Source organism: Cervus elaphus, chromosome 8 (assembly GCF_910594005.1).
Source record: "Cervus elaphus chromosome 8, mCerEla1.1, whole genome shotgun sequence".
NCBI lineage: Eukaryota > Metazoa > Chordata > Mammalia > Artiodactyla > Cervidae > Cervus > Cervus elaphus.
The window spans coordinates 934,651-1,003,603 of record NC_057822.1 but is presented as its reverse complement, the minus strand read 5'-3'; the positions used below and the strand labels follow the sequence as shown (position 1 = coordinate 1,003,603).

The following is a 68,953-nucleotide window of genomic DNA, read 5'->3' as shown; positions in this document are numbered from 1 at the left end:
TGTGCCTTTGCAAAAATCCCCTTTACTGAACCGCTCTCTGGTATCCACTTGAAGTGCCCTTGCTCCCCGCTGGGACCTACTGTCACTACCTCGGCCCCTTGCCATAAAAGAAGACAGACTCTCAGCCCAGCAGCAGAGAGACCATTTCAAAGCGTAAGTCAGATCGAGTCTGCCCTGCGCTCAGATCCCCAGACGGCCTCCAGTCACACCCAGAGTCACAGCCAAAGCCCCAGCGCTGCCCTGCAGGGCCCTGGGTGGCCCCCTCTCTCCTCATTCCTCTTGGGCCCCCAGGTTCGTCCTTAAACGCTCCAGGCCTCTTCGTTCCGCCTCAGGGCCATTGTCTGTGCTGTTCCCTCTGCCTGGAATGCTTGTCCTTGCATGCACCTGGCTTGACCCCTCATTTCTCTCAAGTGAAAGCCGGGATTTAGAGACTCTCTGTCTGGGCCTGTTGCCCTCCCCACCCCCCTCCCACCCTGGGCTGTCCCGAACCGTGAGCCTCAGACCTCTGTGCACAACCCCATCCCCAGCCACGCCTACCCCCATGCATGGCGCACGGCCCTCATACCTGCACAAACTTATTGTAGCTGATGAGGTTTTCGTTGGAGAGAACCTGGCTGATGGAGACAGTGTTGACCTGCTGGTTGCCTGTGAAGGACAGAAAGACGAGGGGCAGGGTGGGGCAGCCCCAGCAGAGAGGGCCACCTGCTCTGGGGAGCAGCCAGCAGAGACCAGTCTCGTGAGTCGGCAGCTCCCTGGCGTTTCCGCCTGACCTCTGAGCAAGCCTGGGTGTGTGAGGACGGCAGGGGCGGGCAGCTGCAGCGCATGAACGTGAGGCCTTCGTCCGAGCACATCAGAGCAGTGATGCTCGTTATTGGAAATGTAACCCCCACCCGCACCGGGCATTGGATGATGATTGCTCTTTTTTTGGCTAGGGGTAGGGCGGGGAGCTGGGTCACCCACCTGCCCACCAGGACCCATCCTCATGGACACCGCTGAGCCCTGTCCCTGACCTCCAAGAGGCACTGCAGAGCAACGGGGCTCCCCCAGGCCCAGCTTTCCTGCCAGCCTGATGAAGTGCCCGTGCAGACGGGCAGGACAAGGGAGGTCAGAGCCAATGTCCTGCGACCCTCACAGCTGCCATTGCTTAATCTCTTACCCTGCACAGGCCCTGAGTCCAGGGCTCTACACTCAACACCTCATTTAGTCCTCACAGCAACCCCACAAGGCGTGCATTAACACCCCACTTAACAGATGAGGAAACTGAGGCTCAGAGAGGCAAAAAGATTTGCCCCAGGCTTTGCAGCTGGGAAATGGGGGTCCTGGTGATTCAGACCCAAGCCAAGTGCTCATGAAGGGCTGAAGCCTCGACCAAAGGCTGGACCCACCTGCCCACGTGCAGGCTTGGTTCCCCTACACCCCCTCGGAGCAGAGACGCAGCCCCACAGCATCCCCATGGAGGCCGCTGGGCTGGCCACCTCCCCTCTCTGAGCTCCACATCCTCGGGTGTGAAGCAGACTGGGTCATCCTCACAGGCTCTCCTGGGGTCAGATGGGAGCAGATGCCCGGAGCACGCAGCCTGGGGCCTGGCACGGTGCATGACCACTGAGGCCGCTGCACCGGTATCAGCTCTCTGGGGCCACCCGGTGGTTACATGTGGCTCGACAGCTGTGAATTCCCTCACTGCTCGGCTCAGCCTCTCTCTGGGCCCTGCTCACTGCAAACCGCTCCTTCTAAGGAAGGAAGGTGAAGATGGCTTTCCCTCTGCCTGGTACATGAAATTTGGATTTGAGAATTTTTCAGGTTTGATCGGAACTCAAGAAGTCTGTTCACAGTCCCGATGGGAGAGAGGGGGTTGGGAGAAACTGTATTTCCTCCATTTTACAGCTGGGGCTCCAGAGGGGTGGGAAATAGACGTGGGAAGTTACACTTGGGAGCGTTTAAGTTCTGTGAAGGCTTTTCTCTTGGAGGGAGGTTTGGTCCAGGGTAGGACTGTTCCTCAGCCCGGGCTCCAAGCTCCCAATAGATGTTCCACTGATCAGTCAGCAAAACACAAATTATTCAGATTATCAAGACAGCGAGGGGCAGAGCATCAGATCCCAAGTGCTAGGCCCTTCGGCGCAGAGGACCCTGTATGACTGTGCTGGTCAGGTGCCCCCAGAGCTGGCCGCATCTCCACTGTGCCCGTGACCACCCCCCATCACCCACCATGGCGCTCCCTGCCAGCTCTGCTCCCGCCATGGACAGTGGGGCCTGCTGCGCCAAGGGGTCTCAGGCTCAGGGGGACAGGGCTGCCTTACAGCAGGACACTCCTCTGTCAAGCCGTGATGTGGCAAGGGGGGAATAGCAAAGCGGTGATGAGGGGCACAGTACCCACCAACAACCCCTTGGAACAGGAGGGTGCCCCCGTGGCCCCACTTCTGCTTTTCCTGGAAGAGCTTGAAGCAGGCGCTGGGGCTGGCCAGGAGCATCCGGAAGCCCTGCGTTCAGAGAACAGACTCAACTGAGCCCTCGCCTCCGCTCACCTCAGCCCCGGGCCCAGCGCTGTCCCCCGCGTCCTCACCTTCCCGTCAGCGGCAGGGACGAAGCTCAGAAACTCATCCACGTGGCCGACCGCCAGCCAGTCCACGAAGAGCTCCACGGGCGGCTGCACCTTCTGGGCGTGCAGGAAGTCCCGGACCACCTGGGTGACCCGGCGGCCCCTCGACCTGCGGCCCAAGGGGTCAAAAAGAAGTTAGCCAAAAAGAGTGTGCACAGAAACACAATGACGAGAGTTCAAGATTCTGCGACGTCTGTAAAAAGCACGCGCTGCCTTTGTGATCAGGAAAGATAATAAATATATATTTAAGTTACACTCAAGGTGAGCTCTCTATGAGGCAGACACAGGCAGGTCAATCACAGCTTACCATCCAGGCCTCCCATCCAGGCATATCCTCAGGCCCACCCTCACACCCCACCCTCGTGTTCTCCAAGCAGCAGATGTCACCCCCACATTCAGCCCACGCTGGGCAGTTCTTCCTGGGGCTTAACTGACACCTCTCTTGCTGCAGCCTTGCCTTCTCACACATCAGCAGGGCGGGAGGGTGATCTTGTCTCACAGTCCCAGCATTTTATTTTCGTGAACTCAAACCCCATGTTTCTCTTGCCTTCTGAAAAAGTATCAAATGGCATGGCCCAAACATCCTCTGTCTGTGAGATCACGTCTTTGAGGATGGGTGGTCCCCTTCAAAGCTTCTGGTTTCACCTGTTATCTGATCACAAGTCTGTTCTAACCACTTTGCTGAATTTGATTGGCTCTGTCTTAGCCTGCTGCTGCTGCTGCTAAGTCGCTTCAGTCATGTCCGACTCTGTGCGACCCCATAGACGGCAGCCCACCAGGCTCCCCGTCCCTGGGATTCTCCAGGCAAGAACACAGGAGTGGGTTGCCATTTCCTTCTCCAGTGCATGAAAGGGAAAAGTGAAAGTGAAGTCGCTCAATCGTGTCCGACTCTTCGCGACCCCATGGACTGCAGCCCACCAGGCTCCTCCGTCCACGGGATTTTCCAGGCAAGAGGACTGGAGTGGGGTGCCATTTCCTTCTCCGCTGTCTTGGTCTATTCCCATAGCAAATAACCATTGTCACAGGATTCCTTTTGTTTCCCCTCAGCACCCCTGTGTCGTATATGGAACAAGACAGTCACTCTGCCCTTCTCTGCCTCACTGCTGTCTCAGTTTTCATGTCCTACACCTTCCTTTTGCTCTCAGGGAAAGATCTGATATTAGTCATTTACATCATAGTGTGAACAATCATTGATTTAAATGCAATTTCTCCTGGGCCTGTTGAGACTTAAAACATTTTTCATCTATAATTATTCATTGGTATCAGCATGGATTATTTTATGAATCAGAAGACCCAAGTCTAGTCATAACTTTGCCTCCTGTGTGACCTTTCCCGGGTGACTCACCCTCTCTGGGCCCACTTGTAAAATGAGAGTGTTGGACTGAATGAGCTCTTGGGTCCCCTTGCTCTGGGCGTCTCAGACCCCCTGAGATGAGAGTGGACGATGTCTGGGGGGGCAGTCCTCTGCTCCCAGCACCAGCACGGCCTGGACTGCCATTTCATCACTGGTCCTCTCTGCTTCTCTTCCAGGAGCGGAACGGCCCTCCCCCAGCCAACATCACCGCCCACCCTCCGTCTCTCACCCAGGCAAGTTGCCTCCGAAGAGGATCCGCCCCAGCGGGTACTCCTTCCCATTGACCACCACAGGGGGGCTGACCTCCAGGTTCCCGAATGAGTCCAGGCCGCTCACAGAGTTGTCTCGTGGTTCCCGGGTCACGTAGCCGAAATCTGGACCCTGGGTAGGGAAACGGAATCAGGTTCGGAGTGGGCAGGCTCACCAGGGAGCACTTGAACCAGCTTGCTGGGCTCTAAGCTCCTTAAAGATGGGGTGAGAGTGGCCACCCATTCTTCATATAGAAACACTGAGTCAAAGATGGACATCTGACCTGACTGCTACTTCCTGCACGCTTAGATGCTCATGCCTGCCTAATCCAGGACACACACAGCCCTCCAGCCCTGCTGCTGTTTCGGAGCATGTTATTCCCCCTGGTCACAGTGATCAGCAGAGAGGGCCAGGCAGTCCCCACACTCCCCGTGAGATGTGGAGCCCGGGGCTGTGGCCACTGCTTTGTCCTCTGTGTGGCCTTCCCGTCCGTCTCGCCCCGGGGTGGGTATCTGCTGCTCTAGAGGGGCCTGTTCTCAGGGCCTAAGGGGTGGGTGACAGTCCTCTGAGCCTCAGCTTTCAACTCCAGGGAAAGGGACAACTCCCCGGGGCCGTCTCTTAGAAGGAATTTAGACAATCCTGAGGCCAGGAGAGAGCTCCTCCCATCTTCATGACCCAGTGAGGGGTGGGAGAAGTCCTCCTCTCTCTATGGCACCAAGGGGGTCTCCCTTTTTTTCTCAGGAGGGGTCCCTTAGGACACATTCTCTCCCTTTTTATAGAAGTAGAGCTGATTACAGCAGTTTGTTAATTTCTGCTGTAAAGCACAGTGACTCTGTTGTACATATACACGTGTGTGTATAATTACACGTACCTATTCTTTTCCTTATTCTCCACCATGGCTCATCACAGGAGGTTGACCGTGGTTCCCCATGCTGTACACTAGGACAGTGTTTATCCATTCTATGTATCACAGCTGGCATTAGCTGAGCCCAAACTGCCAACCCTCCCCTCCCCTCTCCGCGTCCCCTTGCCAACCGCAAGTCTGATCTCTATGTCTGTGAGTCTGTTTCTGCCTCATAGATAAGTCCATTTGAAGACACCCTCTTTATTTTATTACAATAATAACACCAGCTGTCTATGTCTGTGCTTTCTCTGCATTGGCATGAAGAAGCTTCACAAACATCTGTGAGGCCTGGGCTCACATGTTTTTACTGATGAGGAAATTGAGGCTCAGAGAGGGGAAACCACTCATGCAGGATCACATAGCATGTGGGAGGCGGAGCCGGGTTGTTCTGACTCCAGAGCCTATTTTTTGTTTTTACTGGAGAATAATTGCTTCCCAATGCCACGTTGGTCTCTGCCATCGGCGTGAAGCAGCCCTAAGTAGACGTACGTCCCTCCCTCTAGAACCTCCCCCCCACCTCCCCCCTGAAGTCTATGTTCTTACCAGCTGCAGCCTCCTGCCTCCCCTCCCCGTCTGGGGTTGCCAGATATAAAAACATAGAGCATGGTCAGTTCAACTTGAATTTCATATCAACAATACATGTACTTTTAGTACATCCCATGCAGTATTTGGGACATACTTATGCTAAAACAGTTCTCATGGTTTAGCTGACGTTCAGCCTTACCCGGCCTCTCCTGTATTTTACCTGGCAACCCTACTCCCATCCCCGAAGAGCACGGCCTCCAGTCTGGCCCTCGGGGCAGAGCCCCTCGGCCCGCAGGCCCAGCTGTGGCCCCGACCACTCACCAGGACTCTTTCGTAAGGGAAGTTCTGCAGCTCGCCGTTCCTAGGGGAGTCAAAGACCACCGGGAAGGTTTTGTGCGGCGCCTGGACGTAGCCCAGCTCCATCTCGTCCTGCAGACCCGGGGGACACCAGCGGTGGACAGTCAGCAGCTTACTGCCCTTGACTGGCACTCAGGACTTTGGGGAAGACTTCACTCTGCCTCACGCCTGCTCTACCCTTTGAGGACTGAGGTGGGCAGAGGCCGTGATACCTGCTGGCTGGAGAAAGGGCTGGAGGTTCAGGTGGGGGGTTTGCTCACCTGGGGCCACAGGGCAAGGCGGGTCAGGAATGAATGAGAATGGCCTCGGGGTGTCCCTGTGCTGGGTCACAGGAGAGTGGGGACACAGAGGGCTTCGGGGTGGCCTGAGTTGGACAAAGAGGCTGCCGGGCACCAGCCATCACGTGTGGCCTCCACATGCGGCCCTGGGGGACTGACAGTGAGCAGGGCTGAGGTGGCCCCAGGAGGCACAGACCTGCCTCCTTTCAAGCACGTAACACGCCAAGGTCAGTCCTGAGCCCTCTGGTCCTGGAGGCAAAGATAACCCAGCACTGATGGACTGCGTGTCCAGCGAGCAGCTCACTAGAATGTCCCCGGCCCTGCTCCAAGCGTTTTACGAGTGCTCACTCCTGTAGACCTCACAATACGCCTATTTGGAGGCACCATGATTATCCCTTATCACAACCAGTGAAAGTGAGGAACAGTGGGGTCTAGTTATTTGCCCAAGGGCATACAGTGAGTCAACAGCATAGCCAGGATCCAGACCAAGCCTGTTCTTGCCCTGGAGTCCCGTCCTGAAACAACCCCTGGGACGAACTTCCAACTGAAACGAAAGCTTCTTAGCTTGGTGTTCAAGGCTTCTCACCTCAGTTCTTGCCCTTTGCAGAAGCTTGCATGCATGCTAAGTCACTTCAGTCGTGCCAGCTCTGTGCGACCTTATGGACTATAGCCCACCAGGCTCCTCGGATTCTCCAGGCAAGGATACTGGAGCGGGTTTTCATGCCCGCCTCCAGGGGACCTTCCCGACCCAGGGATCGCACTGGCGTCTCTTCTGTCTCCTGCATTGGTGGGCAGGTTCTTTACTACTAGTACCACCTGGGAAGCCCTCAGAGAACCTTGATCCTGGCCAAAGAGAACAGCTGATGTCCCTTCTCACATCTCCCACCTCTGGGCCTTTGCACAGACCAGTCCTCTGCCAGGACCACCAATCGCTGAGTTCCAGCACCGCCCTTACCAGCTCTGCGGCCTGAGGTATCTCGCCTCACTGAGAGTTCCTTCTTCACTGACAGGGCATTGTCAGGAAGATGAAATGATGCTAGGCATGGCCTGCAGGGAGTGCTCAATAAACCACACAAGTCATTATCCATTCGCCAAATCTGGTGCAGCTCAAATGCCTCCTCCAGGCAGTCCTCACTGATCTCCTTCACAGACAAGGGTGACTCCACCCGCCTCCAGGCCCCACTGGGACTTTGCCAGCACCCCTGCTCCATCTCAGACAGTTGGAGCAGGGATTTCTGTCCCAATCAATCTCTGCACCAGGGCTTCTCAGCCTCGGCTCTCTTGACACTTGGAACCAGACAATTCTCTGTCGTGGGGGCTGTCCTGTGTATTGTGGGATGTTTGGCAGCATCCCTGGAGCAAAAACGACCTTCCATGGAGGATCACTGGTCCAGGCCATTGAGGGCAGGAGTGGGTGCCCCCACCTCTGCCATCCCCTCCGCCCCACCCCCAGTACCTAGCCCAGATCCTGTGGGTGAATGGATGTCATATTCAACGTCAGTGTGCCTGAGTCTCCAGAAGGTTCTGGAGAGGGGGGAGAGCTTTGGGTCTAGAATCAGAAAGAGCAGGGCCCTGGGGAGGGCGGACGCAGCCCCGGTCCTCCTGGATATTCCCAGCAGCCCCTGCGTTGGAGGGGCCCCTCCTGCTGCAGGCTGGTGTCACTCACTGCCCAGCGGCCGCGGTACCTGGATCCAGCGGTCGTTGCGGTTCTCGGCCTGCGGGCAGATGGTCAGCTTGCAGCCGGCCCTCCTGGCCAGCTCAGCCACTGCGTCCACGAAACACGTGTTGTTCCTCACGCTGCAGATGAGCCCAGAGAGAGTGTTCAGGACACAGGCAGACACAGGGGCCAGAGCCGCCAGCAGCGTCAGGGACACCCGGCGCCCCCAGCTCACCGGCACACGTACACCTCCAGGGGCGGCTGGGTGCTGGGCGTCATAATCCAGGGGGCCACTCGGAACACCACGGTGTCGGTGAAGATGGGGGACTCGGAGAAATCCTGCAGGTTGAGACCAGAGGGAAAGCAGACTGGCCTCGGGGCCCAGCGCCTGGCTGGGTCAAGGACCACCGTGGACTCGAGCGAGCTGCTAGCTCCTTAGTTTCTGGAGCGGCAGCAGCGGGTGGCCAGGATCCTCCACGCCGGGGGCGCCTACCTCTCCTGGGGCTGGAGACCGTTGCCCACCCTGTCCTGGCCGCCCCTACCTCGTTGGAGTCGTCCAACAGGGTGACGTGGAAGGCGATGAGCCCCGAGAAGCCGGCGTCGGGGAAGGACAGGCCCTCCACGAAGAAGCGCTCCTCGTCCCCGTGGAAGCGCGGCACCTCGTACGACACCTTGTTCTGGCCGAGCACGTGCCGGTAGGCCTCGCAGGAGTCCGCGGGGCCTGGCGGGGGCAGAACGGCCTTGCGAGGGGGCCCCGGGAGCAGGAAGGAGCGCGCAACCTCCCCGACACAATGGAAGCCACACGGCCACCCCCGCTTCTCACCTCCCACTCACAGAGGCGAGAGAGAGGCTTAACGCCAAGGGTGGGCAGGTCTAGGGTGGGGCAGGGAGGGCACTCCTTTCCAAGGCCAGCGCTCAGATCTCTCAAGAGGGCAACTGGGTGGCATCTAGCAAAAATGTTTACCCCTAACCAGAAAGTCCGTGTCTGGGTAGGTGTCCTTCCTATAAAATGTAAGTAGAAGGTGTTCATGGATTGTTTACTGAGCACCTTCTATGCACCGTGGGGCTTCCCTGGTGGCTCAGACGGTAAAGTGTCTGTCTGTAGTGCGGGAGGCCCAGGTTCGATCCCTGGGTTGGGAAGATACCCTGTTGAAGGAAATGGCAACCCACTCCAGTATTCTTGCCTGGAAAATTCCACGGACTGAGAAGCCTGGTGGGCTACAGTCCATGGGGTCGCAAAGAGTCGGACATGACTGAGCGACGTCACTCTCACTACTATGCACCTAAGCAGCCTGGGTCAGGACTCAGACGCCGCTGTGAGCACGGTCCCTGCCCTCCAGGAACCGAGATTTTCGCAAAATCGAAACACTGCACAAATGGCACGTTCAAGGGCCCAGGTCAGTTGCAGCACCTCCATGCTTTGAAATACGATGCGACTGTGGAGGAGAGCAATCCAGAGCTCAACAATCACTCAGAGACGTGTAGGATGTAATTCTCGGCGAGAGAAACCATGTGGAGGCAGAAGGTGGACACACGCACACACACGCTCATGCACACGCCAGGCATGGGCAGTGCGTGTAAAACAAACGTCAGGAAGAACACACCAAATGGTTAACAGGGACACATTTTAAGAGTCAAGTTTTGGAGTTGGGTAGAAACTCTCATTTTTAAACCTTACATACTTCTGTATTTCTAAAATGAGTGTATTATTACTCGTGTTGCCCAAAAAGTTACAAATTACAGAAAAACCCAAATGCATATTTGTATTTTTTGAAGGTTTTATATATCCTTGCTTGCATTCGTGATAATGACATTGTAGCTATGTAAAGCAATAGTCTGGGGTTTATCGGGGTGGGCGGGAGATGCAGACTGAACAGAGGCAAATAGCCAGGGTGTCTGGGACTCGCTTTAAAACACTCCACCAAACAAGAAAGGATAGATCAAGTAAGACAAGCAAAATAGCGATCCTTGTTGAATCTGAGTGGTTGGCACATAGGGGTTCTTCACAGTGTTCTCTCTGCTTCTGGGTATGCTTGAAAATTTTGATAATCAAAATTTTTAAACATGCTTAAAATATATTTAAAATGCATTCGTCTGCTGAAACCATCTCAGGCACGGCTGTGCCAGGGACGCCAGGCAACCAGTCGTGAAACTCGTGCATCTGAGCTTCCTCCTCTGGGCCCTCAAGGCGGCGTCAGAGCCAGAGCAGAGCCTGCACCCTGGCCTGGGTGGGGAAACTGAGCACCCCCCGCCCCCCGGGCAGGGACGGACGGGCATCAACTCACCGCAGGCGTGGAACACCCGCGCCCGCTCCGCGTCAGCGCTGGAGGTGTGGAGGACGAGTTTGTGGTCGTCAAACAGGGCATCAGGGCCTTGGGTCCGCAGAATCATCACAGACATGTCTTCCAGGTCTGGGGAGCCAGACACAGGGCAGCGACTCAGGGGGCCTCCGGCAGCCCAGCCCCTCCCCAGGGCAGAGGGTGCCAAGGCCTGGGTCTCTGCCCCAGCTCTGCCCGCCCCATGGAAATACTGACAGCCACGAGGACCAAAGCAGGAGCATGTCCGTAAGCGAGTGACGCAGTGAGCTGTTCCTGCCCTCTCAGCCTCCGTTCCTGCTCTGCCCATAAACAGAGGCGCGGGGCGGCCAGCCCGCTGCCTGGCCCGGGGCGGATGTACAGGAGCAACGAGCGGTGAGAAGGCCGTCCGGGCAGCAGGCGGGTCAGGGCTCTCCTCTCGGTCCCGGCATCACGCGCTGCTGCCCGGGGCCGGCCCCTCCCTCCCGGAGCCTCAGCGCGGCAGTCTCTGAAATGATCCTGCCAACTTTCAGAGTAGCTCTGGGCATCTCGTGGGTGAAGCCCCTGACCCACACCCAGGACACTGCCCCGGCATCCTTCACGGGGCCGTGCACACGGCTCGGGATGGACTTAGAATGTGGAACGTGCTCAGTCGTGTCTGACGTGGACCTTATAGTCCATGGAGTTCTCCAGGCCAGAACACTGGAGTGGGCAGCCTTTCCCTTCTCCAGGGGACCTTCCCAACACAGGGATTGAACCCAGGTCTCCCACATTGCAGGCAGATTGTTTACCAGCTGAGCCACAAGGGAAGCCACAGAAGACTGGAGTGGATAGCCTACCCCTTCTCCACGGGATCTTCCCGACCCAGGAATCGAACCGGGGTCTTCTGCACTGCAGGTGGATTCTTTACCAGCGGAGCTACCAGGGAATGTGGGGCATCGCTGAAACCCAGGCCAGCGATGCCAGCGGGGAGGAGGCTGGATTTGGGGTTACAGGAGCCTCGGACCTGCCGCAGGCTGACTGGGTGACTTCGGGGATCCCCTGACCTCTGAGCCTCAACATTGTCATCTCTGAATTTGGGGCAGGCTGCCCTCCCGCGTGGATGCTTAGATAAGAATTTGGGGAAAGGCTCTGACACATAGTAGGTGCTCAGCATTAGCACTCTCCAAGCCTGGAGGTGGGGGAAGACGAGGCTGCTCCTCTCCAGAGCTCTGCCCTGGCGGGGGTGCCCGCTGGCGCTGGGGTGCTGGGGAGGGGCAGGTTTTAAGGAACATTAAGGCACGCCTGGAGCTGAACCTCTGGCCGCAAGCTCTGCCTCCAGAGCCGCCCTTGTGGGTGAGACTCTGGGCAGGGCAGCTGAGCGGTGGCCCGGCGCCCCCTCACCTTGCAGGCAGCGCACGTGGCGGTCACAGTTGTCCTGGTCGTCAGAGCGCACACTGTCCCTGTCACAGTTCACCAGCAGGATGGCTCCGTACCCATCGGGTCCCCAGACCCACTGCCGCTGCCGATGGCAAAGCACAGCCGGTGACGGGGGCTCCGGCCAGGCCTGCGCCCCCTCCCCAGCTCTCTCCTGGCCATGATCCTCACCCTCCCCTTCCCTCTGCCCAGAGCTGAAAGACACGCTCCCGCTCGAGGAGCGGCAGCAGCTCCTACCACTCACACCGTCAAGTTCAAACGACAGCCTTTCACGGCTGTCTGTGTCACGCCTCCAGCCAGCATCCTCTTCTCCAAGAGGCAGCCTTCTGAGGATGAGACCCATCTCCCCTCCTTGGCTCCTGCTGCTCCTCCCACCTGAAACGCCCCCCCTCTTGCATAACTTTGGAGCCCAGCTCACCATGGATTTCTTCCTTGCCCATAAAGCCCAACGTGACCTCCTCTGAACTCACAATGTCTTCAGTGCCACCACAATTCAGCCCAAAGTTCTTCTATAGTTTCAGACTTGACAGATTTCCTTTTCATATAGATTAGGGGGTCTGCAAGCTACAAATCTAGCTTGCTGCCTGTTTTTCTAAATAAAGTTTTATTGGAACACTGACACATCTTTTTCCCCCCATATTGACTATATAGTTCTTTCATTCTACACTGGCAGAATCAAATCACCGCAACAGAGACAAGATGGCCTGCAAAGCCTCAAACATTTACTATCTTGCTCTTACAAAAATAAAGTTTGCCAACCCCCAACCTAGATTGAAAATCCAGAAGGACTTGTCCCCACAAAGGGAGACCTAGCTCAGGGTTGGGCATGTATGTGCTTAAAAATCCTTGATGATGCTTTTTCTGCCAGTGAAAGAAGATCCCCAGCCATTCCTGGGTTGGCTCCAACTGGCCTTGACATCAGCTGGGAGGCAGGAGGATACCTCTAATGACCTCACCCCTTTTAACCCAGCCTAGAGCAGCTCTGAACTCCATGCCCCTTTCTGGTGCAGGCAGATAGCCTACCTTGTCCACAAAGTCCCTGTCCCTGTCCCTGTCTTCACAGTTCAGGTCACAATCCAGGGTGATATCTGCAAGGACAGGGCAGAGCGTGAGTCACAACAAGGCTCCCAAAGGCCCAGCACAGGCCCACGACCTCCACCTTTTAGCCTCAGTCTCAGGGCCCATTCTGGGGCCAGACAAATGGAAGTCATTTCCAAGAAGACAGTGCTCAAAGGTGGGAGCATTTGGAGCCTCCCGCCCTGGGCTGGGGAAAGAGGCCTTGGGGAAGATGCAGCGTCAGAGCAAAAACCCAGGTCAAATGTTGCCCCCTCCAGGAAGCCTTCCCTGAATTCTCCCTCTTCTGCACCCCTATTGCCCTCACTGTCTGGGGGACACTCTGCCCTGCACCTGGGTTTCCTGGGACATTCTAGGTCTCTATGAAGCCCCCTCGTCTCCCAGAGATGGGCCAGTGAGCCTGGGCTTTGGTGTCAGACAATCGTGGATGTGAATCTAGACTCTGGCACCTACTGACTGTGTGGCTCTGAGCCTCACCTTCCCCTCGTATCCCCGCCTTCATCCCACCTTCTTAACCACTCTCCCTAGAAAGTGGGAGAGGTTTTACAGTACACACGAAACCTTCAAGGGAGAGAGAAAAAAAACTGAAATGATTTTTAAATATGTGAAAAGATACTCAACCACCATACAAGAAGGGGATGAGTCTCACAAACGTAAGGTGGGGCTAAAGGTGTATACAGTGTGACCTCACGTAGACAGAGCTCAAAGGCGGGCAAAAACAGACTGTATGATCTGGGCGTGCCTATTCAGATGACAGAGCCATAAAGAAGGGAAAGGAAATATTTATCACAAGACAGTGGTTACCATAAGAGAAGGAGCGAGTTACGATCAGAGAGGGGATCGGGGTTACTTTGGGGTGCTGATCATGTTCCCTGTTCTTTTTCTTGACCTGGGTGATGGCTGCTCAAGAGTTTGCTTTCTAACTCTTCCTGTATCCATACCCCCCACCCCCGCCAACACACACATTCATATCAGGTTGACCTAAAAATTCGTTCAGGTTTTTCCATAAGATGTTATGAAAACCAAAACAAACTTTTTGGCCAAACCAATACATACGTATTTTTCTGTATGTGTATTTTCCACTAAATAAGGCGTGGGTGTGTGTCTGGGGAGGGGGAGGCAGGGAGACCCCCAACCTCAGTCCGAACTAAAGGGAGGGAAATGAAAGCAACAAAGAGATGCTGACTTCTCAGGCTGGCAAAAACAGAAAAGGTTGGAAACGGCAAGACACTGCCCTAGTGGTTGGCAGGTGTATAAGAGGCTATGGCCTTTCTGGAGAGCCATTTGGCAGTATCTATCACAATGAAAATGTTCATTCCCTGTACTCAGCAGTTCTGCTTCTAAAAACGCCTCCTGCAGACAGCATTTTCAACTCTCTTGCTAACCTTCTTGCCCTCCGAAATGGCTGCCCCAGTGTGAACCCCACCCCAGATGGGAGTTTCCGGTCCCACATCCTCGGCAGTTGAGTATCTTTTCATCTGGGTTCTGAGCACTTGGATTTTCTCCACTGTGATTCTCTGGTTTCTGTTTTTTCCTTATTCCTATTAATTGTTCTTATTGATTCTATTAATTGATTCTTATTGATCAGCATTCTCTATTACCTGCAAACGCTGATGCAGACATGCACACTGCAAATTGCTTCTCCGCAGTCTGACTTTGTATTTTCCTCCGTTGGCTAGATGATTTCCACTTCAGTAGAGTCTAATTTATCAATCTTGCCCCAAGGGCCTGTGCTTTTGTTTTGCCTAGTTAAAGAAAACTTCTGACTGCTTTGAAGTTGAAGAGACCTTCTCTTCTAAAAGCTTTAAGATGTTGACTCTCACCTGGAGGTTTTTTAAAATTTTTATTTTATTTTTAACTGGAGGATAACTACTTTACAATACTGTGATGGTCTCTGCCACACACCAGCATGAGTCAGCCAGAGTACACATCTGTCCCCTCCCTCTTAAACCGGAGTCCTCCCACCTCCCTTCCCATCCATCCCTCTGGCTCTCAGAGCACCGGCTTTGGGTTCCCTGCGTCATACGGCAAACCCATCTGAAGTTTGTTTTTGAGTATGACACACGGTGGGGAGCTGAGTTTATCGAGCATCACAGGAACACCACCTGCGCCTGGGTCTGTGTTCTGGTTCTCTATTTGTTCCACTGGTGTTTATCCAGCCCAGCGCCACTTTCGCTCTGCCCTTGGCTGAGGCCCCCCACTTACCCACACAGGTGAGGTAGAGCACCGCGTAGGCCAGGGGCAAGGAGTCTTGGCTGGAATGGTAGGAAATCTGAATCTGTAGAGAGATGGGCCCAGGGTCAAGCTGGCTGAAGCTAGGAGCCCGGCCCCAAAGCACAGGTCTTGGGGGACCGGGCAAGGAGGGGGGGAGTTCCCAGGAACCTCTGTGCAGCACCAACTCAGCTCTTCCTTTCGCCTTCTCTGCCACTTATTTTTCTGTGCCTCGGTTAGCTCATCTGTAAAATGGGGACTATTTCTGAGGGATTCCATGGAGACCTGCATCCCAGTGCTGCTGCTGACTCCAGTGTGATTTCAGCAAGCCCCTGTTCCCCTTTGGATCTCAGTGTTGCCATTCATAAAATGAGGCACTTGGTGCTCCAACTAAGACCCGGTGCAGTCAAATAAATAAGTACCAAATGAGGAGTTTGGACTGGGCAGGGTGTAGGGACACCCTCCTAACTGTGGGATTTGGACAGGCCTTTACTTGAGTTCTGTGACCTCCGCCGAGGTCCTTCACCTTTCTGAGCTGCCTTAGTTTGCTCATCTGCAATATGGGCTTTGTACAGGTCTCTACACTCAGAGGACGGTGGTTCAGATTTGAAACGATCCATGTAGAAGACTGATCTCATGGGAGGTGGGATCGGGATGGGGAATACATGTAACTCCATGGCTGATTCATGTCAATGTATGACAAGACCCACTGCAATGTTGTGAAGTAATTAGCCTCCAACTAATAAAAATAAATGAAAAAAAAAAAAAAAAAGACTGATTTCGTAGGAAATGCCCAAGAAATATCAGCTCTTGTCATTAGAGGGCAGGGGGGCGTGATGTAGGAGCCGGCGCAGCAATCCTGAGTCAGACGGCCTGGGCTGGGGGAGGATATCCTGGAGAGTCACTCTGCCGTCTGGGCCTCCCTTTCCTCCGCTGTGGAGCGGCGCTGATGACAGGTTGTGCGGATTAAAGCAGGAAAGTGTGGGACGCCTGGCACCGTGCCCACAGCACACGCCCGACAGCTGCTAAAGGTGAGGCTGAAGACGGTGATGATAGAGCGAACTCCAGGCGGAGGCATCGAGCCCTTTCACCCCTCGCCCTCCTCTGGGACATTCCCTCCTGATGCGGTCCCTCAGCTCTCCGGCTCTGATGTCCTCTCTCCCAGGGGCCTCAGGAACTTACTGAGACCCGTCCCTCCTCAGTCCTGGGAGCCCCGAAATCCTGCAGCTGCAACCCCCCGTGTGTCAAGCCCCAGCAGGGATGCTGGCTTCAGGCACACGATTACCTGGACCCCGGACAAAGGCAGGGACGTTCTGAGGACCCTCCTCAGTCCCTGTGGTCCTCGGGGCCCAGGAATTCAGAGTGGCAGCCTCCGCACCGTCTCTGGCTCAGTGCTGGGTGCCCAACGCAGGCTGGCCCAGCTCCTCGCCCTGCCCCGGGGGCCTCTGTCCTGACCCTCACCCACTCACGACTCACGAATCACGTGATTTCCGGTAAGCCACGCCCCTTCTTGGTCTATCGCCTTGTGAACTAGGTTCGTGGAGTCCTGCCCCACCTGCCGCACGAAACTCCCGGGATAGGCTAATTCGGATCCCTGGGTGGGAACGATGCAGGGCTGACGGAGGGAGCTTGTCCCTAGGAGCCCCACAGGTCAGACCCCTGAGTTCTAGCTCCCCCACTGACCAGGTCTGTGGCTCCGGGACACAATTACTCTGAACCGCAGTGGTCTCCCCTGTGACCTGCGCATAGGACCCCGCCTCTGAGGGCGTCGTGAGGGCTGGACATGGTCAGTGCTCCTTAAAGGGCCAGTTTCCCGAAACCTCGCTCCTGATGTGGAGCAGGAACCTGCCGCCAGCACGACAGACCTGACTCCCACTGCCCCTTTAAGGGGCGTCTTCTGCGCCAAGTTCACGGACCACCCCATCTCCCCAGGTTTTTAAATGTCCCCTGCCCAGGGGCCAGAACACTGCCTCCAGCCCGGCCTTGTTAGACTCGCTCTTCTGGTTGAATGGGCAGAGAGAGGGGAGGAGGGCAGGCACCCTGCCTGAGAAGGGGGCGAGTCAGGAAGGCAGCGGGCTAGGGGAAGGTGAGGCCCCAAGGGAAGGGGCCCCCGGGGCACCTGCTCCCCTCTCCACCTCTGCTTTCTCTCCCGCATTCCTAGAAACAGGGACTACGAATCAACCCGCAGCCACAGATGGGGAAACTGAGGCTCCGGGAGGAGATGAGAGTGGCCAGCAGACCCACGGTTTATGTTCGTATGTCGCGGAGCTGGCGGCTCCAGAGCTGGGCCCTCGTGAGCTGGGTTACCCTGCATTCTGGATATGAGAGGGCACTGGGCCCTCGTGAGCTGGGTCATCCCCCAACCCCCAGTCACCCCCCAGACAAGGGGGCACGCTCACATGACTGTCGTTGAGCTCGTTGCTGGGAGAGTTCATGACCACGATGATCTGTGAGCCCACACCAAAGTGCCAACGCCGGGTATCCGCACGCTCCCGGTCCCTCTCCACGTTGGGGCAGATGTAGACGTCCACGCCGGGGGTTCCGTAGACCTCGAACATCTCTGTGCCCTCAGGAACAGAGCTGGGAAGGACAGAAGCCATGGGGCATGCTGGAGGGCAGCCCTCATTCAGCTGCTTCAACTCTGGCTCAAGCTCTGCTTCCTCCAGGAAGCCTTCCTAGACTATCAGGCTTCTTAGATGGTTCCAGCAAGCTCCTAGGAATCAAACTTGGACCCCACACAGATATACACAGTCTAATATTTCAAGGTTCTGTGTTCATTAACATTTCCCTTGTGAGTTCTCCAGGTATTCACTGTAACGTTAAAAAGTCCATGCTGTCCAATGGCCCTGGGACTTCCTTTCCCCAGCTCTAGCTGCTCTGGGAGTCTTGTTTGAAATCAGTCTGTTCCTCCTGGTGGTCTGTAGGGTGCCCATGTGCATGCAGGAAGAAGCATCCACTGCCCTAGAGCCTTCAAGCCAGCTGGAGAACTGAGGACAGCCCTGCCCAGGGAAACCAGATGGGTCAGGAGGCAGTGGGATCACATAGGGAGAGGCCGCTGCGGGGAGAGGAACTGGAAGGCTTCCTGGAGGAAGCGGCACATCCACCCACCCAGCAGCGGGACAGCGGTAACGGACACTGGTTGAGCTCTTGCTCTGTGCCAGCCATATTCAAGTTTCATTATGTGTATTGTCATGTAATCCATTAAAAAGCCCCAGGTAGGTACTATTACTATCTCCCATTTTACAGATGGGAAAACTGAGGTTAAACTAACCTGTCCAAGGTCCTGGAGCCAGTAGGTGGCAGGACTGGGATCCAAATCCAGGCCTCCTGGCTCTTGAGTCCACATTCTTACCCAGGTGTAATGACAGAAATTGAAACCCTCAGGGCCCTTCCCCTGCACAATTACATTGGTGGGCTTGCTAAGCCTTCCCAAATATCAACTCATCTAATCTTCTGCACAGTCCCATTTAATGTGGGGGAAACCGAGGCTCAGGATGCGCAAGAGGCATGCCCAAGCTGCATCCTGGCCACAGTGCCTCCCACCCCAAGGCCCTCTCTCTTCTCTGCCTCCGCGTGGAGGAAAGCAGGCTTCCTCCACTCTTCTGCAGGCATGATTCTGGCAGTTCTCAGCACAGCTTCCCCTTATAGAAAGAGAAATACACGAAGCCCAAACTGTACTCCATCAGGCAGGCCCCACTCCAGGGCTCAGCCTGCCAGGTGTCCTCACCACGTAGGAGGAGCTGACACACCTGTGTCTCCTCCCAGGCAGGGCTGCCAGATTTAATAAAATATAGAACATGCAGTCAGACTTGAATTTCAGGTAACCAACAAACAGTTATCTTAGCATAAGTATATCCCGTGCAATATTTGGGACATACTTAGACTAAAAAATTACTCATTGTTTATTTGGATCTGCAGTTTAACTAAGTGTCCTGGGTTTTATCTGGTAACTTACTCCCCAAGCTGTCATTTCTCTATTCTGCTGTGCCCTGGGCCTGTGAGCCAGACCATCGGGGGACAGGAAGAGCCTGCACAGAGAGGCGTGGGGACACAGAGACGGAGAGACAGGTACGGAAGCCAGAGAGACAAAGACTCACACAGCTGGGCCCGGGCGTGAAGGGCTCCCAGCGGCCCCCACAGCCCAGGTGCTGCTCGGCCCCCAGGCCTCCCCAGCTACAGCGGCACACCTTGGGTGGTCCTTCTGACATGACACCTACCTAGTTCCCAGGCTGCAGACTCTGGTTTGGGGTATTTCAGCCCAGCTCCCCTGCACCTTCCCAGCCCAGGCCCCGTGTGAGGCTCCAGAGGACCCCAGATGAAGACGGAAGCAGCCCTGTGCAGGAGGGTCCCAAAGAAGCCAGGGGCTCGGGTGCCAGCACCAGGGTCAGGATGCAGGTTTAGACCAGGCCGGGCTGCCCCACATCCAGGTGACCGTGAACAGATCACCGGCCTCCGTGGGCTCCGTAACCTCACCTTTAAAGCGGGGTACTGACACCCACTGAGCCAACCGCAGGCGGTCATGAGGCTCAAACAGGACAATGGACAGGGCAGTCCTGGAAAACCACCAGCCAGGAAGGGGGAGGGGTTATTAAGGTAAATTAGAACACAGGAGGCGGGCACCTGGGAGCAGGCTGAGCCCGGGACTGGGGTGTCTGGGGAAGCTTCACAGAGGAAGGCGTGACCTAAGGACAAGGAGGAGACACGGCTAAAGGGAAGGGGTTTCCAAGCGGGGCCTTCGGAGGTCAAGGGCAAACTCAGGCGGCAACGAGCCTGTTTTCGTTTCATTCCTATGTAATGGGCGCTGGCAGTGATCCCTGAGTATCAGGGTGGCCCGGTGGGGCTGCGGTGAGGTGGCTCAGCCAGAGGACTCTGGGGCCAGGCCACCTGGGTCCAAATCCAGTTCCTCTGCTCACTAGCTGCGCCTTGACCTTCCTGTGCCTCCGTGTCTGCATCGATGAAGTGGGGGTGATGAGCAGATGAAAAGAGTGCGTTTGTATGATGAACGTAATGAGCAAATGTTGAAGGCCCCTGAACCTGTGCTGTTATTTCCCTGCTGGAGAAACTGAGGCCCAGATGAGATTGGCCTAGAAGGCAGTGCCCTGGACCCCTGGTTCAGGGTTTATGCCCCCCACACGGCTGCGTGTTAGAGGACTGAAGCGACGGCTTCTGGGGGAAGCCCTGTGTCAGGATGGGAGGATCTGGGCTCTCTGGTGCCTGGAGGGCACGGAAGGTGGCCCGAGGCTCACCTGGATGAAGTTCTGCCTCTGGTGAGGCCACCCCGAGCGCAGTCTGCTGCTCTAGATGGCACCCCAGCCCAGCCCTGGGCACACACAGCTGGGGGCTGTGCCCTCCCCCACACGCAGGACCATCCAAGACCCTCTCCATCGCCAAGTCCTCTCGGGCAGCTGCAGGACTCCACAGCCTAGGAGCTGGTGCGTGCTGGGGAAACACGGTGGCGTGACCCACAGTTCTGGTTTGCCAGGGACCAGGGCATTTCCTGGGGTGCAGGACATTCAGTGCTAAGATCTAGGAAGTCTTAGACAAACAGGGACCGCTGGTCACCCTCACGGCATCAACCTCAGACCTACTTGTTCAAAATGCAGATTCCAGAACCATAAGTTCTGCACGCAGAGCTCTTTTAAACCATACTGATGTCCAGTGAAGTCTGAGGACATGGCTCAGAAATGCTGGACCCTGCCGCCCCCTCCCAGGGAGCGTGGAGGGGACTCAATGTCAGCTCATGCACTCCTGGGCATCAAGACAGCTCAGGCCTTCCTTTAGACTCGTCCACCCTTTCAGTGGTGAGGATGATGGTGACAGTGATGATGCAGACGGCTCCCCAAGCCACCAGATGTCAGCACTATCTCCCCACCTTACAGATAATAAAACAGAGGCTCAGAGATGACAGGTGACTTGCTCAAAGCCACACAGCTGGTGAGGGACAGAGCCAGGACTCCAGCCGGCTTGCAAACCCAAACCCACCCTCTCCCTCTGAGCTCTTAAGACCTCCACCTCTGGGAAAACAAAGCTAGACATTTCAGAGCTGGGAAACTGATGGGAAAGGTTCTTTGTGGCTGAGAACAGAAAGGTTGATGAGATGACCACCAAGGTCCCCAAGGAGCCGGCCCATGGGAGTAGGGGCGATCAAGGCCCAGGGCGCTCAGGATACCAGCTGTCCCTCTGCGTTCATTGAGGTCCCAGAGTCCCAGCTCCATCAGCCTCACCAAAAGAATGAGGTCCAGAACTCACTGCCCTTCCTTAATCCTATGTCTTCCTGCCCCTGGAAAATGCCGGCCGCACACACCCCTTTTACAAAGTCCAGGTAGTTGAGAGTTAAAGACGCACCTGCCTCCCGGACTATGCTCTCTGCACAGGCAGGTCAGAGCTTTACATCAGACAGAATCTGGTGGAGACAGAGGGGAGCTGCTTTGTCAAATCGGGGAGGAGGTTCAGAAGCCTCCATGAGCAGAGCCTGAAAGCCACTCTTCGATGCCAACCTGTCTGGGGTACATATGTGGAACTGAGTCCCCGGAGGGAGCAGAAATGTGCTCAAGGTGACACAGCAGAGGGTGACGGAACCAGGGTCAGCACTCAGGGTTCCGGCCCCAGGCGCCCCAAGCCTCTTGATTCTGCAAGACCGCCTCTGCTGAGCACGGGATGAGCTGTCGGCTCTTCCAACTAGGGATGGCATTCTCAGTCCTGGCTGCAAGCCAGTGCGTGGCTCATCACGTCTGTGTGTTACCCTTCTCCTGAAGAATCCCTAACAGGGAAAGCAAAACCTCTGTACCAAGCCTGGGCCACCTCCAACTCAGCGGAAAGAAGGAAGACAGGGTTTAATCCGCTCGTGATTAGAGATCCCAGGGGTCTTGCTTATCCTGCAAGGCTCTTCCTCCAGAAAGCCTGCCCTGACTGCTCAGCCTGTGTTAATTTCTCTTTTCTCCTCTCCTCCTCCTCCCAGTATGGCTCAGAGATTATTTCCCTGCCATCTTGTGGATGGTTTGCGGACACTCGAGGCTGTCTAGAGAGCCGGGAAAGATACTTAAAATGATGATGGTGGTGGTAATAACGGCAGCAGTTACCATAATTGAGTGTTCACATGCCAGGCATTGCCTGCATGCCTTACATGCACAATCTCATTCAATCGTCCCAACAGCCCTTTGAAGTGAAGGCCAAAGTGCTCGGGCTGCGTTCTGGGCCTGCCTCTCCTCCCTGGCTGTGTAACGTGGGGCAAGTGACTTGGCCTCTCTGTGCCTCAGTTTCCTCATCTCTGAAATGGGGATGACGATAGCACCCACCTCACAGAATGGTTGGAGCAGGAGTTAGCATTAGTCACACACCCTTTAGGGCAGTGATGGGCATGGACCAGGCTCTAGGTATCGTTGCTGATATAATTATGACCTTCATTCTACAGATGAAGAGTGACATGGGAGGTTAGGTGACTTTCCCAAGGTCAGACAGCTCTTAGGCGGCAGAGGCAAGAGCGACCACCACGTCCGCTGCCTTTCTCCTGTTGGCCCACAGCCTGAGCACCCAGGATTGCTGAATCACAGCATCTCCAAGTCGGAAGTGACTTTAGAATTAATCTAGCCCTTGCTTGCTTGCAAGACAAGAATCCTTTCCACAGCACCCCTGCGAGGTGGTCCAGCCTCTGCTAGAATTTCAGGACAGGGTTCTCAGAGGTCAGAGACCACATCTGCTTGTTCACCACTGCGTCCCCATGCCTGGTACACACTAGACCCCAAAGGAATATTAATACTTGATGAATGTGCGGATGAAGAAACTAGGAGCTCCTCCCCATCCCTGAGACGGGCTGGTTATCGGAGGCCCGGGAGTCTCTCATTTGAGGCCAGAGGCTCCCCTCCAACCCCATGACTGTCCCACCCACAGCCTCTTCTGTGAACCTCAAGGTGGCCCGTCTATCCACATCACCCCAAGACACTGCCACCTCTGCCACTCATGGTCCGAGGCCATCCTCCATCCTCTAGAAAGTTCTGCAGGGGAGGAGCCGGTCCCAGGCTTCCTGCGGCAGGTCAAACAAGAGACACAGCTGCCCGACGGGCATGGGGTAGGCAGGGCAGGTGAGTCACCCCGCGGGCAGGCAGAGCTGGGGGAGGTGGTGGCGCCAGCTGGCACGGGCACCCCTCCTCATCACCTGGGGCTTCTCTCTGCGTCAGGAGCAGCCAAGTCCCCTCCTCACTCCTCACTGCCCACCCACCCTCAGCCTGCTGCAGACTAGCTCCTCAGCTCCTCTCCTCTAGTGCCCTGGGACCTACCCTGTCTCTGCGTCTCAGTTCACTCCAGTTTTTAAAGTCTTAGTTCAAAATACTGGTTCTCAGGTGGGGCACACTGGGCGATGTCCAGAGGTATTTTTGATCATCACAAGTGAGGGGTGATCACTGGCATCTGGTGAGTAGGGGCCAGAGACACTGCTTAACATCTCCCAGGGCACAGGCTGTTCCCTCAGCAAGGAACGACCGTGCCAGCAGTGCTGAGGCTGAGAAACGCAGGCTCGTCTCAGGAGAGGGTGGACAGCTTCGTGATGGGAAGAGTGGCAGGTGCGGGCTTCCCCTCTCCTACCCCCTGAATACTGGTGTTCCCCGCCCAGCCTTGGACCTAAGACCCTTGAGGATGCCTTAAAAAGTAAAGTAGCTGGCTTCCTGGTGGTTCCCAGCGCCCAGCTCCTGAAGTCCTGCCCCAAGTCTCCTCTTCTTCCTGGGGGAGAGAGAAGACGGGGGCCTCCCCCCAGCCTCTGGCTTTACAGCCACGGCCACGGTGGGAGCAGGGGCATAAAGCACGGGTGCTGCTCTGTAAGTGGCAGGCGGCGGGAAGCAGAGAACACGGCCACGAAGGCTTTAAGCTCTGGCTTTGCCACTTGGTAGCTGTGTGGTTGAGCCAACAGCTTGCTCTGCCTTGCCTCCATTTCCGCATCCATCAGGCAAAAGAAAGCTAACAATAAACTCAGCCCCTCGGGTTGTTGTGAAAGTCATGTTTGGGAGTAAAGTTCAAGGATTAATTCCAGAGGCTTGTCAAGCTCTTAGAGCAGAGTGCTTGGCACAGAGCAAGCGCTACGTTGAGTATAAGTGATTTTTTTATGAAGGGATTCATGCCTGGTCTGCAGAGCTCATATGCTGGGGGTGTGGGTGCCCCTCTTCCTAGTCTGGTGTGCCCAGTGAGACCCCACAGCCCAGCCTGCAGGATCGTCAGGACAGAGGAAAGTGCCCGAGCGCCCAGGGCCGAGCAGCCTCCGAGCCCCTGACCCAGAGCTACAGGGCCTTTCACCCCCATCCAGTCTCCCACACTTCACGGCCCCCTGGCTGGGGTTTTGAAGAAGCAGGGCTGAGAAAAGCAAAGACCTCCTTCCATGCCTAGCTGCTGTTCCAAGGAAGACTCAGGAGAGGGCGGCCAAGTCAGGAAGCGCTCCAGATCACCTGCAGGGAAGGCTCGGGGTCGGCACCAGGGGCCCGCAACTCCCCAGGCTTCCAGCTCTTACCCATAAATGTCCACCAGGGTCTCGACTCCAGCCACGCACACGGCACTGGTGGGGTGTTCCAGGGACACGCGCACAATCCTCTGTAAAGACATGCTGGCCTCCACCTTCGCTTGAGCCTCAGAAGCCCCTTGGCATGTGGTTTAAAAGACCCTGGTCCTGCCCCTCCAGCCGCAGGTGCTAGCTCATTGGCTCCAGTCCCAGAAGCCCAGCCCCTTCCCAGAGTCACGAGCTCAGGATTGGCGGGAAGAAGCCAGGAGTTTGCATATGAACCTGTGGCTCCCACCCAGGCCCACAGACAGTTAATTTCTCACTTTAAGGAGAGAAAGTTAAGTCCCTTAGGTACCTGGCCAGGGCACCAGGACCCTGGAGGGGTCAGAGGTGCGGGGTGTTGATCAGGGGACCGTTCTCGATTTCCACACTCAGCCTCTTCACCCCCCTTTCCTGTCTTTTCAGAGACAAGATGTCAGTGGGGAGCTTCTCTGCAGAGCTGGAAAAACGGATGAAAATGCAGATCCCCAGGTCTAGCCTCCAACTTGATAAGCAGCCTGGCATCTGGAGTCTTTTTTCTTTTTTTGATTTGGACCATTTTTCAAGTCTTTATTGACTCTGTTACGGTATTGCTTCCATCTTATGTTTTGGTTTTATGGTCGTGAGGCGGGTGCGACCTTAGCTCCCCAACTAGGGGTCAGAGCTGCACCCGCTGCCCCAGAAGGTGAAGTCTCAGCCACCGGACCCCCAGGGAAGTGTCCCGGAGTTTTTCTGGTTTTGTTTTTCACAAGCAACCCTACAGCATTTCTGAACTGAACTGAACTATAGCATGTCAAGGCACTTTGAGGAACACCAGCCTTTTTCTTAAGAGCACGGATTTTCCAGGCTGGATCGCCGCCCTGCCACAATTACTTCCTGACTGAGTGACCAGGGGCAAGTCATTTAACTGCTCTGTGCCTCAGTTTGGCGTCTGAAAAATGGTCGTTGCGAGGGTTAATGGGGACAGCGTGAGAAGAGCTCTGGTGTGGAGCTCAGCATTATTTTATGATGGGTGTTGTTGTTATTGTTACTATTATTATTATTAGATGCCAAAAAGCTTCTGGAAACACTCTCTGGCCAGGAGGGCCTTAGAAGGTCAGGGTAGGAAGGCTCCCACTTGTCAGGTGGGGAATCCGAGGCCAGGGAGGGCGCTTGGCCTCCCGAGACAGTGGGAGCAAGGTCTCTGGGAGAGGAGTTTGGGCTGGGACCCAGGCTCCGCCAGGCACCGGCTGTGTGGCCTTGGGGCTTTGTACCCTCATGGTGCCCTCACCCGTGGAAAATGCAGCTAGGCACCAGCCCAGCAGAGATAATAGCGGGACACACCCTGCCCAGGGAGGCCCAGAAGGTGCTGAACAGAGGCTTCCTCCCTCCTCCCTGGGGATGCTAGCAGTTTGGGGCAGGGTGGGGACAGGATCTGATGCCGAGTCCCTGGCTGGGGTGTTTGCACGAGTTCAGGGATCTCAGCAAGCCTGAGACTGGCGCCCCGGTTCCCGACTCGGTCTGCGGAGGGTGTTCTTCACAAGGAGAGGTGCTGGGTCCAGGGACAGCTTTGCCTCTCTGGCCATGACATGGCTTGGGGGCTGAGCCTGCTCTGGGCAGCAGTGCGGGCTCGGGAGGAAACGCCAGGCAGGGGCCTTAGCCTGTTTGTGGACACGGCTGGGAACAGACGCACAAACCAGGGCATCCCTCTGGGCCTGGCCGGCTGTGCAGGGGACAGGACCAGCCTCCTGCTCAGAGCCCTGGAGCTCTGTACTTGGAGGTGGACCCCTGCTTCACCTCTCCCCGGTGGACACACGCCAGCTTTTAGAAAGAGATCTGTGGTTTATTCAGACTAAAGTGTCCATGACTGACAGGCAGCCACTTTTTGCTTTTTAGTCCACAACAAACCTCAAATAAGGTGAAAGAGTGAGCGAGTGTCAAAGGAGCAATTTAAGGCAGAACCAAATATGTAGGATATTTTCAGGCCTCTGAAATCAGACCACTGAGGCTACATAGCTTAGTAGGTTTCCAGGCAGGAATGAAAGGGAATTACAGTGGCCTGTGGCCCTGAACATCAGTCCTGCTGGGGACTCTCCCACTTGGCCGACAGCCCCCCTGCCCTCTGAGAGAGGGAGGAGACAGCCCAGGGAAGGGAGAGGGGTGAAGAGATAGGACCCACCCTCCTCTGATAAGCATCTTAGCAAAGCAGGAAACCTCACGCAACGGGCATGTGCCAGCCATTCTGCTGCGTCAGCCTGCCTGCCTGGCACTGGGGGCTCTCCCCGCTGGGTAGGAGCTGCCCATGGCCAGCGGAAGTTGAGCCAAGGAGCTGATGGCACAGTGGGTGGAACTGAAAACAGCACTCCCCCACCCCACCCCCCAACCCCGCCATCTCCACCACCGTGACTTCCCTCCCCTCCTGCTCACGGCCCAGAGAACAGAAGCTAAGAGACGGGCACTGGAAGACATGCGTGTTGACATTTTTATTCATCAGAAGGAAGGTGACCGGTCACCCGGAACATTCTCAGAGGGAACATCGGCCCCACCCGCTTCCAGAGCTCGTGGCCCCCAGTGCCCTCCGGAAGGCCCGCCCCGCCCTCCCGTCCTCTGCCACGCCCGCTCCCCTCCCCCGCGGCCCTTTCCCCGGGAACCCCGGCTGCACGCCTTCGGCAGCTGCAGAGCTGCCTTCCCTCTGGGCTCTGCCCGGGGGCATCAGGATGGTGAGCGGAAAGCGCAGAGGTCAGACCAGGGCGTGTAAACTGGGTTCCAAGGAGCCTCCTGGAGGGGGAGGAGCCAGGTACCGCCCCGCCCCCGAAACCAGAGCAGCTCCGCTTTCCTCAGGTTCACATGTGTGGTCGCGCCTCTGATGGCCAAGTGGTCCGCGGTTAAGAGGGTTTAAAGGGCAGGAGGCTCAGTCTGAGTCTCAGCGGGAACCAGGGGCTCGGAGCTTCGGAGCTGGCCCCCGAGACTGGGGGCAGGACGGCAGGCCCGTTCCCTCCCGCCCCTGCTGACCCCGCGCGCCGCCCGCCCGCCTGTGCCCTCCCCCCGGGCCAGGCTGCCAGCGCCCCGAGGCAGCTCTGCCTTCCCTCCCCGGGGGACACACAGGCCTGCCAGGGGCCTTCCTCACAGGTGGAACCCAAGCCGCAAGCCGGGTCTTAGAGCTGCTGAGACAGACTGGGCAAGCCTTCCCTCCCACTGCCTGCAGAGCGGAGGGGAATAATTAAGGGCTATTACAGGAAATTAAACCGCACCCGCAGAGATAACCTAATGGTCCTTCCCACCCTCTTCCGACATCGGGGCCTCCCCTCCTTGCTGGATCTGGATCAGCCAGGCCTCATCGCACCTGGAGCCCAGACTTCAAAGCCTGGGAGGCCGCGGGGGCGGAAGCAGGTCCAGGGAGTCTCCCTGGGCCTCGGGCCCCTTTGCCGGCCGGCCTCCCCACTCCCGCCCGGCCTGCCTCCTCGCTTTGGCCTCTGTGTTGTTTGAGCCGGAAGCAGCCGGCATGGGTAATTAAAGGCTTTCCAAACCGGAAACAAGCACCCTTCTGAGAATGGAGTCAGGCATTAAAAGGGGTTTTGATGCCTTTTCCTTTTATAACAGGCCCACGGACACCGAGTTTTTCTGTCCTGATTTGCCTATGTAAATATGGCTGAGGGGTGCCTGGAGGTTACAGCCTGGGGGTCCCCTGCAGGAACCAATAGCTGGTAAAGGAAAGAGGGGCCCCAAATCCCGCTTCCTGATCTTACTCGAGTCACAGGTGAGCTAAACCCAGGGCCCAGGCCCTGTGGGCCCCATTCTTGGTGCAAACATGGAGGGAATCATCTCAGAACAGAGGGGGAGCAACTGAAGTTGGGGCACCCCCTGAGGGAACGTGTGGTCATCCTGGACTGTTCTAAGGCTGCTGACCGTCTCCGGAACCTTTGGGAGCCGTGGGTGGCGAAGAGGCAAGGGGGCAAGGAGGGCCGTCCCTCTCGAGCTGAGGGTGCGGTGCCCACCGCTGTATCCTGGTACCCGTGACCAGCACGCTTGGGGGCGCTCGGGGGAGGCACGCAAGGCCCCCCCGAGGATGGCGGCCAGGTGGAGGCTCTTCACCCTGGCTGGCTTCCTTGGCGGGGGGGTCGGGAGGACGCCGGGCGGGGCCGGCTCAGGGCACCACGTGCCACCACTTGAAAGGGAAGGGCTTCCGGCGCACGTTGGTGCCGCAGTGGATCTCCCCGAGCAGCTTGTGGTAGGACAAGTAGTCGTCGATGAAGACGCAGTGGAGGCCCAGCGGCTCCAGCAGGGACCGCACCTTCTCCTCCAGGCAGCAGCGCCCGTTGATGATGGGCCCGAAGGGCTTGGGGATGCCCAGGTGCTTCCCCATCACCACCATGTTCACCTGCAGAGAGGGGGCGAGAGAGAGCCTGGCTGGCTGGGGCCGCTCTACATCCGGGCCCTTCTCGGTGCAGGTTCGGGCAGCCCCACCCCCAGGGCCCGCTCATCTCATCTCTCATCCCCCGCCACCAAGGGCGGCCCTCACTCAGGAACTAGGGCCTCTGGAAGCAGCAAAGATACAGATTCATAGTTGGAAGAGAGGGTTGATAACAGGCAGGGCTTGGTGTTTCCCTGGCAGCCCCGTGGTTAAGATTCTGTGCTGTCAGTATGAGGGGTGTGGCTTTGATCCCTGGTCAGGGAACTAAGATCCCGCATGCCACTCGGCATGGCCAAAGAATTAAAAAGTAATAATAGTAACAGGCAGCGCTGCCAGTAACATACATGATAACGTCACATCGATAAAAGTCACCCTTCCTCAAACATTTTCCTCGTATCAGATTAGATGACAGTTCTGTTAGAACAAGACTTGACCATCATCTGCCAGAAAACTTGTCGAGCAAAAGCACCCGTCTACAGGGTGCGCGGGTCACAGGCGTGGCGCGTCTGTGCAGAACGCATTGTGCTCAGCCGCTCCCGGAAGCCCTGGTAGGTGTCCCCGTTGCCTGAGCACGCTCTCTGTGCCGGGTGTAGCATCGCTAAACCGCACAGCCTCCCTGAGAGGCTGTCATGCCTTGGACAGGTTAAGTAATGTAATGAGGGCACAAGCAGGGGACAGGGAGACTGACGTGTGACTCAGGCCTGACTCACGCCGATACCGCGCTCCCTGTCTTCTGCCAGAGTGTAGCCCTGCGGCGGCCAGGGGCACTGAGGGGCTGGGGCAAGGGGCTGAGAGCCCCTCGGGGCAGCTGTTTGTCTCCAGTGACGTGTCTGCTTCCCTGGCGGGGGCCCTAACACAGAGAAGGGAAATCTGCCCGTTGCAGGCAGCGGAGGCTTCTCAGAGGTAGCGTCTGGCCCCGACGGCCGGCAGGAGGAGCTGTCCGTGGTGTTCAGAGGGGACACTGACTGGGTCATCTCGGGGTCGGGTGGGCCGCCCTGACACGCGCCACGCCCCCGGCCCCGCTCCCTCCAGCCTGCCCTGCAGGGCCGTGCGCTGCCGGGACCACGTGGAGCTGGAAGGTCTGGTGGCGGCAGTCCCGAGGCCTCGACCTGCACTGCCTCGCCGCCCGCTAACGGGCTGGAACGTCAGGGATGGAGGGGGGTTTGCAGAGGGGCACAGAGCGGGGGGGCCCAGGGGTGGCATTCAGGGCCGCGGCCAGCTCAGCCCTACTCCCCGAGGACTCGGGACAGCAGGCCGGTCCATCTGCTCCCTGGAGACCCCAGGCAATGGCCTCTGTGCTCCAACGGCCTCTCCCCGCATCTGACAAACGGGGGTTAACTGAGCGTTCCCTGAGAGCCCTCCGGTGAGGACACACTGGGATCCTCTCGCTGGGCCTGCCCTGAAGCCGGGAGAGTCCTACAAAGGGCTGCGTTTCGGGGAGGGGGCCCCCCGCAGGTGTGGACAAGGCCGCAGCCCAGGGAGGGCGACCACAGCCGTGGCCTCCCCCACCCTCAGCAGAGCCGAGCCAGGCCGACCTCTGGGGCTCTGGCGCCTGCTGCAGTGGCATTAGCCACAAGTGGTGCTGACTGAGTAGAAATTTGCTCTTCGGTCGCACTGGCCACATCCGAAGCACTCAGAAGCCACACGTGGCGGCTTCCGTGTCACAGACGTAGAAGGCTTCCGGCGTCCGAGAAGGTTCTGACATCTCAGAGCAGCGGTTCTCAGCTGGGGCGATGTTCCCTTTTGGGGTGCTTTGCAACCATCCTACGATGCACAGGGCATCCCCCACCCCCAGCAGAGAGAGTCTTCAGCTCCGAGTATCAGCAGGACCGAGGGTGTGAAGCCCTATCTCCAGAGTCTCTACAGGGAGCCCACAGCGAGGGGTGAAGAGTGAACGTGGTCCTGCCTGAATCCAATCAGGACCTCACGATTCACGCCCCGTCCTTGGCTTGTCCAGCGACAGGGATTCGAGCTAGAGGCTGAAGGGGGAGGGTCTCCCGTCCTGGGAGCCCCCACTTGCTGTTGCCGATGCCTCCGCATCCTTTCCCAGGGTTGAAGGGCCACTCTGGGCAGGGCTGTGCCCTCCTCATCGTTCAGGCCCCTCCCAGGGACCCCAGCTGTGAGATCCCAACGGCTCGTCTGCTGCTCAGCTGCCCGCGTTACGGCCAGGGTGCCCCTGGGGAGCAGGGCAGGCAGCCGAGGCCCCTGAGCAAAAGCTTGGAGCACTGGACCCAAACCAGGCTCCTGCTCCCATTTTCAGGGGAAAAGCGCTCCATCCTGGGGCCGCCCTGGGCACTGCAGGGTGTCTGGCCGCTTCCGTGGCCTCCGCCCACCAGATGCTGTGGCATCCTCTTCGTGGGGCAAAGTGCCCCGAGGCGGGCAAAGTCACCCCAGTGGGAACTAGTGATGGAGATGTCCTTTATCTGCCCCCAAAGGCGAGCCCGGCAGAGGCCCTCGGACAGGGAGGGCTTCTCCCCCGGACCCCCGACTGACCGTCTGTCAGGACCCCTGGCCCCTGGGGCGGAAGGAACCCCACCTCCCTCGGCGCCCTCACCATGTCGGGGAAGAAGGCTTCTGCGTAGGCGCCCTTCAGGGAGAACAGCTGCGGGATGTCCACGATGTCCGGCTCGCTGAGGCCCAGCTCCCGCTTCAGCACCTCCCGGTTCCAGTCGATGCACCTCTGGGGGCGCGGGAGAGGCCCCGGGGCCCAGGGAGCCGGGAAGGGGCAACGTCAGCTGAGCCACGCAGGCCTCCCGCGCCCTTTAGCTCGTGTGAGCCTCAGGACAGCTTTCTGCCACTGCTACCCCAGATGGGACCCTGAGGCTGGGGTGACCTGCCCAAGGGCACAGAGCGAGGAAGGAGTGGGCCTGGGGTTTGCACCCGGCGGTTTCTGCTTCCCCGAGTGCCTGCTGCCATCCACCAGCCACAGCCAGGCTCACGCTCTCGCCCGGCTCAGCAGGCAGGGGAGAAGGCGGCCTCCTCCCACTGACGGCGTGGGCTCTGTGCCAGGCCTGCCCCGGGCACACGCAGGCATGAGCCCCCCTCCTGGGGCCTCCTCCCACCCGTCTCCTCAGTAAGTCTCCCAGACCCCCAGCATCCCACCCCTCACCCCCGCAGACCCCCACCTCTCCCGTCTCACAACACTTCTCGGGGGAGTCAACGTTACTCCATAGAAGCCCATCGCTTCCCCAGAATGGACCAAGATCTCCCCCGTCAGGCTGTTCCATCAGAATGTGGGTGCCCGAGAGAGAGGGCCTGCCCTGCCCACAGGCCTCAGCAGAGCCCAGGAGAGTCAGGGGTCCCGGAGGAACCCCTTGTCCCCACCCCAGCGGTTCCCGGGGCTGCTGCCCCCTCCACTCCCCTCACCTGTGCGTAGAGGTTGTCATTCCTGAGATGCCTGTCTGCCAGCATCTCATTAATGCTTCTCTTTACCTGGTTCTCTAAGCCTGCAAGAGAAACAAGGCTGTAGGCTCAGTACTGCCTTGGGCCGCCTTGGGCCTGGGCTGCGTAATTGGGCCACAAAGCTTCTTCCACCCCCAGCCCCAGGGTCTGAAGCTAGGACCAAGAAAGCCAGGAATTCAAAACCCTGATGGGACCAAGGTTTGGCTGCAAGTAAATCCTGGTGATGGATTATAAGCTCCTTGGGAAAGGACTCCTGAGCTCAGGGAGGGCCTAATAATTGCAATGTGTGTTCATGCTAAGCTTTGCTTCAGTTCAGTTCAGTTCAGTCGCTCAGTCCTGTCCTACTCTTTGTGACCCCATGAACCGCAGCACGCCAGGCCTCCCTGTCCATCACCAACTCCCGGAGTTTACTCAAACTCCTGTCCATCCAGTCGGTGATGCCATCCAGCCATCTCATCCTCTGTCGTCCCCTTCTCCTCCCGCCTTCAATCTTTCCCAGCATAAGGGTCTTTTCAAATGGGTCAGCTCTTTGCATCAGGTGACCAAAGTATTGGAGTTTCAGCTTCAGCATCAGTCCCTCCAATGAACACCCAGGACTGATTTCCTTTAGGATGGACTGGTCGGATCTCCTTGCAGTCCAAGGGACTCTCAAGAGTCTTTTCCAACACCACAGTTCAAAAGCATCAATTCTTCGGCGCTCAGCTTTCTTCATAGTTCAAGTCTCACATCCATACATGACCACTGGAAAAACCATATTCTTGACTAGACGGACCACTGTTGACAAAGTAATGTCTCTGCTTTTTAATATGCTGTCTAGGTTGGTCATAACTTTCCTTCCAAGGAGTAAGTGTCTTTTAATTTCATGGCTGCAATCACCATCTGCAGTGATTTTGGAGCCCAGAAAAATAAACTCAGCCACTGTTTCCACTGTTTTCCCATCTATTTGCCATGAAGTGATGGGACCGATCTTAGTTTTCTGAATGTTGAGCTTTAAGCCAACTTTTTCACTCTCCTCTTTCACTTTCATCAAGAGGCTTTTTAGTTCTTCTTCACTTTCTGCCATAAGGGTGGTGTCATCTGCATATCTGAGGTCATTGATATTTCTCCTGGCAATCTTGATTCCAGCTTGTGCTTCTTCCAGCCCAGCGTTTCTCATGATGCACTCTGTAGATAAGCTAAATAAGCAGTGTGACAATATACAGCCTTGATGTACTCCTTTTCCTATTTGGAACCAGTCTGTTGCTCCATGTCCAGTTCTAACTGTTGCTTTCTGACCTGCATACAGGTTTCTCAAGAGGCAGGTCAGGTGGTCTGGTATTCCCATCTCTTTCAGAATTTTCCACAGTTTATTGTGATCCACACAAAGGCTTTGGCATAATCAATAAAACAGAAATAGATGTTTTTCTGGAACTCTCTTGCTTTTTCAGGAACTCTCTTGCTTTTTCAATGATCCAGCAGATGTTAGCAATTTGATCTCTGGTTCCTCTGCCTTTTCTAAAACCAGCTTGAACATCTGGAAGTTCACGGTTCATGTGTTGCTGAAGCCTGGCTTGGAGAATTTTGAGCATTACTTTACTAGCGTGTGAGATGAGTGCAATTGTGCGGTAGTTTGAGCACTCTTTGGCATTGCCTTTCTTTGGGATTGGAATGAAAACTGACCTTTTCCAGTCCTGTGGCCACTGTTGAGTTTTCCAAATTTGTTGGCATATTGAGTGCAGCACTTTCACAGCATCATCTTTAAGGATTTGAAATAACTCAACTGGAATTCCATCACCTCCACTAGCCTTGTTCATAGCGATGCTTCCTAAGAATTTTGCTTCAGTCATGTCTAACTCTTTGCGACTCTATGGACTATAGCCCTCCAGGCTCCTCTGTCCATGGGAATCTCCAGGCAAGAATACTGGAGTGAACTGCCATGCCCTCCAGGTGATCTTCCCGACCCAGGGATCGAACCCATGGTTCTTACATCTCCTACATTGGCAGGCATCTACTTTACCACTAGCGCCACCTGGGAAGCCTAATAATTATAATACAGCTACCATTACTGAGCACCCACCATGCTCTGGGCCTCCTATTATATTTATTATTGACTGATGGTTACAACAATCCTGGATCGGGTTGGTTATCACTCTGCATTCAGAAAGGGGAAACAGGCACTGGGAGGTTCACAATGCATCCTTGATCCCAGAGTCAGCAAGCGGAAGGCCAGGCTCTGAATCCAGACCTGTCCTTGCTGAACTGTGCCACATCCCTTCCAATGCTCCACGCCCCAGGTAAGAACACTGATCCATGTCGGCGAAGGCGGAGATGCTCAGGGGGCCGACTAGGTCTGCAGAGGGGGTCCACAGAGCGGCCCCCAGCACCCTCCTGGCTCTGCGCCTCTCCCCCTCCCTGCTGCATAACTGGGCAAGCCGCTTCTCTCTGAGCCTGTTTCCTCCTCCGTGGCAGGGATACAGAGAAGAGGGCGGATGATCTGCCTGGGCAGGAGGGCGGAAGTGTCTGCAGACAGGCACGAGGGAGAGCCCACGGCTTCCTGCTTCTTTCTCCTCCTGGGGTGTGGCCTGGAGCAGCCCCGCGTCGGAGGGGGCCTCCGTGCCTGGGGCAAGCCACGGGCCCGTTGGTTTCCATCCCCGGCCCAAGCAAGGGAGAGCCCCCATCTTTTGCTCCCATAAGAGGGTGCTGGGAAGATCAGTGATGGACTCTGAGCTGAGGGCTGGCAGACAAAGGGCCTGTAAGCCCAGCTTGGCCGTGACGGGCATCAGCGGTGCCCAGGGCTGGCAGCCAGATGCCAGGGTCTGGTGGGGAAATGGGCTCGCTGGCACTCACCGTCAAACTGGGCTGCTTCCCCGTAGCCCTCATCTCTCTTCTCTTGGAACAGCTTGAGGCACGCGCTGGGGCTGGCCAGGAGAAGCCGGAAGCCCTGGCACAGAGGAAGAGTGGTTCGGTGGATAGGTCCCCCCCTGAGGCATGAGCCCCCGACTCAGGAGGGGCCTGGGTCCTGAAGCCACACTGCACATGGCGTCCCCTGTCCATCGCCCCCACCAGCCACAGAGTACTGTCTGAGGTTCCGATCCTCCAAGCCACGCCACACTTCCAGACCTTTGTCCGTGACCTTCTCCTTGCCTGGAAGCCCTTCCCCATTTTGTCCACCAGGAAACTCCACCCCTGGTCACTAGGAGGCCTCCCCTCCCGGCTGCCTGCCCACCGTGGGCTGTGCCCTCCTTGGTCACCTCCGTGAGGAAGTGAGTGTCTGACATGTTGGTCCAGAGCCTGCCATCTGGAAATCTCACCCTGCTAGTTAACTACCCTCTTGAATCTCGGTTTCTATGGGGGCAATGATAAGAGCACCTACTTCTTGGGTTGCTAGAGGATCAAACACATTAAGACATGTACACCTCATACGTGCTCAGTGAATGTTACCAACTATTACCAGTGTCATTCCCGGGTCTTGGCTGAGAGGTTTGGATCAGAGCAAATACCCAGGAAGTGTGAAAAATGAGTACATGAATCATCAGAAAACGAGTGCCCTGCTGACCTGGGCCCTGACCTCCTCCAGGAAGCCCGCCCCATGAACACCACCTGGCCCAAAGGGCGTCTGACCCCAGGCTTCCTATGGACAGAGGTCATGAGCTAGTTTCAGGTGGCCTTGCCTTACCCCGCCCCATCGGGTCAGGGTGGGGCGGGGTGGCTCAGGCAGGAGGAGGGGGCACTTACCTTTTGGTCGGAGGTGGGCACGAAGCTGAGGAACTCGTCCACGTGACCCACGGAGAGCCAGTCGGAGTAGACCTCCACGGGCGCCTGCACCTGCTGGGCACCCAGGAAGTCCCGCACCACCTTGGCCATGCGCCGCCCGCTGGACCTGCCGGGGCGAGAGAGCAAGGTGTCCTGTGCCCGCCGTGCGCCAGCACGCTGCAGGCCCCGCCCGAGCCCCGCCCCGCCCCGGCCTCCCTCAGCCCTCTGAACGGGCCTCTTCGGTCCCCGCGTCCCGGCCCCCGTCTCCAGCTGCTTCCAGGAACTGTCCGTCCTGAGCACCACACGAGAGTCTGTCCCTCCCTCACCCCGAGGTACTCTCCCCTGCCCACAAAACAGACTCAAACGAGAGCCCTCCCTCTGCCGAATGGGACTGAAGACCCTCATCTCAGCTCCCGAGATGCAGGGAGGGTCAGCTCTTCACCAAGGCGCTCAGCCGTTGGTTCCCAGGATGACCAGAGCCTGGGGAACCTCCCCGCCTCCCCGCCTAGTCCAGCGTGGCCCCTTGTTGCCGGTCTCTCACTTTCTTCACGTTTAACTCCAGGGTTGCCTTCTTGTTCTACGTGGACTTTGGAAATGGCAACGACCCTTCCACTCATTCCCTAGCTCTATTTTGCTTTATAGAACTTGTACTATTTGGCGTACTTGACGTCTCGTTTGCTGTCTGGCGTCTCACTAAGCTCCCGAAAAGCCTGTGTTTCCCTGTATCCCTAGCCCCTCTTATAGAACAGATGCTCAAACATATTTGTGAGTGTTGTTAAGTCTTTTGGACAGCTGTGTAAGAGTCCACAGTCTACACAACTCGAATGCGTCATCGGCAGAACTGGAATCGAGACCCAACCTGCAGTGACACATGACGACATTGATTTGATTTGGGGGATGGGAACATGGAAAATGTTTTTCCTGTATTTCTATTATCTTAATATAGTGTTGGCAATCTTAAAAAAACCTCTTTAAAAACAGTGAGATGGTGGAGAGGAATGAGACTTCAGAAATTATTCATGAGCAGAAAGCAGGAATCAGAAACAAATCAGGGGGAAGGGTGGCAGAACCCTAACCTGAGCCTGACCCTCCTCCAGACTCCGCAGCCTTCTGCCTGGTGGCTGGGGGTGGGCCAGATGACACCCGCTCTAGGAAGCATCAGACCCAGTCTCTGAGTCACATCAGAGCTGCCGCCAGGAGGCAGGATTGCCCCAAGATCTTTGAAATGTGAGGTGCAGAGCGTGGCGAACCCAGGGTAGGAGAGGAGAGGGCCTCTGCTGAGCACCTGCTGCGCGTCTGCCCAAGGCGCCTCCCACTCATCTAATCCCCGTGATGACCCTGTGAGGTCCGTACAAATAGCAGGTCCAGGTCATGATCCGGACTCTGGCCACGCCCTCTGACCTCACCCCCACACCCGCCGTTCACTCTGCTCCACCCCCCGGCCTCCTTGCTGGTCCTCTGATGTCTCCAGCACATCCCCGCCTCAGGGCCTTTGCACTCACCGTTTGCACTCCCTTGTACATTCCCCTCCCAAATAGCCACATCCTTTTTTTTTTTTGTATTCCTTAGATCTGTTTTATTTATTTATTTATTTATTTATTTATTTTCAGCCAAGAGGCACTAGTTCATGGCCTTTATTTATTTTTTTTTCAATTATTTTTATTAGTTGGAGGCTAACCACTTCGCAATATTGCAGTGGGTTTTGTCATACATTGACATGAATCAGCCATGGATTTACATGTGTTCCCCATCCCGATCCCCCCTCCCACCTCCCCCCCGACCCGATTCCCCTGGGTCCCCCCAGTGCACCAGGCCGGAGCACCTGTCTCATGCATCCCACCTGGGCCGGTGGTCTGTTTCACCATAGATAATATACATGCTGTTCTCTCGAAACATCCCACCCTCGCCTTTTCCCACGGAGTCCAAAAGTCTGTTCTGTACATCTGTGTCTCTTTTTCTGTTTTGCATATAGGGTTATCATTACCATCTTTCTAAATTCCATATATATGTGTTAGTATGCTGTAATGTTCTTTATCTTTCTGGCTTACTTCACTCTGTATAATGGGCTCCAGTTTCATCCATTTCATTAGAACTGATTCAAATGAATTCTTTTTAACGGCTGAGTAACATTCCATGGTGTATATGTACCATGGTACATATACACCACAGCTTCCTTATCCATTCGTCTGCTGATGGGCATCTAGGTTGCTTCCATGTCCTGGCTATTATAAACAGTGCTGCGATGAACATTGGGGTGCACGTGTCTCTTTCAGATCAAACAGCTACATCTTTAACGTCTCGTTTCCTTCAGGGAAATGCCAGCCTCTCACCAATGCTTCTTCTCTCTCACAAACTGTATTTGATTCACTTATTTATCATGGTGGCTTATTGTCTGTTTCTCTCTGCTAGGCTGCATGTAGGTTGTCCGTTTTGTGCACTGCTAAGGTCAGAAGCCAAGACAGAAACAGGACAGCAGCCTGGAGTTAAATTTTAATTTGGGGTCCAAAGCGGAAATCTGATTTCTGACTATTTGGCTGACTTGCTGTGTGGTCCTGAGCGGTGGCTGTCCCTCTCTTGAGCCTCAGGGCCCCGTCGATCCACCAAGAGCTTTGCTCCTGGTTTTCAACACGACGGCAAATGGAGTGGGACCCAAATGTGCTGCATCTTCCTATCTGGGTCCTTGCTCTGGGTCTGGGAGTTTCTAGAACATTTCTTTTATCTCCAGCACTGGGCCTCAGACCTGGCATATAAGAAGTCTCAATACATATTTCTTGAATTGACAGATGCATGCATGAATGAGTGTGTTCACTTCTCTTATCTAAACCTCAACTTTCTCATCTGTAAAATAGGGATCATAGTCATCCCAACCTCATAAGGCTGTTGCAAGAATTAATGGGTGTAATCTGGGTAAAGCACCATGTTCATGGCATGTAGGTGATCAATAACTTTGATCCATTGAGTTCCAACCTGCTTCAAGGCAGATCCACTGCTAAGGGTCCAGCTAAATAATATCTAAGCATTTGGCAGGTGGTTAACCTGAGTCCTTTTATCCCCAGGAACAGCTATTATATAGCTAGGACAGGGATTTTTTTTTTATAAGCCCATTTCACTGATGAGGAAACTGAGGAATGAAGTAGAATAATTTGTTCATTTAATAATGTACCTGATTTATCCCCAGTACCTTCAACAGTGCCTGACACATAGTTGTTAAGTCGCTAAGTCCTGTCTGACTCTCTGCAACCCCACAGACTGTAGCCCGCCAGGCTCCTCTGTCCATGGGATTTCCCAGGCAGGAATGCTGGGTTGGGTTGCCATTTTCTGCTCCAGGGAATCTTCCCCACCCGGGGATAGAATGTATCTCCTACACTGCAGGCAGATTCTTCACCACTGAGCCACCAGGGAAGCCCTGCACATAGTAGGCATATAATAAATACTTTTAAATGAATTAATCAAGCACCCACGAGGTGCCAGGCCCTGTGGTAGGCACCGGTCAGGTGATGTGCCCCAAATCATGTGGCCAGTGAGTGGCAGAGCCAGGACTCACCCAGACCCACGGGATGTTCAGAGCCTGTGCGCTGGCCCCTCGGACCCCTCTGGGAAGCACAGAATGACTGCCCAGACGTCCGGGGCCTTCTGCGCCCAGGGCTGTGGGCAGCATCCGGCCCCAGGGCAGTCTGGGCATGAGCCACCAGCAAGGTGAATGCACTCCTCCGGTCCTGGCCAACCTCGGCCTGGGCACCCAGCCTGGGCACCAGCCTCATACCTGGGCTGGCACCGGGAAGGCTCACCTGACCCAGAATACTGAGGCTGCCAAGGGCACCATCTGAGGCTGGGTGACCTTCCCTCACCACGTGAGGCTGCTCCAGGCTCCAGACCAGACAGCCAGGGCTTGGAGCGGCAAGCTGGGGCACGCCTGGGCTCCATGCCAGCCCCACACCCAGGGAAAGGCAGCCTCCGGGGCCTGCGGTGGGCTGCGTCTTTAGGCAGGAAGCAGGGGCTTACACTGGGATCCCTGGGCTACACACCCCGTTCTTCAACTGCCCGCAGGCTGGGTGGGGACCCTCTCAAGGGGATTTGGCAGACACTGTCATCTGTCTGGAGCCCCAAACCCTAAATACCTTGTTTCCTGCTCGATGACAGCTGCCCAGGGTGCGACCCATCAGATCACCTCTGTCACCTGGGCATCCTGACTGCAGCCACGTGGCGCTGCCTGCACCCCTTCCAGCTGTTGTTAGGACAACAGTTATTTTATCTCCTCTCCAGAGACGTCAAAGCATCCGTTCCTACTTCTGTGCTGGATTACACATCACCTCCTTGCTCTTCTGATGTTTCAAAAGCAGCCAGAAATCTGCTTTTTATATGAAGGCTCCTTATATATATTTTTATATATTTAATGTTGGCCACTGGGCTTCCCCACTGGCTCAGTGGTAAAGAACCCGCCTACCAACGTAGGAGGCTGGGGTTCAATCCCTGGGTCAGGAAGATGTCCTGGAGAAGGAACTGGTGACCCACTCCAGTGTTCTTGCCTGGGAAATTCTACAGACAGAGGATCCTGGCGGGCTACAGTCCACAGGGTCACAAAGAGTTGGACACCACTGGGCAACTAAACAGCAACAATGCTGGTGACTAATTATGCCCATAAAATTCTAGGCAGGTCAGAAGACTGTGGGCCACTAGTTTGTTTCTTCCAAAGATTCTGTGAGCTTTCCGATCTAAGATTCTAGTCCTCTGAGTCTTTGATTCTAGGAGTCCATGCAGGAAGTTAGGACCACTACTCAGACTGGAGAGCTGTGTCTGTGTCTATGGTGGGGGTGGGGGGGTAGATGCCGCCTTGCATGCCCCGGGGCCCCCCCGTGCCTCCCCCAACCTGGCCCTGGCTTCTCATGAGTGGGGGGTAGATGCCGCCTCGCATGCCCCGGGGCTCCCCCAGAGCCCCCCACCCCCGTGCCCTCCCCTTCTCCCTGGCTTCTCACTTGGGGAGGCAGCTGCCGATGAGGATCCGGCCCAGAGGGTACTCCTTGCCCTCCACCGTGACTGGCGGGCTGACGTCCAGGTTGCCGAAGGAGTCAAGGCCAGAGACACCAGTGAACTGGATTTCCCGGGTTACATATCCAAAGTCAGGACCCTAGGGGAGAATTGGTAAAATCCACCCCCCCCGAAGGAGGGGTCAGTTAGAACAGGAAGACAGCTCTTGGGGTCAGGGGCGGGTGGTGCTCCTGCGGGAATCTACCGCCTATTTGATTTATATGAAGTCTCCCAGTGCCCTGAGAGTTGTGCTATTAAAGCCCACACCTCCCGCCCCGAAAAAACAATAGATTCATGCATGTGCCTGAGTCATTTTGCTGCACGCCTGAAATGAACACAACACTGTTCATCAACTATTCTCCAATAGAAAATAAAAAGATTTAAAAAGTAAATTCCACTTGGTGAGCAATACCCAAGCCAATAACAGAACCATAAGTAGAAAATCTCAAATGTTTGGAAATGAGACAACGCACTTCTAAAGAACCCATGGGCCAAAGAAGAAATCAAAGAGGAGATTACACCGTATTTTGAAGTGAAAGGTAATAAGCACGCAGGAGGTTAAAACCCACGGGCATGCCAGTAAACAGCGTTTCCTGGGAATGACACAACTCTAAACACATTAGGAAGAGAAAGGGTTGAAAAAATCTTTGTTTCCATTTCCAGCTAGGGAAAGAACGGCAAATTAAACCTAAAGGAAGTAGAAGAAAGGGAATGATAAAGACAGAGCAGAAAGTGTTAGTCACTCAGTCACGACCGACTCTTTGCAACCCAATGGAGTATATAGCCCACCAGGCTCCTCTGTTCATGGGATTCTTCAGGCAAGAATACTGGAGTGGGTTGCCATGCCCTCCTCCAGGGGATCTTCCCAACCCAGGGATCGAACCTGCAGCTCCTGTATTGCAGGCAGAGTTTGTACTGTCTGAGCCAGCAGGGGAGAGCAGAGATCAGTGGAAGATACCACGGCGGGGTCAAGCCCAGGACTTGGGGTCAGGCCCAGGACTTGGCGTTGATGCAGACTCAGCCTGCAGGACGCACGGTCACCTCCCGGGGACTCACCTCTGACCCCTCAGGATCCCTGCTCTGTGTGGCCAGGAGCTCCTGGGCATCCCTAGTGGAGCTACCACCCAGACCCAACATTGTCCTGGCGGTGGGGGGGGCGGGGACACCAGCAAACAGGCGGAGACAGGCACTCTGGGGCAGGGACCCCCTCGGAAGGCGGTTTAGCCCAGCCGTCAAGAGCAGGGGCCGTGGAGGAGCCCCCTCTGGTTCTACATTTTGGTGTCCCTGCTACCTAGCTGTGTGGCCTCGAGTAAGTTGCTTAACTCTTGGGCCTCAGTAAAGAGGGAATGATAATAGTAGGAATGATAATAGTACTCATTCACAGGAGTGTGTGTGGATTAAATGAGCAGCTGTGAGAAGCTGGGGGGAGGGCCTGGAACTCAGGGCATGGTCTCTGGAGCGGCTCTTGCCGCCCTCCTGTGCCCAGCAGGCAGCGTGGGGCCTGGCACGTGGTAGGTGTTCAGAAAACACCCGTTACCGGAGAGGGGCCCCAGCACAAAGCAAGAGCTGTGAGGGTCACTAGGGATGCGTTCCCCCCAAAGGGCAGTTTGGTCTCCCCGGAGCCGACTCCTCTGTTCACAGCCCCTGGGGGGAGACCAGGGCCCCTCCCAGAACAGGGGTGATTGGCATTTCATCTACATACTGCTCCCCAAGCCTCCCCCTAACTCCCCACTCGCCAGAGCCCACCTCCTGCGTCCTTCACAGCCCCTGAAGGACTAGGGCCAGGCAAGCCTGAGCAGTGGGCCCCACGGGGCAGGCACCCACGGCGTCCGCACTCTGCCCTTGGCCGCATACCAGTATCCTCTTGTAAGGAAAATCCTTCAGGCCTCTGTTTCGGGGGGAGTCGAAGACCACGGGGAAGGCTTTGTGCGGGGCCTCAGTGTAGCCAAACTCCATCTCATCCTGGGAGGGCAAGAGAAAAGGCCACTGTGACCGCCTCGGTCTCGCATTGAGAAGGGGCTAGCACCCCAGGCCCAGGGCTAGATCCTCCCCGAGGCCTCGAGTGGGCAGGAGGTCCCCCAGGGACCCAGCCGGGGGAGGGCTCTGCCTGGGCCAGAGCCCCTGGAGGGAAGCAGGAGAGGCCTAGTGAGGCAGCAGTGGGAGAAGGAGGGCTCTCCCAGGCCGCGCGCCCACCCCGAGTCCTTGCGCCTGGCCCAGCTTCTCTAGGGAGCCGGGCGAGAGCCGCAGAGGCCGCTCCCCTAAGCCGGGGTGGGGGACGGAGCTTGGGCTGCCCCCGGCTCCCGGAGCTGCTCCTCGCCCACCTGGATCCAGCGGTCATTTCGGTTCTCAACCCGAGGGCAGACCATCAGCGTGCAGCTGGCTCTCAGCGCCAGATCGGACATGTCATTGAGAAACTTCTCATTCGAGCCATGAGCGTCTAGGACACTGCAAAACACAGGGGAGGGCAGGGAGGCGGGGCTGCGGACGGCAGCCTTGGGGGTGGACGCAGGGGCCTGAGTGCCGTCCTTGCTGGGCCCCGGTCCGCCCGCGGCTCCAGACACAGTCCCCGCGCTGGAGAGGCTCGTGGGCGACTGACAGAGGCGGACCGCGTCTCCAGATCTCATCAGGCGGGAGTGACGGGGGGGCGGGCAGGTGCGGGGCCCTGCTGAGGGGTCCGGGGACAGTCTCACCGGTCACGGTCACGGCGATAGTAAGGGGGAGGAGCCCGTTTCCTCCCGCCTCTCACGACTGGCCTCATCAAAGGCGAGTGAGCAAAGGCAGAGAAAGAGCCCCCTCCCGTCTGAACACCTGAGCCAGGCCAGCAGAGCAAACCTGTCTGACCACAGCCTTCCTTCTGACTTAAGCTCCAAGTCGTCTACGGCCCTTTCCGGTGGTCTGACCTCCTCTGCAGGGCCCTGTAGCCTTGCCAGCCCTGGCTGCCCTGCCCATCCAGGGGCTTGACGAGGATCCTGAGACATGGCAGAAGGACCAGGGACCCGGGTGGGGCCAGGGCTCACAGACGGTCCTGGAAGCTGAATTCTCACGCGCTCTGCAGGCCCAGGGGCACAGCCCCGTCAGAGGGAGGCTGGGTCTCCTGCCGCCCCCAGGAACCTGAACAGGGCCTGGCCCCTCTGCCTGGAATAAACCCAGGATGTCCCGGGACTGCTGCAGGCAGGGCAGGGTAAGGATGGGGAGCTGGAGCTGGAGCCGGCGACCGCAGCTGGGGCCTTGGCTGCTCAGAGCAGGCGGGCTGATGGCCCAGCCAGCTCACCGCTGGCCTGTACCCAAGTGTGCCCCTGGGGGCCCTCGGGGAGTCCGGCCGCTGAGCATGCAGAAGCAAGCCGGGTCCCGCGCTCTGTTCCTGCCTCTGGGAGTCCAGGGGTAGCGGGAGAGCCGAGGGAGCGTGAGACCTCACCTGCACACATATAGCTCCAGGGGGGGCTGGGTGTTGGGGGTCATGATCCAGGGGGCCACGCGGAAGGCCACGGTGTCTGTGAAGAGGGGCACCTCGGGCAGAGTCTGGGGGGAGAATGGGGACTCAGTGGGCCCCGCAGGGAGCCCCATCGGGCCTCAGGAGCCCCGGCCCCCGGCCTCCCAGCCCTGGGGCCTCCGCTGGGCCCTGAAGCTCCCCGACCCCGTCTCCGCCCCCGGCACTGCACCTACCTTGGTGTCCACCAGGCTGACGCTGAGGGAGACCAGCCCCGAGAAATCGGCGTCGGGAAAGCTGAGCCCCTCCACATAGAGGCGGATCTTCCGCTCCCCGGGCTGACGGGCCACTTTGTACGACGGGTGCTGGGGCCCCAGCACCTGCTCATAGTCCAGGAGGGAATTCCCACCTAGGGAGACCCGAGTCAGCACGGAGGCAAGGCTGGCGCAGTTATGTGATAGCCGGGGCACTCACGATCACCGAAACTTCGGCTGCCCAGCGCTGACGCAGGGGTGTGGGGGCTTGGGACAGGAAGCCTGAGCCCGGGAACGCAGGGGCAGAGCCACGCTGCACTAGGGCGACTCGGGCTCCTCTCCAGCAGTGTCACGTGCTAGCTGTGTGACCTCAGCTCAACGACTCAGCCTCTCTGAGCCTCAGTTCCTCATCTGTAAAATGGGCTAACATTTCTCATGAAGGCGGTGCAAGCTTTACATCGGACAAGGAAATAAAAGCAGCTGGCCCCAAAGGTGGACACAACCCAAATGTCCATCAACCGATGAATGGATAAACCAAATGTGAAAGAAAGTCAAGTCACTCAGTCGTGTCAGACTCTGTGCGACCCCATGGACTGTAGCCCACCATGCTCCTCCATCCATGGGGTTTTCCAGGCAAGAATACTGGAGTGGGTTGCCATTTCCTTCTCCAGAGGATTTTCCCGACCCAGGGACCTAACCCGGGTCTCCCACATTGTAGGCAGACGCTTTACCGTCTGAGCCACCAGGGAAGCAAACAAATGCAGTGTATCCATGTGCTAGTGTGTCCTTCACCCATAGAAAGGGGTGTAGGTCTGATGCATGCCACAGCACAGACGAACCTTGAGGACATCATACTACGTGAAAGAAGCTTGACGCAAAAGGCAAGTATTGTATGGTTCCATTTGAAGGAGATGCGTCCATGGGGCAGAAAGGAGATTGCCGGTTGCCTAGGGCTGGGGCGTGGGTGGCGCTAGTAGTAAGGAACCCACCTTGTCAACTCAGGAGACGTAAGAGACGTGGGTTCCATCCCTGGGTCAGGAAGGTCCCCTGGAGGAGGGCATGGCAACCCCCTCCAGTATTCTGGCCTGCAGAATCCCATGGACGGAGGAGCCTGGCAGGCTACAGTCCACGGGGTCACAGAGAGTCGGACACGCCTGAGCTAGCGAGCACTCACAGCACAGAGATGGGGTTGGGGGTTGGGACTGTCGTTGTCTAGTCGCTCAGGCGTGTCCGACTCTCCTGTGACCCCATGGACTGTAGCCCATCAGGCTCCTCTGTCCATGCAATTCTCCAGGCCAGAATACTGGAGTGGGTAGCCTTTCCATTCTCCAGAGCATCTTCCCAACCGAGGATTAAGCCCAGGTCTCCTGCATTGCAGGCAGATTCTTTACCTGCGGAGCCACCAGGGAATGTAGTTAAATTGTTTACTTGAAAATGGTTACTTTTATGTACTGTGAATGTCATGTCAATTTTTTAAACAAAGCTCCTGGCACTTAGCAGTTCTGGCCCGTCTCCTTTCCCCGCCCACGGAGGGTCATCTGGGAAGTGGCACCCTAGCATGTTCTTAGAGCAGAAAGGCTTGTCAGCTCACCTATGGAGATGGAGCTTATGTTCTGCAATCAAAGTAAGTATTTCCAAGCCAGACCCCTCCCTAACTTTCCACCCCTGGTGCAGAGAAGAAGCATTATGGCTCCTGCTGGAATTTAGCTGCAATGAATTCTGAGTCAGTTTGAACAGAGAGTGAAGAGGAAGAAGGAAGAGGTAGGAAGGTCTCTTGCTATTTATAAAAATGAGTAAGGTCACCTCAGGGTTAAGGATGGGTTTTGTTTTGTTCTAAGCCACAGCGTTTGATTAATAAACTCTCTGGCAGAATAACTGGATTCCAAAGGCAAGGCTGGGCCTTGGCTTTGCTGATCCCTGCCCCCACCTCACACAGCCCGGACGGCACTTGTCAGCACTGAGAACTCATTCTGTACTGACTCACCAGAGGAGGGATGGGGTCGGGGGGAGGGCCAGGGCCGGGTAAAGAAGAGCGGCTTTGGTGCCCAAGAGACTGACTTGGAATGCCTGCTCCACTCCCAACTGGTTGTGTGAACTTAGGGCAGTGAATTCACATGTCTGAGCCTCAGTTTTCCCCTCTGTAAAATGGGTCTAGCTTGGGACCCTTTTCCTTGGTCCATGGATCCTGTCGTGATGCTGTGGCTGCTTTTAAGTGGTAGTGAGAATTACAGAATGATGATGGAAGAATGGAGAGATGTGGATAAGAGAAGAAAGAAATGATTTGGGAAGCAGAGCCTGGAGTAGGGAGGGAAGAGGCCCCTCCAGGCCACTTACCCCGGGTGCAGAAGACCCTCATTCTTTTGGAATCAGAAAGTGGCACATTCAAGACCAGCTTGTAGCTGTCAAAGAGCTCATCAGGGGCATCGCAGGTCAGCACCACTGGGGACATGTCCTGCAGGTCTGGAGAGAGTGGTCCCCATGAGGCAGCCCCGCGCTGCCCCACACCGTCATCCTGGACAGCCCCATCCTCTGTTACTCACCATCCAGCGAGGTTAGCTGGGTGTTGGTGAGGTCCATCTCCGTGGACCGGAGACTGTCCCGGTCACAGTTCACCATCAGGATAGCCCCGTAGCCCTCAGGGCCCCAGCGCCAGCTTTTCTGTGCAAAACAAGAGGCCTTAGGGTCAGTGGGACCCAGGAGTCTCTAGGAAGGGGTTCTGGACATGGCTAGAGCTGTCTGCTTTGTTAACTTGGAGACTTCTGTATTCCAGGTTTACTTGAAGATTTAAAGAGGGATAATAGATTTAATAGACTTGGGGACTGGAGCTCCAGCTCTCCAGACCCAGAGTCACTCCACGCTTGGGCAGTGAACATCCTGAACAACTGTACACAGCAGCCCCGCCCAGCCATCACACTGCAACAGGAAGGGGGCAGTGCCAGGCCCAGAAATGGCCTCTGCCAGTCTTTTGAGTTTTGGCCCTGCCTGGGGGACCGAGACTGCCTTGCCCTGACCTTGAGAGGGCTAGAGAACTGCTGGGATTCTCTCCCCATCCCAGTCCTCTCCTGGGGCCTGTCCCAGTGGTCTCTGATGTTCACTTGTGATCCTGCAGGCCCTGCAAGAAGGATGGAGCTGACAGGTGGGGAAGATGGCTGGAGTCCGGCCTCTGTAATCAAAGCTCTTCCTGATCTGCCTCTGCTTTATTCCCACCAGCCTCTGCAAGTCAGAGTTTATTCTCCCCATTTACAGAAGAGGGGAAGGAGGCTCTGGGGAGGTGAACTCTAAGTCACAGAGGTGGGATTCAAACTTGGGTCTGGGTGACCTCACAGGACCACTGCTAACCTACATAGCACTCTTGTCCACCTCTTCGGGTAGCTACCTCACTGTATCAGGGCCCAAGACATGGTTTGTGTCTCAGGCCGCACTCGCTACCTTGCTCAGCAACCTTGTGCAGTGCGCAACCTGCACATCCATCCTTGGCAGTCCTGCCCCATCTTGTCCACAAAGTCGTGTGTGTGAGGCAGGCGTCCTCCCTGGGGTCCTTCCCCACAAATCTTACTTTCTACCCTCCCAGGATAGTCTTCAGACATTTGCTGTGGGATAATGCCCGGGGCCCACCCCACCTTCCCTCTCTCTCTCTTCAGAATCTAACCAGGGTAGTCCATGCAGCCTCCTCTACCAGAAGCCTTCATTCAGTCACTTGACAACCTTTTAAGAAGCACCTATCATGCTTAGGGGTCCAAATACAGCCCAGGAAATAGAAAAGTCCTCAAGCAAAAGATCCCAGGTGTGAGGTGGCACTAGAGACCAGAGAGGGTAGGCTGTTTTCCAGGAGTCACACAGCATGCTGATCACACAGTGTCAGGCCCTCTCACGCTGATGGGGAGTCCTCAGATGGCCTCCCCACACTGCTGGATACACAGAGTCCAGGAATCCGTCACCCTTCTGGAGGCAGAGCCCCCCCCGGACCACCCCCAGGTCTGCCTGTTGACCCCGCCGTCTTGGGATAGCTGGAGGAGGCCCACCTTGTCGCCTTGGGTCCTTTTCACCTTGCCTGTGCGGCCAGTGTCCGCGTCGAGGGAGATGTCTGAAAAGAGATGGGGAGGGGTTACCTGAGCTCCCCGGTCCCCCGTCTCACCATAGTGTCCAGGTTGGGGCAAGCTTTGACCCTCCCCCAAGCCCAGGAGAACCAGGCAGCCCTGTTCTGGGGACCATGCCCAATGCCCGGGAGGCCCGCCCCTGTGGCTCTGGCTTTTGAGGGACCCAAGCCTTGGGCTCTTGACTTTCTCACTCATCTGCATGCCCTGAATTGCTAACCCTTGGGGGCCCTGACTCTGGAGGCCAGGACGAGGCCTGAGATTCCAGCTGCTGGCTCTGCTGTTAGGGTCGCTGCCCAGGGTCTGGCTGAAGGTAGCGTGCGGCTCTGCATGTTTAGTGACGAGCCTTGAGGCTCCGGGACTCTGGATGGAGGAAGCCTGTTGTGGTCTGGCTGGAGACCCAAGGGCCGTGCAGTTTCTAGGTCGCTGTGGCTGTAAGCACAGCTGGGGCTCCAGTCCTGGGGGTCTGGAGCAGATGGATGGCCTCTGAAGGAGCCAAGCTCCTCGGTGGAGAAGGAAGATGGCCCTGGGCCTCCCTAAGACCCTCAAGCAGCCAGCGTGGAGGGGAAAGGGCAGGGACGCGTGGAGGCCCGGAGGCGGGACTTACCTGCACCCGTGAGGTAGAGCACGCTGTGGCCCAGGGCCCCGCCCGCCGGCTGCCCGAAGTAGGAGATCTTCACCTGCGGGGACACCGTCAGCCCTGAGTGGGCCCGGCCAGCCCTGCGGGGATGGCTGAGGCAGGGGGCGGAGGGGACACCCCAGCGGCCCTGTGTAGATGGGGGGGTGGGGGCCCCGGCTGCTCCCTGCTGGCGAAGGCCCGGGGCCCACGGGCTCTGCGCCCGGATCCAGAGCCACTTTCTCCACCTGGAGAGAGCAGGTGCCTCCCTGGGGCCCAGGGCTCGGCTGAGGGGCCAGGAGGGCCAGACAGGGTGGGGGCGGACCCCGGGGACAGCCGGACCCTTAGGCGTCCGTGGAGAGGCCAGGGAGAAAGAATGCGGGAAGGGGTGGCCGTCACCAGTGACTCAGGCAAGGTACTCAGTCTCCCTAAGCCTCAGTTTCTTCACCTGTAAAATGGGAACAACGACCCTTCCCACCCCACGATCGCAGCCCATGCTCACACGGCCCACAGTCCATGCAAAGGGCTCAACCTGGGCCTCTCAGAGAGCCCCCAGGCTGGCCCAGTAGGCGGCGCTCAGGGGGTCTGAGCTCCGGGGCCCTGCTCTCAACAGCTGCACGGCCCTCAGCTTCCCCGTGTCCCTGGAGAAAAAGCTGATCAGTGAGTCTGGGGTCACTGCGTGTGTGGCAGGCGCCTGGGGGCGAGTGAGAAGGTGTCGTGTCGTCTGTGAAAGAGGTTTCCTGCTTCCTTAGGTGGGAGACACGCGTGCATCCAGGTATGCACCTATGTCCGATGCATGCGTGTATGTGCGCACGCGCGTGGCTCTTGCTGAGGACGCCTGTCTGCACGGGAGTGGGCGGGGCTTGTTCGGGGTCGGTGTGGAGCTGGGACCCAAGGGGGTGTCTGTGAACTTGAAGGGGCGATCAGGCAGGCTGTGCCTTTACGGGAGTATTCATTCCTGCTGTGTGTGGATGTTGGCATGTCGGGTGGGTTTACAGGCTTAGGTGTCTATGGGCTTGTTTCGGGATGTGTCGTGTGTGTGGATTTGGGCGTCGGAGCCTTGCAGGGCTGGCTGACTAGGGCGGTGTGTGAATGGGGTGTGCTTTGTCTGGGGCTCTGACCTGCGGAGAAGGGCCTCTTACCTTGAGGTCGTTTAAAGCCTTACTGGCTGCGTCCACGGATATGACCACGTCCACGCTGGCATCCAGGGGCCAGTGGGCCCTGCCCGTGGGCTCTGTCACCCGCGCTGGGTCATAGGCTATGAAGATCTTCACCCCGGAGCTCCCAGAGACCTCAAAGTTCTCAGCGCCCTTGGGCACATCGCTGACAGGAGAAAGGGGAGCGTCCGTGGCTCAGAAGAGACCAGCAAGGGGGAGTGGGGCTGCCAGGGGATGCAGACAGCCCCCCATGGCGGGGGTGGGGCGTGGGGGGTGCCTCTGGCCAGGAGACCAACCCGGTCAGGCCCCGGGGCCCCATCCCAGCTCTCCACCGTTGCCCACGTGACCTGCCCCGAGCCCATCACCCCCTGGCCTCAGTCTCCCTGTCTGCATCACAAAGGGCTCAAAGCAGAGCAAGGCTGTGGAGTTTCGTCTCAGGGGCAGAGTTCTTTCCGCGGACCTAGAACGGAACCCTGGGCAGAGGCGGACAGAAGGGCCTGGGGGAGATGCCAAGTCATTGTGTTCAACGCTTCTGCTCCCATAGCGGCCCCTGAAACTCCAGAGAGCAGAGACGGAACCCCTCTGGGCAACCCCAACCCCACCCCTCTCCTGAAACTTCCAGTTCCGATGCTTCCAATCTCTCCAACCCAATGGGAAACCCACCTCTCACGTCCTCCACTGCCGTCCCTGGCCCCCTAGAGTGCTAGACGGCTTCCTGGGCCCGCCTGTGCTCACTCCAGTCTGTTCCCCAACAAACAGAGCACGCTCTTCTAAGCTCAGAAGCGCTGGCCCCAGCCACGCACAGCATCGTCTCGGATGGCACACGACGCCCCTCCTGGTCAACCCTGCCCCACCTGCAGCAACAACCCCCCCCCCGGGCCTGCTCTTCCCCACTCACTCTGCTCAGGCCTCACTGACCTTCCCGATGGTCCCTGAAGCTGCCGGGCTGTCCCGCCTCAGGGCCTTTGCACTGGCTGTTCCCTCTGCAGAAAATGCTTTTCCTGCAGATCCCACAAGGCTCCCTCCCTTACCCTCTTCAGGGCTCAAATGTCACCTTCTCAGTGAGGCCACCCACCTCCTGACAGGAGCCTACGATGGCTGCAGCTCCATCATGACTCCACACACGGAGCTGCACCCGATCTGCTCATTCTTTCCCCGATAAAGAAGCTGTCCTAAATTCACAGTCATAAGCGCATGTGGTGTGAAGGCTGATGGGTTTTCTCATCTGTGCTCGAGAGGAAGAAGAAACCGAGGCAATGGAGACACTGTCCCTTCATCAGAAGGTCCCGGACGAGCACCTCCTCACAGTTTTATGTTAATCTCAGCGCAACAGCTATAGACACCAAACTTAATCTGTGTTATTCACCTTGTCTTCATCAATAAAACAACAAATGGAGTCCTGATTTGTAGACCGCCAACTTCCCTGGTGTAAACACTCCCACTAAGGTCAGTTTCAAGTTATCATCGCAACATCATTGAACCCAGAGTTGCAAAGAGATGCAAAAGAGGCCCCTACATACCACTCTCCTACCAGACAGAGAAATGCTGGTGGAACAGAGGTGATGGCAGGATGCAGCAAAATATTTGGAAACAGATGCATGTTAAGTATTTTTTATCTTTTTTTTTTTAAAGTACTGACCATTTATTTTTTGATTGATTTTTTAAAAAAATTTGGCGGCATGCAGGATATTAGTTCCCTGACCAGGAAGCAGATCTACCCCCTGTATTGGGAGCACAGAATTTTCACCACTGAACCACCAGGGAAATCGCTGCCATCGTCTTTTTAAAATTTTTGCATTTTTGGTTCCGCTAGGTCTTCATTCAGTGCTCAGGCTTCTCCTGGTGGTGGCTTCTCTTGTTATTACTGTTAAATAAACTGTATTTAAAACAGTGGTGGAGGCTTCCCAGGTGGCTCAGTGATAAAGAATCCACCTGCCAATGCAGGAGATGCAACAGACAAGGGTTCGATCCCTGGGTCAGGAAGATCCCCTGCAGGAGGGCATGGCAACCCACCCCAGTATTCTTGCCTGGGAAATCCCATGGACAGAGGAGCCTGGCGGGCTACAATCCATGGGGCTGCAAAGAGTCGGACACAACGGAGCAACTGAACAAGCAAGCAACATACAGTTTAGTTTTAACTAATGGCTGTGTTTGACAACAGGTTTGTAAACCTCCCTTTGGCGCCCTCGGGGAGGCGTCCTACCACGCTGCGAAAAGCTCGTGCTGCCGCCGTTCTCGCCTTCCTGGGGGGGCTCACAGCCTTCCACCGGGGTGACCGTGCACTTTTCTGGTTGTACTGGGCCCTGGCTCTTTACTATCTTTGGCTGTGCTGGGTCTTTGCTATTGATGGGCTCTTCCCTAGTTGCTGTGAGCGGGGGCTGCTCTGACTGTGGCGTGGGCATCTCTCCTTGCAGGAGCTTCCCTTGTTGCGGAGCACGGGCGACGCTTCACCTGCCTTTGCACTTGGGTTCTCTGCATTCGGAACGTTCGGCCGGGAGCGTCCCGGGGGCTCAGTGCCTCAGCTCTTTCCCAGAGGCGCCCTGACTGCCCTGTTTAAGGCGGGGGCTCGTGGGAGGCACTGTGGGCCCCACATCCCCTAACCGCACGAGCCGGCTGCACCTCATTTCAGCCCGTGGCACTTGTCACCTGACATGCCACGTTTATCTCATGCATTTCCCTGTGGTCTCTCTCCCATTTCTCCCCCTAGGATGCAGGGACCTTTCCCGTTCTACATTCACCAAAACTGTGGTCATCTCAGCACCCAGTGCGGGGCCTGGCTGTGGGCAAGACGTACAGGAAGCCCTTGTTTCATGGATGAGGACGAGACAACCTGGGCACGTGGAACGGTAACCAAGCAGGACCCTGTGGACCCTCCTGAACAGACTTCCCCGCCCTCCTCCACATCCTCCACCTGCCTCTCACTCGTAATAAAACTCTAGCCTCCTAGGCTTTCCTTGAGTTCCAAAGAAAAAATTTAACCAGGAAATCGAGAAAATGCAGAAACAAAGGAAAACAGCCAAACAAGACAAAATAATAGTTTAGCCACTCAAAAATTTAAGGACCTTTAGTTCCTCCTCAAAATCTATAGATAATATTCTGAGCCATACCCTGGAATTGTTTTGCAGATACTGAAGCCCCCACCAGGGGGAAGAAGTTAATTGTATGCTGCCCACAAGCACGTAGACCCAGAAGGCTGATGAGGCTGACTCCTGATTACCTCACCACCAGCCAATCACAAGAACGTCCACGATCACACACCCTACAACCCTTTCCCTCACTCTTTGTCTTTAAAACCTTTCAGTGAAACAGAACACACCCGCTCACCTTACACAAAAACTCAAAATGGCTTAAGGCTCACACACAAGACAGGACACCACAAAAGTCCAGATGAGATCACGGACAAAACATTCCCTGAAATAAATCGTACGCATGTTTTCTTAGGTCAATCTCCCAAGACAACAGAAATAAAAACAAAAGTGAACAAACGGGACCTAACCAAACTTATACGCTTTTGCAACAAAGGAAAGCACAAACAAAAACGAAAAGATAGCCTACAGAACGGGAGAAAATATTTGCAAATGGTGCAACCAACAAGGGCTTAATTTTGAAAATATACAGGCAACTCATAAAGCTCAACAACAAAAAAAGCAAGCAACCCAATTGAAAAATCAACAGAAGACCTAAGATAGACATTTCTCCAAAGAAGAAATACAGATGGCCAATAGGCACCTGAAAAGATGCTTAATATCGCTAACTACTAGAGAAATGCAAATCAAAACTACGATGAAGTACCATCTCACACCAGTCAGAATGGCCATCATCAAAAAAATCTACAAACAATAAATGCTGGAGAGAGTGTGGCGAAAAGGGAACCCTCTTGCAAACTTGTTGGTGTGAATGTAAATTGATACAGTCATTTGGAGAACAGTATGGAGTTACCTTAAAAAGCTAAAAAATGAACTATCATATGACCCAGCAATCCCACTGCTGGGCATATACCCTGAGAAACCATAACTCAAAAAGACACATGTACCCCAAGGTTCTCTGCTGCACTGTTTACAATAGCCAGAACATGGAAGCAATCTAAATGTTCATTGACAGATGAATGGATCAAGAAGATGTGGTACATATACACAATGGAATATTATACAGCCATAAAAAGGATGAAATCAGGTCATCTGTAGTGATGTCATACAAAGTGAAGTAAGTCAGAGAAAAACAACTAGTGTATATTAACCCTTAAATATGGAATCTAGAAAAACTGGTACACATGAACCTATCTGCAGGGCAGGGATAGAAATGCTGACTTAGAGAATGGACCTGTGGACCTCAGGGGAAGAAGGGGAAGGTGGGACAAACTAAGAGACCAGCATTTATATATACACAGTACTATCTATAAAATAGATAGCTTGTGAAGTATGAAGTCAAGTGGGCCTTAGGAAGCATTACTAAGAACAAAGCTTGTGGAGGTGATGAAATTCCAGCTGAGCTATTTCAAATCCTAAAAGGTGATGCTTTAGAGTGTTGCACTCAATGTGTCAGAAAATTTGGAAAACTCATTAGTGGCCACAGGACTGGAAAAAGTCAGTTTTCATTCCAATCTCAAGGACAGGCAATGCCAAAGAATGTTCAAACTAGAGTTCATTTCACATGCTAGCAAGGAAATGCTCAAAATCCTTCAAGCTAGGCTTCAGCAGTGCCTGAGCTGAAGGTGTACAAGCTGGGTTTACAAAAGGCAGAGGAACCAGAGATCAAATTGCCAACATTTGTTGGATCATTAAGAAAGTAAGGAAATTCCAGGAAAATAGCTACTCTGCTTCATTGTCTATACTAAAGCCTTTGACTGTGTGAATCACAACAAACTGTGGAAAATTCTTCAAGACATGGGAATACTAGACCACCTTGCCTGCCTCCTGAGAAACCTGTATGCAGGTCCAAATGTAACAGAACTGGGCATGGAACAATGGACTGATTTAAAATTGGGAAAGGAGTATGACTAGGCTGGATACTGTCGCCTTGTTTATTTAACTTCTATGCAAAGAACATCATGCAAAATGCCAGGCTGGATGAATCACAAGCTGGAATCAAGATTGCCAGGAGAAATATCAACAGCCTCAGATATTCAGATGATACCACCCTAATGGCAGAAAGTGAAGAGGAACTAAAGAGCCTCTTGATGAGGGTGAAAGAGGAGAGTGGAAAAGCTTGTTTAAAATTCAACATTCAAAAAATGAAGATCATGGCATCAGGTCCCATCACTTCATGGCAAATAGATGGGGAAAAAATGGAAACAGTGGCAGATTTTATTTTCTTGGGCCCCAAAATTACTGTGGATAGTGACTACAGCCAGGAAATTTAAAAGTGCTTTCTCCTTGGAAGAAAAGCTATGACAAACCTAGATAGTGTATTAAAAAGCAGAGACATCACTTTGCCAACAAAGGTCTGTATAGTCAAAGCTATGGTTTTTCCAGTGGTCATGTACAGATGTGAGAGCTGGACCATAAAGAACACTCAGTGCTGAAGAACGGATGCTTCTGAGCCATCTCGCTGGAGAAGACTGCTGAGAGCCCCTTGGACGGCAAGGAGATCCAACCAATCAGTCCTAAAGGAAATCACCCCTGAACATTCATGGAAGGACCGATGCTGAAGCTGAAGCTGCAATACTTTGGCCACCTGGTTCAAAGAGCCAACTCATTGAAAAAGACCCTGATTCTGGGAAAGACTGAAGGCAGGAGAAGGGGACGACAGAGGATGAGATGGTTGGATGGCATCACCGACTCCATGGACATGAATTTGGGCTACCTCCGGGAGATGGTGAAGGACAGGGAAGCCTGGCGTGCTGCAGTCCATGGGGTCGCAAAGAGTCGGACACGACTGAGCGACAGAATAACCAAGTGGGAAACCATTGCACAGCGCAGGGAGCTCAGCCTGCGCTCTGTGACGACCCAGAGGGGTGGAGGGAGGGGAAATGTGTACACACAGCTGATTCAGCTTGTGGGACAGTGGAAACCAGCACAACATTGCAAAGCAATTATACTCCTAATAATAATAATAATAATAAATAAATAAAGTCTACAAATAAAAACTAAAATAAAATTACCATATGATCCAACATTCCCACTCCTGGGCATACATCTAGACAAAACTGTAATTCAAAAATATACATGCATCCCTGTGTTCATAGTAGCACTACTCACAATAGCCAAGACATGAAAACAACTTGAATATCCATCAACAGATGCATGGATAAAGAAGGTACGGTACATATATACAATAGAATAATACTCAGCCTTAAAAGAGGAGCTTTTTCCAGGTGCCACTAGTGGTAAAGAACTGTCCCACCAATGCAGGAGACACAGGAGATGTGGGTTCCATCCCTGGGTCGGGAAGATGCCCCGGAGGAGGGCACGGCAACCCACTCCAGTATTCTTGCCTGGAGAATCCCATGGACAGAGGAGCCGGGCGGGCTACAGCCCACGGGGTCGCAGAGTCGGACACGACAGAAGCGACTGAGCATGCACAGTCTGCAGCAACATGGGTAAAACTAGAGATCATCATAGCAAGTGAAGTAAGTCAGAAAGAGAAAGACAAATACCGTATGATATCACTTGCATATGGAACCTAAAGTATGATGCAAATGAACCCAGCTATGGAAGAGAAACAGAACCACAGACACAGAGAACAGGCTGCCAAAGGGAGGGGCCGGGGAGCTCTCGAGCGGGAGGCTGGGGTAGCAGACGAGCTGTTTCAGATAAAACAGACAAACAAGGTCTTACTGGGTAGCACAGGGAGCCGCCTCCAGTATCCTCTGAAAAGGACGTCCCTGGTGGTCCAGAGCTTAAGGACCTGCCTTGCAATGCAGGGGATCGGGTTTGATCCCTCGTCAGGGAGCTAAGATCCCACATGCAGAGCACCTTAGGAGAGAGTCCACGCACCACAAGGAAAGATCCTGCGTGAGGCAATGCCGCTGAGACCCGAGGCAGCCAAAGTATTGATCAATCAGTTAAAAAACTACCCTGTACTAAACCATAATGGGAAAGAGTGTGAAAAAGAATGTGTGTTCACATGTAACTGAATCACTTGGCTGCATGGCAGAAACCAGCACATCATTGTAAGTCAGCTGGACTCCAGCCAAGAAATGCTGGGAGGAAACGCACCCAGCAGCCCTCTCCGTTACCCAGCCTTTAAACCCTTTCCCTCAGAACTACCCAGGAGTTCAGGTCTCACAAGCACCAGCTTCCTGGACTCCTTGCTTAGTGCCTGCAATTAACACTGCCCTTTCCTTCACCTCGGCCCAGTGTCAGTAGACCGGCTTTACTGTGGGCCGGTGAGCAGGTGAGCGGGCCCAAGTGTGGTTCGGTGACAGGATGGCGTGCCCTGGGCCGCCCAGCTGGCAGGCTGGTTGAGCTGGAATTTGAATTCAGTCGATCCAGCCCCAGGGCCCCTGCTCACACACCCTGAGAACACGTCAGCAGGAGCCCGGTGTGTCCTGCTGGCTGCAGAAGGGGTTCCAGCTCCGGGGAGAGCCTGGGGATGTTCACTGCTCACGCAGCCCTTTCAAGGGAAGCAGGGTTCCTTGGAGTCAATCCCCAGCTTTGGGCAAAAGTTGACATTTCCAAGTCACAGTCTTGGGCACACAACCCTTTATTTGGAATATTGGTAGAACATCATAATAACAATAATAATGTAAGAAGGGGTGGGAAGGGATAAACTGGAAGACTGGGATATAAACACTACTATATATAAAATAGACTCTCCTGGCAGTTCAGAATCCATCCACCAATGCAGGAGACTCAAATACAGTCCCTGTGTCAGGAAGACTCCCTGGAGAAGGAAATGGCAACCCACTCCAGGATTCTTGCGTGCGAAATCCCATGGACAGAGGAGCCTCGCAGGCTACAGTCCATGGGGTTGCGAAGAGTTGGACACAACTTAGCAACTCAACAACAGCAAATATACAAAACAGATAACTAATAAGGACCTACTGTCCAGCAGGGACCTACGTTGTAGCACATACAGGGACCTCTACTCAATGCTCTGTAACGGCCTGTAGGGAACAGAATCTAAAGAGGAGTGGATATGTGTGTGTGTGTGACTGATTCACCTTGCTGAACGCATGAAACGGACACAGCATTGTAAGTCAGCCCGCGCACGCCACATCGCTTCAGTCCTGTCCGACTCTTTGCACCCCATGGTCTGTAGCCCGCGAGGCTCCTCTGCCCATGGGATTCTCCAGGTGAGAAAACTGGAGTGGGTTGCCGTTCCCTTCTCCAGGAGACCTTCCCGACCCAGAGATCGAACCTGAGTCTCGTAGGTCTCCCGCATTGGCGGGCAGGCTCTTTCTCACTAGTGGCACCTGAGATCAGCTCTGCTCCAGTAAAAACTTTAATAATAGTGTAAGGAACAGGGGCTGTCAGGGCCTCCCGAGCCCAGCCTGGTCCCCTGCAGTCTGGATCTACCTCCAGCCTTCCTCCGCAGCTCACAGCTAGCTCACCCCTCTCCGGGTGCTGGGATCCTGGTCTCAGCTGCTTTCTCCCCCGCAGGGGCCAGGGGAGTCGCTACAAGGGTGGACGCTGGGGAGAGGAGGCTTCCTACAGGAGGCGCCTGACAGGCAGGGCGGAGGCCGGGCAGGAATCCCTGCTCTCTGGGAGGCGCCTGCTCAGGCCCCACTTCCTTCCACGCCAGTCCCCCCATCCAGGCCGCTTCCCTAGTGCCGCCTCTCAGCGTGAGAAAGGCCGGTGTCTGCGGCTGGCCCAGGAGGAGGGGTTTGTGTTGTTGTTTTGTGCGTGTGTGTGTGTGGGCGTGTGTGTGCGTGCGTGTGTGTGCGTGCATGTGTGTGTGTGCACGCGTGTGCGTGTGTGCATGTGTGTGTGGGCGTCTGTGTGTGTGTGTGTGCGTGCATGTGTGTGCATGCGCATGTGCGTGCGTTTGCGTGCGTGTGCGTGCGTGTGTGTGTGTGTGTGTGTTTGCAGCCCCCCAGGGAAGGGCCTCTGTTTCCACATCTACAGGCTGTGCCAGGCCGGATTCCCTTGGTGTGCCCCCTGCTCCCCTGTCCCGCGCCTCCAGGACGGGTTCTCGGAGCCTTTCCTCCCTTCTCAGGCTCCTGGGTCTCTGGGTGCAGCTGAGGATTAAGGGCTGCTCTGGGGGGTGGGACAGGCAGGTGTGGGTGTCTTGAGCCACAGGCCGCCCACAGTGGGACTTGTCTTCACTTCTCCTGAGCTGCTCTGCAGCTCACCCGATCCATGAGCCGGAACCACCCCTACCCCCTCCTCTGACCCTCACACCCCGCAACTCATCGGCAGCTGTGTGGTCCAGTCTCATGATGCAGCCCCTGGACTGGACCAAACCCCGGGATGCAGCTCTGGCGTGTCTCCAGACCCAGAGTCAAGTGAGGACATGGATTTGAAAGTACCCCTTCATTAAATGAGAGGGACTCGGTCATTACCATACCAGAGGCACCCACTCTCCCAGGCGTCATCACTGTCATTAGCTTTACTGCCATCGCCACCGCCAGGCTGATGAGACTGTGAGCTTGTCCCTTCAACTCACAGCTGGGATGGGGATGGGAGAGGCAGCCTTCCGCACTCTTTGAAATGAAATGAAATGAAAGTCGCTCAGTCGTGCCTGACTCTTTGCAAACCTATGAACTATACAGTCCATGGAATTCTCCAGGCCAGAATACTGGAGTGGGTAGCCGTTCCCTTCTCCAGCGGATCTTCCCAACCCATGGATCGAACCCAGGTCTCCCGCCTTGCAGCGGATTCCTTACCAACTGAGCTCCTCCAAATGCCACCCCTTCTGTGGAGCAGAGTATGGGCTGTGGGAGGCATATGGCCTGGGATTCGGTCACCCAGCTGCTCTGAGCCTCGATTTTCCTCCTCAGTAAAATGGATATAATCCAAAGAGCTACTTCCTAGGGCTGCTGGGCGGATTCTGCCAGATGCGGCATTTAAAGTGCTTGGCACGGGACCTCCCTGGTGGTCCAGTAGACTCCGATCTTCCAAAGCAGGGAGCATGGGTTCAATCCCTGGTCGGAGAACTAAGATCCCAGATGCCTTGCGGTGTGACCAAGAAATTAAAGAAAGCGATATACTAAAGTGCTTGGCATACAGTAGGCGCTTAAGCGTTTGGTGCCATCATTGCTGTTACTATCACTCTGCCCAGAGCCCCCAGCAGCCCAACCCAGTCGGGCCAGGACCCTGTCTCCTTCCCCCGTGCCCCGCAGCCTGGTCCAGACCCTCCCTGCAGCCCCCTCACAGTCTGTGTCACCCAGAACGGCATCCTGACTCAGCCTCACCCCGGGCCCCGGGCCCAGAGCAGGGCCTGGTTCACCAGGTTAATCAGGAGGCTGCAAGGAGAACGGAGTCAGCTCTTGGAGAATCTCACAAAAGGAGGCACAGAGGATGGGAAAGGGAATTCAAATCAACAGGTCAGGGTACTCTTTTGCCCCCTTCTGATGCCTATGTAAGAAGCTTTCTCTATCTCCTTTACACTTTAATAAAACTTTATTACACAAGAGCTCTGAGCGATCCAGCCTCGTCTCTGGCCCCGGATTGAATTCATCTCCTCCGGAGGCCAAGAATCCCGCGTCTCATCGTTCAGCAACAACCTTTCACTCTGAGAAATGATCTTTAAGTCAAACTTGGATGGTGTTGTCCCCTTCTTTCCTTTCCACAATCCAGTACCTCTCCCAGCACTGAGGGCTGTATCTTGCTACAATTAGTCAGCACATCGGTTCATTGGTTATTATATAATTTATTATTCATTAATGCACATCACCATTCATTCACTGAATCATATTTATTGAGTGCCAGGCACCACTTAAGGTGCTAGGGCTATAGCAGTTGAACAAAACAAACCTCTGACCTCAGAGAACTTCTCTTCCATATCTTAAAAGACCAGAGCCCTCATCTTTGGTAAATACAATTCCTCAGTGAAAACCAGTCAGGAGGTGGAAGTTTCATATTTAAGTACTCAAAACTAAAGTCACCTACATTCTAAAAAGAAGAATACCAAGGTGCCATGATAGAAGTGGCCAGTAAAGAACTGAAGGACATGCAGTCTGCCTCAGGGAATGCATCTTTGCTTTTTTTCCCACTGGTGCTGGGTTAGTTCCATGGAAAGCAGCCAAGTGCAGCAGACAGAAGAGTAATATGCTGGAATTTTTATCTCTAGTGTCAGAGTAAGGATTCATCATTATCTCCAGAAAAGCATGAATTAATGGACCCATAACAGAAAGAAAACAAAAAAAAAAAAAAAAAAAAAATCAACAGGTCATTCCCAGCCTGGCTCACTTGCTTTAGCTACATATGTGTCCACCCGCCTGGTCAGGCATAAGGACAGCACGTTTCACAGGTGATGTTGGGCAGGGTGATACCAGGGCGGCACCTTCAAGCACCGAGTGTGTGCCAGGGGGCCCCTCTGCCCAGCCGAGGGTCTGGGCGGGGAGGGCAGAGTGGTGCTGACCCAGCCTCCAGCTGGGGGAAAGGGTATGGGCTGGCGACAGAGGACCAGGGTGTCCTGGAGGCTTGACCGAGACACTCTGCTGCGGAGAGGCAAGGGCGGAAGGGGGACTAATGCGAACTGGATAGAAAGGCTGAGGGGCAAGCTGGTAGGCAGCCCTTGGGCAGAACAGACTGGCCAAGCCTGTGGCTTCTCCTTCACATCTGATCAGCCACCTGCCTGCCCGGGAAGGGCCACCCTCCAGGTGTCCTGGACTTGACCCGACAAGTCCTCTCTGGCGCAGCCAGCTCTGGGGTCCCTTCTGCTGGGGACCAAGACCTGCTATGCCAGTAGTCCCCGGAGGCAGCCAGCCCTAAAGGACGCAACTCCCCCAGGAGCTCACGAGTCCTGTCTCTGCTGCCGGCTGCTCCACCTCAACACGAATTTCCTGAGTGCCTGCTGTGGCAGGGGCCACCCTGGGCACAGGAAAGCAGTGATGAATCACCCCAGCCTGGCCTCACGGGACCCGCCCAGGGCAGGGACAGCACGGCCTCCGACGTGCTTCTCTCTGCTCTGATTCCATCCCTGAGGCCCCTGCCTGGTGAGCAGGGCAGTTACCAGGCTTCTCATTTTACAGGTGACGTGAAAGTCACAGGGAGGCCACACATGGGGCGACAGGCGGGAGCTGAGATTTGACCTCACTCGGGTCTGACCCCAAAGCTCATCCTCTGCCCTGCGCCTACCACCTCTGCGGAAACCCAACCACATGGAAGGTCCCCCAGTGATGGGAGGGCTGTGTGACTCTGGGCAAGCCTCTCGACCTCTCTGTGTCTCCGCCTTTGTCTGCAAAGGGATCTTAGGAGTCGTCACTGCATAAGCTCGTCGTGAGACTTGACTGAGAGAATGCTGCCCGCACTGTGGACTGAAGACTCTGCCGGCATCATGTCATACTGTCACCAGGGGCCCGGGCAGCAAGCAGACCCAGGGGAGAGGATCCCGACACCTCCCTTCACTCTCCGACCCGGCCAGAAACCAGGTAAGCGATTCAGCGGTGAGCGTCCACATCCTGAAGGCTCTCTTAGCCCCCAGACTAAGGCGGGAGCCCCTCGCGGGTGGGCATAGACTTTCTTGTCTCCAAGAGCCTCAGCCCAGCACAGAGCTGGACAAGGAGCAGCTGTCTCGAAACGTCTAAGGGACCGCAGCGGGGTGAAGGCCACAGACGGCTCAGAGCCTGTCTCAGGGTGGCTTTCTCTCTGGGCCTGCCCAGGCTGTGGCTGACACAGTGTGTGTGTGGGGGCGGTGATGAGGCCCACAGACCCCGCATCACAGGCTGGGATCCCCCGCTGCGTGCAGAACCACCTCAGGTGCAGCTGCGTCCTCTCCCTCTTTCTTTCCTTTCCAGAGAGACCTGATGCCCTGGCATCGCTCAGCTAAGGCCGCGTCCAGAGAGCCTGCACGGAGGGCCTGGGCCAGGCCTCCCTTCTCTGGAACACCTGCCGGCCCAGGGATGGAGGTTGGAGACGGCGGGGGGCAGCTTTCATCCCAGCAGAGGCAAACAGGGGCTGGGGGCCAGGGCATCTCTGAGACGAGCCCTGAATGGAAAGTCAGAATCACGGATCTCTCGTCCCGTCTCAGACTGTCTCCCCACCTGCTAAAGACGAACTGCACGGCTGTGCTCCTCGGATCATGCAGCTTCTTCATCTGTGAAAAGGGGCCAAATTCACAGGCGATATCATCCCCTCCTAGCATGGGAGGACACAGGCGCAGAGAGGCTGAGTAACTGGCCCGAGGTCACACAGCCCGCAGGATCGTGACGGGTCGTCAGCCCTCCCGCGCTCGGCGGTCACCGAGCAGCCCCATCAATGGGACGTCCTCCTCGGGGCCCAGTCAGCGCAGGGTCCAGCATTCTTCCTCGTCTGTGTCTGGAAGCCCCGGCCTCCTCCCTTGCCGCCTGTCATCCTGGCGCAGACCACAGCCTCGGCAGGCTCCTCCTGAGGAGCTCCTGACCTTCCCTTTGCCCACCCTCCCAGCACAGAGCTGGAGCCCCAGGTGGGGGCCGAGGGGCCCTGCGTGTGGTTGGGAAGTCATGTTGGAGATGCGCTTGACAGGGCTTCAGGCGGTCTTGGGCTCAGACGCGGGGCGGCGGGGTTCTCTGCTCTGGGCCCGGGTGCGCTGGAGACCCCTGCAAGGTTCCGGCAGGCCCCAGCTCCCCGCCCTGGCCCCTGGTGGCAGCGTTTGGGATCCCCACCACCACCCCCAGCCCACAGCCGAGGCCCCTCGGGCTCCCGGGGGCTGAGGTCCTCGGCTGGGTGTGGCCTTGCCAGTCCCTTCCGGCCCCACAGCCTGCACCCCGCACCCTAGAGCGTCAGGACCACTTGGTGGAGCCGAACAGCTGCTCGGAAACCACAGCGACGGGAAAGAAAGCGTCTCTGGACTGAGCAAAGCGTAGGACCACCCATCACAGGGGAAGCGTCTGGGGGTCTTTTCTCAGGGTCCACCGCCAGACCCTGCCCGCCCAAGGAGACAGGAAGGTGGGAACTGGGGCGGAGAGGGAGGTGGGGTTGGAAGTGATGGGAGCAGGAGATGGAACAGAAGACGGTCAGGCACAAGGAGAGGTTCTGAGACCCAAACAGCTGGGAGGAAAAACGGGGAGGGGGCGGAGGTGCCGGGCGGGGGCTGCGGGGCAGAGGAGGGGAGGAAAGAGAGACCCACAAGATCCGTCTCAGGACGGAGGGCAGCCAGACTCGGGGGGTGGCTGACCGCCAGTGCCCTCTCTGAAGCCAGGATTGCATGTTTCAAGAAGTCACAGTCCATCATTTCACATCCAGATTGGGTGTGGCCGCTCCTGGCTCCGTGGAGCTTGCACGGGACCCCAACCTCATACCCTCCAAGAATCTCCAATCTGAACGCTAACATCACTTCCTATAAAGGAATGGACACAGTCGCAGGACGAAATGAGGAGGAGGAGGGGGGTTTCTCCCGGGTCCCCGCCTGGCACCGGGAGCCTGTTGGTCCTCATGAGCTAGTGTCGGGCACCAGGCCTGTAATTACCCTATGAGGAGCACAATTACGCTTCATTGTACTTCTGCACAAGTTAAAAGCATTAATTTACTCAGTGTAAACATCAGACCACAAGTTTTACAACTCCGTTTTGGTATGCCGGGTTCCTGAAATGCAGGGAACCCCGGAGAAAGAAGCGGATTGGGTCTTTTCTCCGGCTCACCTGAGAGGCCCTGGAGAGAACCCCCTCCCTCCCTGGGCTCCTGGAATTCCGGCCATCTCGGGTCTAAGAGTCTATCTGGCTTTGAGGCTTGTGTGGAGCTGGGGGAGACTTAGAAAAACTCCAGGAGACCGTCCCCAGCCTCACCGGGCCAGCCTTCCCCTCCATCCCCAGGGACAAATGATCACGTGGTCTCCAGCCTGGGGCTCTGATCCTGGTCTTCAGGCAGACAGGGAGCACTGGCCCAGATCAGGGAGCATCGGCCTGGATCGGGAATGCATTCCCCATGCCACACTTCCTCCTTTCTTGGCAGACGTCCTCTGGGGACCACCTCCAGGCAAGGAAAACAGAGACAGTCCAGGCTGTCTGGCCAGACGCAGGGGGTCGCCAGCCCGCCGGTTGAGAGGGCAGGGTCCGCAGCACATGCTAAGTCAGGGATTTCTAGGGCTCCTCGGGCTGAGGCACCCCAGGGCACACTATTATCCCAAAGCAGGTGTTTCCCCAAATAACCAGTCTGGAGCGCACACGGGGGAGTTAATCGCTTCCCGTGACGTCACCCCACACGCCCATCTCCAGCGGCTCCAGAGGGCTGGGACCTCAGCTCAGGTGACCGGCACCCCCGTCTTCGGGGGGCGTCCCCCTTCTACCAGCAAGGCCAACCAGAGGCCCCTTGCTCAGCCTAGCTGGGGCGGGGCACCCACAGCGGGGGTGGGGGAGCCCCGGGCTCACCAGGCACAGCCCCTTCCTCTCGCCAGCCCGGCCCCGGAGTGGGCTTCAGGACCCCCTGCTCCCTTTGTTCTTGGCCACGTGTGGGTTGTCCGTTCCTGGACCAGGGATCACACCCACAGCCCCAGTGCTGGAAGCCTTAACCCCTGAACCGCCAAGAAGTCCCAGGCGCCTCTTCAAACCTTCCCAGGGGGACAAGCCACGCCCCCTCCCTCCACCGGCTCGACAACTTCACGTCGCTAGTTCCCACCTATCAGAGACCTCAGAGGCCACACGTTCTTCTCAAGGTCTACTTTCAAACCAACTTGTTGCAGAACTAACTTCTGTTTTCCAGAGACCCTCATGACTATGATGCTAGTCCCCATCAACATCCAGGGTGAAGGCTCCTGAAGGACCCCGGGCGCGGGTCCCTCATGCTGCTCACCAGGACCCCACAGCAGTCCCTGCCTGCAGAATCAGACCACCAGGCAGCTTCCCTGCAGCCCACCCTGGGGATGCCGAGGGGCTTGGTGACCCTGAAGGAGGTTTCCAGGCTCATTGCCCTGTGTCCCCACCACACAGCCCATCTGCCTTCTGCTCCTCCACCCTCTAGGCCCGATGGGAGGGCAGCGGACCCACAGAGCCTCAGAGCTGTGGCACGGCCCCTCCCACGGGGCGGGGCCCACCCAGGCAGGCTCACGTTTACTGCCCTCCCCCCAACCCACCACCGGGCCTCCCAGGTGGCAGAGTGGTACAGAATCCCTCTGCCGAAACAGAGACACAAGAGACCAGGACTCCATCCCCAGGTTGGGAAGATCCCCTGGAGCAGCAAATGGCAACCCGCTCCAGTGTTCTTGCCTGGGAGACATCATGGACAGAGGAGCCTGGCGGGCTACGGCCCACGGGGTCGCAAAGAGGAGGACACGAGTGAGCACACACACACCCATTACCACCAGTGAGCTTGCTCCCCCATTTGTCAGATGAGGAAACTGAGGCTCAGAGGAGTGCAGCAGCTTGCCCAGGACCCCACAGCCTCCAATGGAGCTAGAAGGAGGCCCCGAGTCTGTCCAAGCCGAGTGTGGGTGCTTTACCACCAGCCTGGACCCAACAGGGGACTCAGCTCATCCTGCCAGGGCCCAGAGAGGGCCTGCGGCTGGGCACACGCCAGACAGCAAGTCAGCAGCGGAAGCAGAACCAGAACTCCCATCTCCTGGCTCCTGGTCAAAGGCTTCTCAGAAGGGCCTGAGGTTCTGCAGTTACCTTCTAGAAACAGCCACCCCTGGGAGGAGAGCAGGGGTGTGGAATAGGAAGACGGGGCTCACTAGAGACCCCGTCCCCGCTCTTGATGGTAAAGCATAGTCACCAGATAAAGTACGGGACGCCGAGCTAAATCTGAATGTCTGTTACTTTTAAAAATACAAGTATGTCCCACGCAATACTCTTAAAAAAAAGTTATTTTTTAAACCTGAAATGTAAACTGGGTGTCCTGTATTTTCATTAGCTAAGTCTGGCAACACTGTGTTAAAAGGAGAAAACAGAATCTCCCAGATGCAAGAGAACCAGCCCCAGGCCAGGACCCCCAGAAGAGCTGGGAGCTGAGGCCTGGCTCCCCGAGCCCACCCCCAGGCCCCCGCCCCAAAGACAGGAGTTGGGGCGGCAGGAGGGGCCCCGGGGGTGGGGTCCCCTGAGGCCAGGTGAAGTGGGGCCAGCTCAGGTCCCAGCTTGGATCAGACCCCAGCTCCCACCTGCTCTGGGAGGCAGACCCTCCTCACCTTGACTGCCCCCTCCCCGCCGACAGGGGCTCTGGGTGCGTCTGGTCCAGTAGGACTAGAGTCATGTCAGAGCTGGAAAGGCCCCCGGAGACCCCCAAGTCCAGCTCCCTCGGCGGCTGTGCGGGGAAACTCACTGGGCCAAGTCCCGGGCCCCGATCCGGGCCCTGTCCTCCCACAGCCTCATCCCCATCACCCTCTCGCAGACACAAGCCCCAGGCTCATCGAGTGCCTTCCCTTTATGAGCACGCTGAAACATAAGCCCCGGGCCTGTTCTCAGGCCTCTTCCTTTGCTAACACGTTCACTCCTTCCGCAGCTCGCCCCTTCTCTTCCCAGTCGCCCAGGGTTGGCCTCCAACGACCGAGCTGCCGCACGCCGCCCCTCTGCCTGAGAGAGGGGCCGTCGGCCAGAAACAGAGGGCACAGTCAGGGGAGGACCGTTCAGTCCTCCGTCTCGAGCAACAATTCGTTCTGATGCTCCGCACACGTCCAACGGGGCCGTCAGAACACAGAACCCACACCCCAGAGTGCGGCCCCAGGGCTCAGAGCTGGAACCCTCGCCCACGGGCTTGAGGCCAGAGAGTGACCCCGGTGCTGGAGCCAGGGCCCCAGCAGGGACCTGCACCCTCTCCCTCTCCCGGGGCTGCAGCAACTCCACTGGCTCTGCTGGCAAAACAGCCCCTCGTCAGCATCCTCCACGGCGCCCGATTCGGCCTCCGGGGGCCCATCCCGCTGCTGCAGGCGCCCCAGCCGCGCCCAGCCCCCTGCCAGCCAGCTGGGCGCCCCTCGGCTCTCACCTGTGAACGTCCAGGTATGTTTCCAGCCCCACAGCACACACAGCGTAGCTGGGCTTCTTCGGGGACAGCCGCAAGGCCCTCTGTGGGGCCATCCCGACCCGCCGGCGTCTGACCTCTGTGCGCCCTGCTGCCCGGCTCCGCACCCAGGCACCTCGTTGCCAGGAAGGGGCGTGAGTTCTGACGGGCTGGCGCTTTCCTCCTCCCTTTTAATTTCATCCTCTGACCTGAAGAGCCTGCCCTGAGCCCGGTCCCCACCTCCTGGCCCCATGCCATCCCTCCTGGCCTGTCAATCCACCAGGCTCAGGGAGGAGGTGCCAAAAGCCTCCCTGGGGAATGGGGGGGGCTTCAGCTGAGACCCTGGCGGAGCAGAGCTCAGCTGCCAGCAGAAGACGAGCTCACAGCAGCCCCCGTCCCCCTTAGCCTCCATCCTCAGACTCTCGGTGACGGAGTCTACACGGCAATGATGCAAAGATGGCAGCGCTGTCTGAGGG

General features: G+C 56.3%; 2 protein-coding genes across 4 annotated transcripts in view; both read right to left on the bottom strand.

Annotated features, from left to right (window-relative positions):
• PADI3 (peptidyl arginine deiminase 3) overlaps positions 1 to 24,512 on the bottom strand; it is a 29,856-nt gene extending 5,344 nt beyond the window's left edge. The window contains exons 1-14 of one of the 2 annotated variants that reach the window (XM_043908941.1): positions 24,406 to 24,512; positions 17,315 to 17,495; positions 14,910 to 14,982; positions 12,654 to 12,718; positions 11,598 to 11,715; positions 10,206 to 10,331; positions 8,463 to 8,641; positions 8,156 to 8,259; positions 7,949 to 8,060; positions 5,950 to 6,057; positions 4,180 to 4,331; positions 2,561 to 2,705; positions 2,375 to 2,477; positions 566 to 645 (exon numbers count right to left, since the gene is read on the bottom strand). In XM_043908941.1, coding sequence (XP_043764876.1) covers positions 566 to 645; positions 2,375 to 2,477; positions 2,561 to 2,705; positions 4,180 to 4,331; positions 5,950 to 6,057; positions 7,949 to 8,060; positions 8,156 to 8,259; positions 8,463 to 8,641; positions 10,206 to 10,331; positions 11,598 to 11,715; positions 12,654 to 12,718; positions 14,910 to 14,982; positions 17,315 to 17,495; positions 24,406 to 24,497 — 1,638 coding nt within the window. In that variant the 5' untranslated portion in view covers positions 24,498 to 24,512. The remainder of the gene's footprint in view (positions 1 to 565; positions 646 to 2,374; positions 2,478 to 2,560; positions 2,706 to 4,179; positions 4,332 to 5,949; positions 6,058 to 7,948; positions 8,061 to 8,155; positions 8,260 to 8,462; positions 8,642 to 10,205; positions 10,332 to 11,597; positions 11,716 to 12,653; positions 12,719 to 14,909; positions 14,983 to 17,314; positions 17,496 to 24,405) is intronic. The other variant, XM_043908942.1, reaches the window with a different exon arrangement.
• A 2,374-nt stretch (positions 24,513 to 26,886) lies between these two features.
• On the bottom strand, positions 26,887 to 68,617 carry PADI1 (peptidyl arginine deiminase 1). Of its 2 annotated transcripts, none has more exons than XM_043908943.1 (16): positions 68,463 to 68,617; positions 50,515 to 50,695; positions 49,364 to 49,436; positions 48,685 to 48,746; positions 47,203 to 47,320; positions 46,997 to 47,122; positions 44,645 to 44,817; positions 44,397 to 44,500; positions 43,303 to 43,426; positions 42,836 to 42,943; positions 40,930 to 41,081; positions 35,939 to 36,086; positions 35,051 to 35,144; positions 32,189 to 32,268; positions 31,377 to 31,502; positions 26,887 to 28,789 (listed from the first exon to the last, which is right to left on the bottom strand). In XM_043908943.1, the coding sequence occupies exons 1-16, from the start codon at positions 68,552 to 68,554 to the stop codon at positions 28,556 to 28,558; spliced, it is 1,995 nt and encodes a 664-aa protein (XP_043764878.1). In that variant the 5' UTR covers positions 68,555 to 68,617; the 3' UTR covers positions 26,887 to 28,555. The 2 variants fall into 2 exon arrangements, with proteins under 2 accessions (XP_043764878.1, XP_043764879.1); XM_043908944.1 differs by having other exon boundaries at positions 35,939 to 36,083; positions 68,463 to 68,614.
• Positions 68,618 to 68,953: the final 336 nt, after the last annotated feature.

Bases quoted from the DNA above. Each gene is read 5' to 3' on its own strand.
- PADI1 (XM_043908943.1), bottom strand. From the start codon at position 68,554: ATGGCCCCACAGAGGGCCTTGCGGCTGTCCCCGAAGAAGCCCAGCTAC. The intron at 42,944-43,302 runs GTGGGCGAGGAG...TTGCCCTCCCAG, and splicing joins GAAATGACCGCTGGATCCAG to GATGAGATGGAGTTTGGCTA. The intron at 28,790-31,376 runs GTGAGGGCGCCG...CCCTCTCTGCAG, and splicing joins AAGCCTTCTTCCCCGACATG to GTGAACATGGTGGTGATGGG.